This window comes from Aegilops tauschii, chromosome 5, assembly GCF_002575655.3.
Source record: "Aegilops tauschii subsp. strangulata cultivar AL8/78 chromosome 5, Aet v6.0, whole genome shotgun sequence".
NCBI classification, from domain to species: Eukaryota; Viridiplantae; Streptophyta; class Magnoliopsida; order Poales; family Poaceae; genus Aegilops; species Aegilops tauschii.
In genome coordinates this window covers 538,387,791-538,459,879 of record NC_053039.3, presented here as the reverse complement: position 1 = coordinate 538,459,879, position 72,089 = coordinate 538,387,791, and the positions used below count along the sequence as shown (strand labels likewise).

General features: G+C 46.1%; 4 protein-coding genes and 1 pseudogene across 4 annotated transcripts; 2 read left to right on the top strand and 3 right to left on the bottom strand.

Annotated features, from left to right (window-relative positions):
- Positions 1–21,702: 21,702 nt before the first annotated feature.
- Positions 21,703–34,380, top strand: LOC109774934 (uncharacterized; annotated as a pseudogene).
- A 986-nt stretch (positions 34,381–35,366) lies between these two features.
- LOC109774926 (glucose-1-phosphate adenylyltransferase large subunit) lies at positions 35,367–40,047 on the bottom strand. Its single transcript, XM_020333687.4, has 15 exons — positions 39,705–40,047; positions 39,507–39,620; positions 39,244–39,417; positions 38,998–39,090; positions 38,622–38,705; positions 38,485–38,540; positions 38,144–38,237; positions 37,875–37,987; positions 37,527–37,599; positions 37,156–37,236; positions 36,706–36,792; positions 36,249–36,353; positions 36,052–36,158; positions 35,892–35,952; positions 35,367–35,676 (listed from the first exon to the last, which is right to left on the bottom strand). The coding sequence occupies exons 1-15, from the start codon at positions 39,876–39,878 to the stop codon at positions 35,575–35,577; spliced, it is 1,518 nt and encodes a 505-aa protein (XP_020189276.1). The 5' UTR covers positions 39,879–40,047; the 3' UTR covers positions 35,367–35,574.
- Positions 40,048–43,980: 3,933 nt separating this feature from the next.
- LOC109774935 (putative F-box/LRR-repeat protein 23) lies at positions 43,981–44,795 on the top strand. Its single transcript, XM_020333697.2, has 2 exons — positions 43,981–44,303; positions 44,411–44,795. Exons 1-2 carry the CDS (start codon positions 43,981–43,983, stop codon positions 44,793–44,795), a joined length of 708 nt encoding a protein of 235 aa, XP_020189286.2.
- Positions 44,796–54,726: 9,931 nt separating this feature from the next.
- On the bottom strand, positions 54,727–58,342 carry LOC109774927 (multiple C2 domain and transmembrane region protein 16). Its single transcript, XM_020333688.3, has one exon. It carries the CDS (start codon positions 58,092–58,094, stop codon positions 54,978–54,980), a length of 3,117 nt encoding a protein of 1,038 aa, XP_020189277.1. The 5' UTR covers positions 58,095–58,342; the 3' UTR covers positions 54,727–54,977.
- A 4,056-nt stretch (positions 58,343–62,398) lies between these two features.
- LOC109774936 (uncharacterized) lies at positions 62,399–62,989 on the bottom strand. The gene has a single exon (XM_020333698.1). The coding sequence runs from the start codon at positions 62,987–62,989 to the stop codon at positions 62,399–62,401; it is 591 nt and encodes a 196-aa protein (XP_020189287.1).
- Positions 62,990–72,089: the final 9,100 nt, after the last annotated feature.

Genomic DNA, 72,089 nt, shown 5'->3' with positions numbered 1-72,089 from the left:
AACTAACTCCAACTCAAAACTAGGACACTTATTTTGAATAGGAGGGAATACTTTCTCTAGAAACTTACTAAACTTTATTGATCAAAATAAATGTTCATTGGGATACAAACTAGGTCATGAGAAACTTCTAACCACAAGTTACAACCCTGATTGTTGAGTATATTAATTCATTAGAAAACTTAGGATAGACTAGGTATTATTCCAGCTTGTCTTGGACTTCAAGTTAATTATATACTGTTGGGAATCGTAGCATAATTTTAAAATTTTCCTACGCTCACCAAGATGCATCTATGGAGTATACTAGCAACAAGGGGAAAGGAGTGCATCTACATACCCTTGTAGATCGCGAGCGGAAGCGTTCCAATGAACGTGGATGACGGAGTCATACTCGCTGTGATCCAAATCACCGATGACCGAGTGCCGAACGGACGGCACCTCCGCGTTCAACACACGTACGGTGCAGCGACGTCTCCTCCTTCTTGATCCAGCAAGGGGGAAGGAGAGGTTGATGGAGATCCAGCAGCACGACGGCGTGGTGGTGGATGTAGCGGGTCTCGGCAGGGCTTCGCCGAGCTTCTGCGAGAGGGAGAGGTGTTGCAGGGGAGGAGGGAGGCGCCCAAGGCTGAGATGTTGCTGCCCTCCCTCCCCCTTTATATAGGCCCCCTGGGAGGGGGGGCGCCGGCCAAAACCCATCTAGGGTGGGGGGCGGCGGCCAAGGGGGTGCCTTGCCCCCCAAGGCAAGTGGGAAGCCCCCCCACCCTAGGGTTTGCAACCCTAGGCGCATGGGGGGAGGCCCATGGGGGGGGGCCCAGCCCACTAGGGGCTGGTTCCCTTCCCACTTCAGCCCATGGGGCCCTCCGGGATAGGTGGCCCCACCCGGTGGACCCCCGGGACCCTTCCGGTGGTCCCGGTACTGTAACGCCCGGATAATTAAGCTACAGTAATCCCACGCTAATGATGCCACGTCACCTCTGTCACTGTAATTAACCTCGCGATGATTCGAAACCGTTTCAAAATTTAAATTCAAATTAATGTCAATAATAAAAGTTTTCAAAAATTTAAACAAAAATGTTCGGTGGGTGCCAAATATTACAAGGGTAATTATACTAAAGAAAACATATTTTTATAAAATGCCTAAATAAATTAAATTGAAATAAAACAGAAAAGAAAATAAATAAATAAAAAGAAAATACAAAAGAAAACAGAACAAACAAAGAAAAAAAGAAGAAGAAGAGAAACCCCCCCCACTGGACCCTGGCCCAACTGGGCCGCCCCCAGGCCCAGCCGGCCTGGCCCACCTCGCTCGACCGTGCCCTCCCCTTCCCTGTTCCCCCGACCGGGGTCGGAACAGGGGCAGGTCCCCGCCGCACCCCCTCGCCGGCGACGGGGGAGGATAAGGCCGCCCCGACGCCTCGGGCCCCTCTCCCACTCGCCCCCCGCTCACCCTCTCGGCCTCTGCGCCTCTCCCTCTCCCCCCAGATCCACGCCGCTCCCTCGTTCCCCACCGCAAACGAGCGTCGCCGTCGCCATGGCTGCGCCATAGCCGCGGCCACCGAGCCCCGTTCTCCTCCCCGACGTGTCCACGAGCTCCGCCGCGTCGAGCCCGTCCTCCCCGACCACCTGCTCGAGCCGGGACCCCCCTACATCACCCCCAACGCCGTCGCCTTCTTCCTCGGGTCGCCGCCGTCTTCTTCGACTCCGGCGACTGCTGCTGCTACTAAGCCTCCCACGGGCCTTTCTTGCGCCGCGCGGTGAGCCCCTCATCCTCTCCCCTCGCTCTCCTGGCCTCTTGAGCTCTCGTAGCCGCCGCTCTGCTTGCGCCCGAACGCGTCGCCGCGGAGCTCGCCGCCGGCAAGGCTCCGGTGACCTTTTGGTCACGGGCTCAAGCCCGTTGCACTCCCCACAGCGCGTAGATACTCCCCAGCCCCTCCGTTTGCTCGATAGCACGCCGTAGCTCCGTTTTCGTCGAGCACCCGTGCACGCCGCCACCTCCGCCGCTCGCCGGCGCCGATTCCGGCCAAGTCCGGCGAAGCTACGGCCACCACTGGATGCGGCGCTGCGAGCTCGTTCGAATGAGACTAGCCCCGCTCCTCCCCGAGCCCCGTAGGCGAAATCCGAGCCGCGCCGCCGCGTTTGGCGTCGCCGGCGTTGAGCCGCCGGCCGCGCTGAGCTGGCACACCTGGGGCCACCCCCTGGGTCGCTGCCAGTGGGTCCTGGTGGCCCAGTTGACTGGGTTGACCCCAGTCAACTGCCGATTGGGCAGGCCCCAGCCACTGACATGCGGGCCCCGCCGCATAATTAACAAAAAAAAATGTTTTTATAAATAAAACTAATTAATTAATCTAAATAGGCACTGACAGGTGGGGCCTACCTGCTAATAACCTTGTTTAAGTTAATTATAAAACTCTGTTAGTGCCCTGTCAATGACATGTGGGTCCCACTGGACCCACCTGTCTGGTTTGACTGGTCAGCCGACCTGTTGACCTGCTGACGTCAGCATTACCTCATGCTGACGTCATAATTCATTTTGCTAAATTCAAATAATTCCAGAAATTCAAATAATCTTTGAAAATTCATATCTTTTAAACCGTAACTCGGATGAAAATGTTTTCTACATGAAAGTTGCTCAGAACGACGAGACGAATCCGAATACGCAATCCGTTCGTCCACCACACCTCCCTAACCTATCGAACTAGCAACCTTCCCCCTCCGGTCCGTCTGTCCGAAAACGCAAAACATCGGGAATACCTTCCCGGATGTTCCCCCCCTTCGCCGGTACCACCTACTGTCGCGTTAGGACACACCTCGCACTGCTCATTGTCATGTCACGCATCGTCATGTTTATGTTTGCATTGTATTTACTGTTTCTTCCCCCTCTTCTCTCCGGTAGACTACGAGACCGACACTGCTGCTGCCCAGTTCGACTACGGAGTTGACGACCCCTCCTACTTGCCAGAGCAACCAGGCAAGCCCCCCCCCTTGATCACCAGATATCGCCTATTCTTCTCTATACTGCTTGCATTAGAGTAGTGTAGCATGTTACTGCTTTCCGATATCCTATCCTGATGCATAGCCTATCCTTGCTACTACTGTTATATTTATATACTATATACATGACACATGTGATGACTAAAGTCGGGTCGGCTCGTAGGAGTACCCGCGAGTGGATCTTTGTGGCGGAGCGACAGGGCAGGTTGAGACCGCCTAGGTAAGAGGTGGGCCTGGCCCTGGTCGGCGTTCGCGGTTACTTAACACGCTTAACGAGATCTTGGTATTTGATCTGAGTCTGGCCATTTGGTCTATACGCACTAACCATCTACGTGGGAGTAGTTATGGGTATCCCGACGTCGTGGTATCAGCCGAAGCTCTTTTGACGTCAGCAACTGAGTGGCGCGCGCCGCATTGGACCGTAAGCTCGCGCTTGTATTAAGGGGGCTAGGTCTGCTTCCGGCCGCGTACGCAACGTGCAGGTGTGCATAGGGCGATGGGCCCAGACCCCTGCGCGCATAGGTTTAGACCGGCATGCTGACCTCTCTGTTGAGCCTAGGTGGGGCTGCGACGTGTTGATCTTACGAGGCCGGGCATGACCCAGAAAAGTGTGTCCGGCCAAATGGGATCGAGCGTGTTGGGTTATGTGGTGCACCCCTGCAGGGAAGTTTATCTATTCGAATAGCCGTGTCCCTCGGTAAAAGGACGACCCGGAGTTGTACCTTTACCTTATGACAACTAGAACTGGATACTGAATAAAATACACCCTTCCAAGTGCCAGATACAACCCGGTGATCGCTCTCTAACAGGGCGACGAGGAGGGGATCGCCGGGTAGGATTATGCTATGCGATGCTACTTGGAGGACTTCAATCTACTCTCTTCTACATGCTGCAAGATGGAGATGACCAGAAGCGTAGTCTTCGACAGGACTAGCTATCCCCCTTTTATTCTGGCATTCTGCAGTTCAGTCCACTGATATGCCCCTTTACACATATACCCATGCATATGTAGTGTAGCTCCTTGCTTGCGAGTACTTTGGATGAGTACTCACGGTTGCCTCTCTCCCTCTTTTCCCCCTTTCCTTTCTATCTGGTTGTCGCAACCAGATGTTGGAGTCCAGGAGCCAGACGCCATCGTTGACGACGACACCTACGACACTGGAGGTGCCTACTACTACGTGCAGGCCGCTGACGACGACCAGGAGTAGTTAGGAGGATCCCAGGCAGGAGGCCTGCGCCTCGTTCGATCTGTATCCCAGTTTGTGCTAGCCTTCTTAAGGCAAACTTGTTTAACTTATGTCTGTACTCAGATATTGTTGCTTCCGCTGACTCGTCTGTGATCGAGCACTTGTATTCGAGCCCTTGAGGCCCCTGGCTTGTATTATGATCCTTGTATGACTTATTTATGTTTTAGAGTTGTGTTGTGATATCTTCCCGTGAGTCCCTGATCTTGATCGTACACATTTGCGTGCATGATTAGTGTACGGTCAAAACGGGGGCGTCACAAGTTGGTATCAGAGCCGACTGCCTGTAGGAATCCCCCTTTCCACACTCCTTGGCCGAAGTCGAGTCTAGACATTACAAAAACTTTTACTAACATGGCTGTGTGTCTTATGGGCCCACGTCGCCATTGGGTGGTACTAGGATCTTTTACTCCTCGACCTTTACTCTGGGACTCTGAACTCTATTCTACTCGGGTTAAACGAATTTACTAACTCTAACACTGGGATCCCGTGACCGCATTCACCCCAAAGTTGGATAAGCCATAGTTGTTTCTTAGAATAGTATTTTGAACAATTCACACACTGTCATTTGACTCCTTTGAAACGTCTTTGCTTTCAGATGGAACCCACGAGGCAGGTCGTGCGCCACACGACGGCCATTGGTGCCTCGGGATCACCTGCGGTGCTAGCTGAGATGATGACCTATCTGGGTTATCGCTGGCACCCTGAGTACACCGTCTACGAGGAGTACCAGGACTTTAACCAGGAGCAGTACCGTGCCATCGTCCACCTCTACTCTCGGGAGTACGACTCCACTACTGTGCTGCACACCGCACATGGTGTTGGTGTGACCATCGATATGGCTGTCCACGATGCTGCCTATGCTGCTCTGACACGTCTTCGTGGAGAGTATCGGGAGTTGGACACCTCCCCTTTCAGGCACATTGCTATCGCATCTGATGTTGGTGCGGAGGGATACTATACTGCTGCCTACTCCACTGTCACCCGAGAGCCCTTCTACCATCAGAACCTGATTCTGCATGCTGATGGGCTGGATCGAGCTAACCGAGCTCTTCGCCATGAGATGTACACCACCCGTCAGCACCTTTACCGTGCTCTGACGTTGCTGCACCCCTTTGTCCAATCTGAACAGGTACCGCGTACTGCGATCTACCCAGCCAGGACCGTGATGCCCCACGGTGTCGGTTGGCCAGAGGTGGGAGGCTACTCTCCCGCACTTGGTCCTCTTCTGCCACCTGAGCGTCGGGCTCTACACCTGAGTATCCACGGCCCCCAGTCTGCTGACGTGGAGGGCTATCCGTTGCCTCACTACCAGCTGTCGGGCTACGATTACCTCCACAGTACCTCTTGGGACTGATGTAGTCTTGCTTAGTTAGTATTAGTTGCAGTCGCCGCGAGCCTGTGTGCCGCCTATGATGTTTTAGTCTATGTACTGAACTCTGTGTACTGAACTCTATGCATGACCCCTTTTGTAAGTTATGCCGACTACTATGTAGTAGCTATCGTGCTCCTCTCGTTATGCATGTTTCATCATGAATGATTCTTGTCTTTGCAAATATTTCTCAATGCTGAACTACCCCTATTATATATTAGCAGGATGGTTAGACCGGGTGGTCGTGGTCGTGGTGGCGATGCCCCACCACCACCTGAGTACATGGCTGGTATGATCCAACAGTTTGAACTGAACCGCCAGTTCATGGAAAATATGATGGCTCAGTTTCCTCGCCCCAATATGAACCAGCAGCCAGCCCAAGTGACTCTTCAAGATTTCATACGCCTCAACCCAACCATCTACCGCAGCTCAACTCAGCCTCTGGATGCTGATGACTGGCTCCGTGACATCACCTATGAGATGGAGTCTGCTGATGTAGCCCCTGCCAGCTATGTCACCTTTGCTTCCTTCTTCTTGAAGGGACCCGCAGCTCAATGGTGGGACAGCCACAGGCGTACTCTGCCAGCTGGAATAATCATCACATGGCCAGACTTCCAAGCAGCTTTCCGTGCCCGCTTCATTCCTCAGGGAGTCATGGACCGGAAGAAGCGTGAGTTCCGCAACCTCACCCAAGGCAACAAAACTGTTGAAGCTTATCAGCGGGAGTTTCTAGACTTGTCTCGCTATGCTGAAGAGGACATTGCAACTGATGCACGCAGACAGGAGAAGTTCCGTGATGGCCTTCAAGCTGACATCAAGCTCGCACTTCTAGTGCATGACTTTGCTGATTTCGCCACCTTGGTGAACAAGGCCATCAATGTCGAAACTGGTCTGCAGTAATACCAGAGCTCTCACAGACGCAACCGTGACACGGGCTCATCTTCGGGCTCGCCCTCACAGAAGCGTAAGATATGGATCCCGAACAGCATGTACCGTCCAAATGCATCTGCCCCAAGGCAGACCTATGCTGCACCTCGTCTGCCTCCACCACCATCTAGGCAGTCCAGACTTCCAGCTCCACCATCCCAAGCTCCTGTTCCCACTCCCAATAATGGTCTGTGCTACAAGTGTGGACAACCAGGTCACCGTGCCAGGGACTGCAATCAGAATCAGAATCAACTTGCCCTTCCAGCAATGGGCCGTGGTAACAACCAGCCCCGCAACAACAATGCTAAGTCTTATGATCCCGTGACTAACGCCTTAGTCACATAGAGCTCGTTATGATGATGCATTATCGAGTGGGCCCAGAGATACCTCTCCGTCACACGGAGTGACAAATCCTAGTCTCGATCCGTGCCAACCCAACAGACACTTTCGGAGATACCCGTAGTGCACCTTTATAGTCACCCAGTTACGTTGTGACGTTTGGCACACCCAAAGCACTCCTACGGTATCCGGGAGTTGCACGATCTCATGGTCTAAGGAAAAGATACTTGACATTGGAAAAGCTCTAGCAAACGAAACTACACGATCTATTATGCTATGCTTAGGATTGGGTCATGTCCATCACATCATTCTCCCAATGATGTGATCCCGTTATCAATGACATCCAATGTCCATAGTCAGGAAACCATGACTATCTGTTGATCAACGAGCTAGTCAACTAGAGGCTTACTAGGGACACGTTGTGGTCTATGTATTCACACGTGTATTACGATTTCCGGACAATACAATTATAGCATGAACAATATACGATTATCATGAACAAAGAAATATAATAATAACCATTTATTATTGCCTCTAGGGCATATTTCCAACAGTCTCCCACTTGCACTAGAGTCAATAATCTAGTTACATTGTGATGAATCGAACACCCATTGCATCCTGGTGTTGATCATGTTTTTCCCTAGGGAGAGGTTTAGTCAATGGATCGGCTACATTCAGGTCCGTATGTACTTTACAAATATCTATGTATCCATTTTGAACACTTTCACGAATGGAGTTGAAGCGACGCTTGATATGCCTGGTCTTCCTGTGAAACCTGGGCTCCTTCGCAAGGGCAATAGCTCCAGTGTTGTCACAGAAGAGAGTCATCGGGCCCGACGCATTGGGAATCACCCCTAGGTCGGTAATGAACTCCTTCATCCAGACTGCTTCCTGTGCTGCCTCCGAGGCTGCCATGTACTCCGCTTCACATGTAGATCCCGCCACGACGCTTTGCTTGCAACTGCACCAGCTTACTGCTCCTCCATTCAAAATATACACGTATCCGGTTTGTGACTTCGAGTCATCCAGATCTGTGTCGAAGCTAGCGTCGACGTAACCCTTTACGACGAGCTCTTCGTCACCTCCATAAACGAGAAACATATGCTTAGTCCTTTTCAGGTACTTTAGGATATTCTTGACCGCTGTCCAGTGTTCCATGCCGGGATTACTTTGGTACCTTCCTACCAAACTTACGACAAGGTTTACATCAGGTCTGGTACACAGCATGGCATACATAATAGACCCTATGGCCGAGGTATAGGGGATGACACTCATCTTTTCTATATCTTCTGCCGTGGTCGGGCATTGAGCCGTGCTCAACTGCACACCTTGCAATACAGGCAAGAACCCCTTCTTGGACTGATCCATATTGAACTTCTTCAATATCTTGTCAAGGTATGTACTCTGTGAAAGACCAATGGGGCGTCTCGATCTATCTCTATAGATCTTGATGCCTAATATATAAGCAGCTTCTCCAAGGTCCTTCATTGAAAAACACTTATTCAAATAGGCCTTTATACTTTCCAAGAATTCTATATCATTTCCCATCAATAATATGTCATCCACATACAATATGAGAAATGCTACAGAGCTCCCACTCACTTTCTTGTAAACACAGGCTTCTCCATAAGTCTGTGTAAACCCAAACGCTTTGATCATCTCATCAAAGCGAATGTTCCAACTCCGAGATGCTTGCACCAGCCCATAGATTGAGCGCTGGAGCTTGCATACTTTGTTAGCATTCTTAGGATCGACAAAACCTTCCGGCTGCATCATATACAACTCCTCCTTCAGGAAGCCGTTAAGGAATGCCGTTTTGACGTCCATCTGCCATATCTCATAATCATAGTATGTGGCAATTGCTAACATGATTCGGACGGACTTCAGCTTCGCTACGGGTGAGAAAGTCTCATCGTAGTCAACCCCTTGAACTTGTCGATAACCCTTAGCGACAAGTCGAGCCTTATAGATTGTCACATTACCATCCGCGTCCGTCTTCTTCTTAAAGATCCATTTGTTTTCTATGGCTCGCCGATCATCGGGCAAGTCAGTCAAAGTCCATACTTCGTTTTCATACATGGATCCTATCTCGGATTTCATGGCTTCTAGCCATTTGTCGGAATCCGGGCCCGCCATCGCTTCTTCATAGTTCGAAGGTTCACCGTTGTCTAACAACATGATTTCCAGGACAGGGTTGCCGTACCACTCTGGTGCGGAACGTGTCCTTGTGGACCTACAAAGTTCAGTGGCAACTTGATCCGAAGCTTCATGATCATCATCATTAACTTCCTCCCCAGTCGGTGTAGGCACCACAGGAACATTTTCCCGCGCTGCGCTACTTTCCGGTACGGAAGGGGTGACTATCACCTCATCAAGTTCCACTTTCCTCCCACTCAATTCTTTCGAGAGAAACTCCTTCTCCAGAAAGGACCCGTTCTTGGCAACGAAGATCTTGCCTTCGGATCTGAAGTAGAAGGTATACCCAATAGTTTCCTTAGGGTATCCTATGAAGACGCATTTTTCCGACTTGGGTTCGAGCTTTTCAGGTTGAAGTTTCTTGACATAAGCATCGCATCCCCAAAATTTTAGAAACGACAGCTTAGGTTTCTTCCCAAACCATAATTCATACGGTGTCGTCTCAACGGATTCAGACGGAGCCCTATTTAAAGTGAATGCGGCAGTCTCTAAAGCATAGCCCCAAAACGAGAGTGGTAAATCGGTAAGAGACATCATAGATCGCACCATATCCAATAGAGTGCGATTACGACGTTCGGACACATCATTTCTCTAAGGTGTTCCAGGCGGCGTGAGTTGTGAAACTATTCCACATTTCCTTAAGTGTGTACCAAATTCGTGACTTAAATATTCTCCACCACGATCTGATCGTAAGAATTTTATTTTCCTGTCACGTTGATTCTCAACTTCACTCTGAAATTCCTTGAACTTTTCAAAGGTTTCAGACTTGTATTTCATTAGGTAGACATACCCATATCTACTTAAATCATCAGTGAGAGTGAGAACATAACGATATCCTCCGCGAGCCTCAACACTCATTGGACCGCACACATCGGTATGTATGATTTCCAATAAGTTGGTTGCTCGCTCCATTGTTCCGGAGAACGGAGTCTTGGTCATCTTACCCATGAGGCATGGTTCGCACGTGTCAAATGATTCGTAATCAAGAGACTCCAAAAGTCCATCTGCATGGAGCTTCTTCATGCGCTTGACACCAATGTGACCAAGGCGGCAGTGCCACAGATATGTGGGACTATCGTTATCAACTTTACATCTTTTGGTATTCACACTATGAACATGTGTAACATCACGTTCGAGATTCATCAAGAATAAACCATTGACCAGCGGGGCATGACCATAAAACATATCTCTCAAATAAATAGAACAACCATTATTCTCGGATTTAAATGAGTAGCCATCTCGAATTAAACGAGATCCAGATACAATGTTCATGCTCAAAGCTGGCACTAAATAACAATTATTGAGGTTTAAAACTAATCCCGTAGGTAGATGCAGAGGTAGCGTGTCGACGGCGATCACATCGACCTTGGAACCATTCCCGACGCGCATCGTCACCTCGTCCTTCGCCAGTCTCCGTTTATTCCGTAGTTCCTGTTTTGAGTTACAAATATGAGCAACCGCACCGGTATCAAATACCCAGGAGCTACTACGAGTACTGGTAAGGTACACATCAATTACATGTATATCACATATACCTTTGGTGTTGCCGGCCTTCTTTTCCGCTAAGTATTTGGGGCAGTTCCGCTTCCAGTGACCACTTCCCTTGCAATAAAAGCACTCAGTTTCAGGTTTGGGTCCATTCTTTGACTTCTTCCCAGTAACTGGTTTACCGGGCGCGGCAACTCCCTTGCCGTCCTTCTTGAAGTTCTTCTTACCCTTGCCCTTCTTGAACTTAGTGGTTTTATTCACCATCAACACTTGATGTTCTTTTCTGATTTCCACCTCCGCTGATTTCAGCATCGAATATACCTCAGGAATGGTCTTTTCCATCCCCTGCATATTGTAGTTCATCACAAAGCTCTTGAAGCTTGGTGGAAGCGACTGAAGGATTCTGTCAATGACCGCGTCATCCGGGAGATTAACTCCCAGCTGAGTCAAGCGGTTGTGCAACCCAGACATTCTGAGTATGTGCTCACTTACAGAAGTGTTTTCCTCCATTTTACAGCTGAAGAACTTGTCGGAGACTTCATATCTCTCGACCCGGGCATGAGCTTGGAAAACCAATTTCAGCTCCTCGAACATCTCATATGCTCCATGTTTCTCAAAACGCTTTTGGAGACCCGGTTCTAAGCTGTAAAGCATGCCGCACTGAACGAGGGAGTAATCATCAGCACGCTGCTGCCAAGCGTTCATAACGTCTTGGTTTTGTGGGATTGGTGCTTCACCTAGCGGTGCTTCTAGGACATAATCTTTCTTGGCTACTATGAGGATGATCCTCAGGTTCCGGACCCAGTCCGTATAGTTGCTGCCATCATCTTTCAGCTTGGTTTTCTCTAGGAACGCGTTGAAATTGAGGACAACGTTGGCCATTTGATCTACAAGACATAGTGTAAAGATTTTAGACTAAGTTCATGATAATTAAGTTCATCTAATCAAATTATTTAATGAACTCCCACTCAGATAGACATCCCTCTAGTCATCTAAGTGAAACATGATCCGAGTTAACTAGGCCGTGTCCGATCATCACGTGAGACGGACTAGTCAAGATCGGTGAACATCTCCATGTTGATCGTATCTTCTATACGACTCATGCTCGACCTTTCGGTCCTCCGTGTTCCGAGGCCATGTCTGTACATGCTAGGCTCGTCAAGTCAACCTAAGTGTATTGCGTGTGTTCCGAGGCCATGTCTGTACATGCTAGGCTCGTCAACACCCGTTGTATTCGAACGTTAGAATCTATCACACCCGATCATCACGTGGTGCTTCGAAACAACGAACCTTCGCAATGGTGCACAGTTAGGGGGAACACTTTTCTTGAAATTATCATAAGGGATCATCTTACTTACTACCGTCGTTCTAAGCAAATAAGATGCAAAAAAACATGATAAACATCACATGCAATCAAATAGTGACATGATATGGCCAATATCATTATGCTCCTTTGATCTCCATCTTCGGGGCACCATGATCATCTTCGTCACCGGCATGACACCATGATCTCCATCATTGTGTCTTCATGAAGTCGTCACGCCAACGATTACTTCTACTTCTATGGCTAACGCGTTTAGCAACAAAGTAAAGTAATTTACATGGCGTTATTCAATGACACGCAGGTCATACAAAATAATAAAGACAACTCCTATGGCTCCTGCCGGTTGTCATACTCATCGACGTGCAAGTCGTGATTCCTATTAAAAGAATATGATCAATCTCATACATCACATATATCATTCATCACATCTTCTGGCCATATCACATCACATTACACATGCTGCAAAAAAAGTTAGACGTCCTCTAATTGTTGTTGCAAGTTTTTACGTGGTTTGTAGGTTTCTAGCAAGAACGTTTCTTACCTACGTATGACCACAACGTGATTTGCCAATTTCTATTTACCCTTCATAAGGACCCTTTTCATCGAATCCGTTCCGACTAAAGTAGGAGAGACAGACACCCGCTAGCCACCTTATGCAACTAGTGCATGTCAATCGGTGGAACCTGTCTCACGTAAGTGTACGTGTAAGGTCGGTCCGGGCCGCTTCATCCTACAATACCGCCGAAACAAGAAAAGACTAGTAGCGGCAAGAAGAATTGGCAACATCAACACCCACAACTGCTTTGTGTTCTACTCGTGCATAGTAACTACGCATAGGCCTGGCTCATGATGCCACTGTTGGGAATCGTAGCATAATTTTAAAAATTTCCTACGCTCACCAAGATGCATCTATGGAGTATACTAGCAACGAGGGGAAAGGAGTGCATCTACATACCCTTGTAGATCGCGAGCGGAAACTTTCAATGAACGTGGATGACGGAGTCGTACTCGCTGTGATCCAAATCACCGATGACCGAGTGCCGAACGGACGGCACCTCCGCGTTCAACACACGTACGGTGCAGCGACGTCTCCTCCTTCTTGATCCAGCAAGGGGGAAGGAGAGGTTGATGGAGATCCAGCAGCACGACGGCGTGGTGGTGGATGTAGCGGGTCTCGGCAGGGCTTCGCCGAGCTTCTGCGAGAGGGAGAGGTGTTGCAGGGGAGGAGGGAGGCGCCCAAGGCTGAGATGTTTCTGCCCTCCCTCCCCCCCCTTTATATAGGCCCCCTGGGAGGGGGGGGGCGCTAGCCAAAACCCATCTAGGGTGGGGGGCGGCGGCCAAGGGGGTGCCTTGCCCCCCAAGGCAAGTGGGAAGCCCCCCCACCCTAGGGTTTGCAACCCTAGGCGCATGGGGGGAGGCCCATGGGGGGGCGCCCAGCCCACTAGGGGCTGGTTCCCTTCCCACTTCAGCCCATGGGGCCCTCCGGGATAGGTGGCCCCACCCGGTGGACCCCCTTCCGGTGGTCCCGGTACAATACCGGTAACCCCCGAAACTTTCCCGGTGGCCGAAACTTGACTTCCTATATATAATTCTTCACCTCCGGACCATTACGGAACTCCTCGTGACGTCCGGGATCTCATCCGGGACTCCTAACAACTTTCGGGTTTCCGCATACACATATCTCTACAACCCTAGCGTCACCGAACCTTAAGTGTGTAGACCCTACGGGTTCGGGAGACATGTAGACATGACCGAGACGCCTCTCCGGTCAATAACCAACAGCGGGATCTGGATACCCATGTTGTCTCCCACATGTTCCACGATGATCTCATCGGATGAACCACGATGTCGAGGATTCAGTCAATCCCGTATACAATTCCCTTTGTTAATCGGTATGTTACTTGCCCGAGATTCGATCGTCGGTATCCCAATACCTTGTTCAATCTCGTTACCGGCAAGTCTCTTTACTCGTACCGCAATGCATGATCCCGTGACTAACGCCTTAGTCACATAGAGCTCATTATGATGATGCATTATCGAGTGGGCCCAGAGATACCTCTCCGTCACACGGAGTGACAAATCCCAGTCTCGATCCGTGCCAACCCAACAGACACTTTTGAAGATACCCGTAGTGCACCTTTATAGTCACCCAGTTACGTTGTGACGTTTGGCACACCCAAAGCACTCCTACGGTATCCGGAAGTTGCACGATCTCATGGTCTAAGGAAAAGATACTTGACATTGGAAAAGCTCTAGCAAACGAAACTACACGATCTATTATGCTATGCTTAGGATTGGGTCCTGTCCATCACATCATTCTCCCAATGATGTGATCCCGTTATCATTGACATCCAATGTCCATAGTCAGGAAACCATGACTATCTGTTGATCAACGAGCTAGTGAACTAGAGGCTTACTAGGGACACGTTGTGGTCTATGTATTCACACATGTATTACGATTTCCGGACAATACAATTATAGCATGAACAATAGACGATTATCATGAACAAAGAAATATATAATAATAACCATTTATTATTGCCTCTAGGGCATATTTCCAACATATACTTCTATATATATGCCCACGAGGCTCAAGCAATACAATAAACAATTCCATCAAATCCAGGGCCGTCTCCAGGAATTCGGGGCCCCGGTGCGAAAAGAAAAATGGGGCCCTAAATTAAAAAAAAATACAATTACGCAAGCATAATCACCTAATTATGTAATTAAAATTTATGTTATTTCATAGAATGCTTTGAATATTGTGAAGTATCAATGCGAAATACTAAAACCAATAAACTGACCTCATGCTCTATTGAAAAGTGTCATCCGTCTTGTGTTCCTTGAAATGAAATCTTCAATAACATCTTCACAATTAGTCTTCTATGAAATTCCCATTGCTATCTTGGTACAACTTGCTATTGCTGCCACAAAATGCTATATTATGTTCTGCAAGAAATTTTACAATCAACAAAATCCTGAGAAAAACTTTTCTCCAATGCTCCTTTTCCTTTTCAAGTTCTCGCTGAGCAACTTTATCAATTGTTTGATTCTTCTGCATCCTGAGACGGAAGTCATACCATGCAGTCATATTTGTGATATGCTCTCTACTTGATTCATGCTCTTTTAATCTAGCCCCAAGATGAATCCAGTCACTTAAACCCTCATTTGCTAGCTGTCCTCTCACATGCCCCCTTTTTAATAATTTGCAACAAAAACGAAATGCTTTATCGAGACCGCTGTTGTACACAAGCCGCTCTCTGTCAAACTTTTCTCCATTTGAGAGAATTCTACTAAATGATAATGCAGAAAACCTTCTAGAAAACTTGTCATAAGGACCATACTCAATATCTTCTCTTTTATGACCCTTTTGCAGCAAGATATCAATCTTTTTAGGATCAAGTCCATCCCAATTTCTAGGATCAAATATATCAGGCTGAACGGAATTATTCATGTCATCTGAAATATTAGGATCATGATCTTCATCTAAAATATTGACATCATTACCTTCATCAATTTCTGTAGCGGCAACCTCATCCTCTTGTGCATTATCACCATGACCATGATCAACTTCATGAATTTCTGCAGTGACAACCCCAACCTCTACTGCATTATCATCATGACCATCATCAATATTACCATCTGGAGTATGATTTTCGGAATTAGTTTGGGGTACTTTCACAACATATTATCAAGAGCACCCCTTTGAATTTGAGCATCTTCTTCTAATTTTTGTTTCTTCTTACGCTTGAAGGCACCAGAATCATACTTTCTTCCAGAACTAGAATGCATGATTGTTTCTGTTTCAATGAAATATATACTCTTTCAATTTATTTGAACTGATGAGCTCACATGAAATATAGGCTTGTGACATATATAGGTAGTTCGAAAAACTTACAATCAGATAGAACCTTGATTTTGGACTTGGACGATAGTACGAGCAACTACTGAAATTCTTGAATCTGTGACTACTTCTGAACTTGAACGACTACACAAAAAATCGTTCGCAAACATATTAACACAACTTTGTAATTTGTATCAAAATTAGAGAAAAGGGGAGAGCGTAGGGAGCAGGGTGGGCAGGGCACCACACCGGTTGGTCTTTCCTGTTGGGCGGCACCGCGGCAGTGTCGGTCGGCCGCCGGCGCGGCGGCGTCCAGCGCTCGAAAGTCGCGTGCAGTTCCGCTTCTTGCCCGTCGCCTCGGTGAACTTGCAAGGCTGCAATGCGATCGCCACCGAGCCGCCGATTCAGTCGGAAAGCAATGGGGAGCTGGAAAGCCAAGCGATCAGGGAAAGAATAGGAAGCGGAAGTTACGGAAATTACTACGCTGGGGCTGTCGTTTCGTCTACGATCGATCAATCCACCTCATCCACGCGACGGGAAAGCGGATCGCTCGAGACTTGGCCGGACCAGGCCCAAGAAGACCTAAAACTGATTTTTTTTCAGACTATACATATATGTATATGGACCCTAGTTGGGGGCCCAGGATTTTGGGGCCTGTGCGAGCGCACAGCTCGCACAGGCCCTTGGACGGCCCTGATTAAATCCCTCTCTCACTTTTAACATGGTATCAGCCTTATCTTGATTCTAAACCCTAGCCGTCCGCCGCTTCCGCACCCGCGCGCTGCCCCCGGGGCGGTCGGCCTCCATGACCGCCATCAGGGGCTGCGCCGCCCGTACCTAGGGTTCGTTCGCCGGCCATGTTGACCGGCTATCCTAGAGAGTCTTTTTCTGGGCTCTTGCTCCGGATTTTTCTCTCTCGTCGGTCTTGATCGGTGTTTATTTTTTGATTTTTCGATCTATGGATCGGTTTGAGTCGCCCATCGTCTGTCGATCCTTTGCACGCATCTGCTTCAACCTTGACGATGACTACACGCGGCTACTCTGGAACACCCACGTACATGCGCGCGTCGTTCGGACCCGGCCTGCATCCACCGAAATCGGCTAGTGCGGCGGCCGCTCGCAGCCTCTTGCGCTAGCCCGTCGTCCGGCACCGAGTGGCCTATGGCCGCTCCCGCGTCCCCCGCGGACGTTCGCTCGCATGCGCGCATGGTCTGCTGCTCAGTTGCCCACGCAGATCCAATCATGGAGGCTTGTGTCCCATGCATGCAGGTGTTTGCACGTGGTGCATCCCCTATGAGATCAAGTGAAAATCGTCCAGTATATATATAGTATACGTGCTTCTTCTTCAATCGAGCAATGGGCTGCTGCTGCGTCGTCCCTTCGGACCGCAGCGTCGTCGCTCTATGGTTCTCTCCACGGCTGCATTGACCCGCGTGCTACCGCAGCGTCGCTCTTTGGGCTATAGTGCCGCGGCCCGCGGTTCATTGCCGTTTTGAGGCCGTCCGTTTCAGGCCGCCCCGTGGCTGCATCGACCCTCGCGCTGCCTCTACGTCGCCCCATCGGGTCGTAGCGAGCGTGGCACGCGGTCCCTACCACCACCCCGTGGTTCTCCCAGCGGCAGCATCGATCCACGCGCTGCCGCTGCATCGCCCCTTCGGGCCGTAGTGTCGCGGCCCGCGGTTCACCGCCGCCCCGAGGCCGTCGCTCCAGGCCGTCCCCGTGGTTGTATCGACCCTCGCGCTGCCGCTGCATCACCCATCGGGCCGTAGCGAGCGTGGCACGTGGTTCGTGCCGCCACCCTGAGGTCTTCCCCGCCGCCACCCCGACCCGCGCGCTGCTGCTGCATCGCCCCTTTGGGCTGTAGCGCCGCAACATGCGGTCCACTTCGCCGTCCAAGCGCGTCAACTTCTATGTGGTATGCGCCGCATCGCCTTCCTAGGCACGGGAACGCCACCATCCACGCCGGTATTTGTCACCCTGTCAGGTTCTTCCTCGCCTACTTCGAGCACCGTCGTCGCGCTTCAGACCTAGCCGCCGCCGCCTCCTCAGGCCGACGCCGCCGTTCTTCTTCCCAGTCCACGGACTACCTTGACACCGGCCACCCCCGACTCGACATCGACCACGGCGTCCCTCGGCTACCTCGACCGCGGCTACACCATTCTCCGCTCTCGGCTACATCAACATTGGCTCACAAAGGGCTACCACCTTGCTTGAGCAACCTCGTCAGTTTCCACTCCAGCCATGCCTTCCGCGATGCGTTGACCGTTACGACTGTGGGGGAGTGTCCGTCGGCTTGCCTTCGGATTCTTCTCCAGTCTCACCGTGACTGCAGGGGGATGTTGAGTATATTGATTCATTAGGAAACTTAGGATAGACTAGGAATTATTTCAGCTTGTCTTGGACTTCAAGTTGATCATGTACTCCTATATATATGCCCACGAGGCTCAAGCAATACAATAAACAATTCCACCAAATCCCTCTCTCCCTTATAACACTGATCAATAGAAAGAACATACTTAGCAAAGGTTGTGTGCTTTATGATTTGATGCATGCCCCTTGAAATTAAAAACATAGCAATCAAAGTTATGTTTCCTAGCTATAATCTCCTTAAGGCCTTGTTCGGTTACACCTCTTCTCAAGAGGATTGGAGGGGATTTGGGTGGATTTTGACTTGTAGGAGATTATATCCACCTCAATCCCTGCCAAACCCCTCCTAAATCCCTGTCAACCAAACGAGGCCTAATAATTGTATTGTGCTATGTCGACCTTCTGTCCCATTCTCAATGTCATCAATGACCGCCTTGCAGTCACATGCGATTGAAATCTTCTTCAAATAGAGGTCATGGAACACGACTTGAGCTTCATGGCATGCCAACGATTGTAAATTAGTACTTAATCGTACGAATCATGCATGAAAGCTACACGACGGGCCGGCCCAACTTGACCAAGTGGCACCGGTGCTTGGGCGTTTTTCTTCTGCAAATGCTAGATATCGCCTACTTGCCTCTGACGCTCCCACATACTGTAGCTTTCTAGAAACTGTTATGTGAAGGTTCTATAGACTGGTTCAGACCGTTTTTTAAACTTCTGACCAGTTTTGTTCCTTTTGTCTTTCTGTGTGTTTTTGTATCGTTTTTCTTTGCATTTTGGTTTTGTTGTTCATTTTTTGTTTTTCTTCCTTTTTACAGTTACATGTCGGCTTTTTTTATACAAGTTGGACATTTTAATACACGTTCAATATTTTGAGATACAAGTTGAACATTTTTCAAATACATGTTGACCTTTTCATCGAAATACATGTTGAACATCTATCAAATGCACATTGAACATTTTTCTATACATGTTGAACATTTTTCAGATATGAGTTGAATATTCTCAAAATACACATTAAATATTTCAATACAAGTTGAGCATTTGTTAAATGCTCACTGAACATTTTTAAAATACACGATGAACTTTTTTTGAATACATGCTGAACATTTTTAAATACACGATGAATATTTTTTCAACATATATTGAACATTTTGCATAAATGCCATGATTTGTTTTAAGTTGTGAAACATTTTCTAAGTGTTACCAGCATTTTTGAAATGTCACAAACTTTTTTCTAATGGTACGAAACATTTACTAAATTACGCAAACAAAATTATTTATTGTATCTTTTTGAAATGCCACAAACATAGTTTGAGATGTGTGAACATTTTTTTATTTTGATAAAGCAAATATTTTGAATGATATGAACTTTCTTATAAATTATGTGAACAAATTGATTAAATCACATGAACATTATTAATTTGCAATGAACTTTGTATAAAACTAGGTAAAGTATTTTTATAAAAATATACATTTAGAATACTTAATATTTAAAGAAAAAAACGAAGGAAAAGAGTGAAGCAAACCATCTTCGAGGCGAGCTGTTTATCCATCTCGCTAGTGGCAAGATAAAGATGCGTCCGTTTTCTTCTATTTCATGTCTGGTTTTCTTCCTTTGTTCCTTCTACCGATTTTCTCGTTTTGTTTTTATGCTTTATAAATTTTTACTTTCTTCTTTTTCAGTTATATTTTGAAAAATTAATGGCATTTGTGTTTTGATTTGTGAACAGTTATAGAATTTAACAATATTTATTTTTCCAACTTTTTAAAATTTACTAATATTTATATTAAGAAATATTTTTGTAATTCTTAAATATTTTTAAAATATGCAAATATTTTCCAATTTTCATGAAGCTTGTTTAAATCTATGAGTAATTTAAAAATTCGTGAATATTTCACAAACTCGTTGCTTTTTTCATTTAGTTATTTTCTTTAGGAGCACATAATTTCTTTCCCAGTGAGCCCCATGCGTTATTGGATTAGCACATGCTACCGATTCCCATACATAATTTTTTTCCAGGTGGGTCAATGGACATAGCCATCTAAGGAACGTAAAAAGCATCTCGTTTTGGATATAGCCCACCATTTATGCCGAATGCTAAACCCAAAACCCATCTGATATGTTACACAAAAATCAAAATTAAACTGTAGAACCGATCGGTAATGAGATTACATGGTCGCCATCCAAACTTGTTTAACTTAACCCATGAGATTGTCTCCCACTCGTTGGCGCCCAAAACCTATTTATGATGGGGTGGCGTATTTTGAGTGTCGATGGGCCGAGCCGACACCAACACCAGATACAACAACTAGAACCTCTTAGGACTCCACAAGCTTTGCTCTACAGCTCCCACACAACTGCCTCATCACCATGGTGTCGATTCAGCCAACCCCGGCCTCGCTGCCATCAGATTCGGTTGTCTACGACACAACATTGGTTATCTCCAACCACCCAGCCATCTGATCCGGTCTCACTCCACTTTGATCCAGCATTGCTTCATTTGGTGGTGGCGCCATGAGCGGCTGCCTATTCCCCGTGCGTGAGGCGGCAGTCATCCGGGGAAAGAGCCAGCGGCTGTCGCGTCTGTGCCTGTTTATGCTATGCAAGGACCATTGGGAGGCATTGTCCGCGAGGACTAGCGGGAAGCGGCAATATTGGCAATGGTCAGGGCAAGACAGAGGAGGCATCAATGGACGATGATGGCGGCCTGAGAGTGAACTGCCATGATGAGACCATGGTGTGACGTCGTGAGCTTTAACGGTGTTTGTGTTCTTTTTTGTGTGTTTTTTGGCGTATGGGCATTAACGGGCACGATGTTGGTCACTTTTTTTTTACTTCCACTGATCATAGCCTAACCCGTTAGTGGTGCTGCCTTTTGGCCTATCGGTGGAGCGGTCATGTGGCGTAGTAATTCTTCGAGGTTGGGCTTGGAGTAGATGTTTTTTGTATCAAACCTAGTGCAAATGAGTTTTAAAGAGAATTTTCCATGAATCTTACTGGGTTAAACAAGCCACACAGAAAAAAATGATAACAATGCAAAAATATTATTTATTGGATTAAAAATATTCTAGAAATCCTTTGAACTGAAGAGGCCCCAAAGGGAAGCAATGTACATGCATTAATCCGTACATACAAGAGAAAACTTGTTTAAAAATCATGGACCTACATTGCAAGTGGGAGTTGGCTATCTAATTTAGACTGTCTCAATTCCAATAACAATGTGAAGTCTTCTCGATTACGCTTAATTTGCAGCTTTAAAGTACACTCTTACTGGCGAAAACATGCAGACCATCATCTTCGACATGAAATTAGTGTTTCCGATGGAAGACTCTGGCCAGTGGCCACGACTCGAGACCCCTTTGCCAGGCATGTCGTAGTTAGTGCGCCAATCCGGCCCTGGAACCCTAGAGGGGGGAACGCGACGTGAACACCACCATCATCTTTCGAACGATCGTGGACGCCATCATTTATTTGTCCATGTATACCTGCGGGCAGTCGAATGGACGGAAGTCGTTGTTATTTAGGCCTGGCAACATCCAGTGTCGATCTCATTATACACTACTGCGAAGTCGCAGGTCGAAACAGACGAAACTACGTAGGATATCCATGGCGCCAGTCAGCTCGGTGGTCGCGCTGGCAGCAGTGCTGGTGGCGCTGCAGCTGTCTGCGGCGGCGGCGGTGGCCGCGGCTGATGCGCACGGCTGCACTCGGAGCTGCGGCGACGTGGACGTGCCGTACCCATTCGGCGTCGTCGGCGATCCTGGCGGGGCAGGCTGCTACTTGCCGGGCTTGAATCTCACCTGCGACTGCGAGGCACCCCTCGGCTGCTGCTCGGCGACGGCACCCTCCAGGTCGTCGACATCTCCCTCAAGAACGGCACCGTGCGCGCCGTACACGCCGGCGACATAAAGATAGACGCCGACGGCAACGGAACGTTCGGCGGCGGACTCAGGGTCCACGGGCCATACAAGCTGTCCTACCGCAACGAGCTCGTTGTAACGGGTTGCAATGTGATGGCGACGCTGCACGAGCAGAGCAGCCACAGCATCATGAGCGCATGTGCCTCCTTCTGTCCCGACCCCTATGGCGTCTTCGGGTTCATGGGAGAGCACGGCCCGCCCGGCAAGTACTGCAACGGCATGAAGTGCTGCCAGGCGCCCATCGCCGTCGTCCGTGACGAGGCAGCGAGCTACGTAACGTTCAAATGGTTCGCGCAGAACAGAAGCGCGGATCAGGAGGCGTACTCGGTGCCGGCCCGCGTGTTCGTCGCCGAAGAGGGGTGGTTCGATAACTACCACGATGGTGCAATGGAAGTTCCTTTGTCAAAAGATGCAACGGCAGTTCCTATTCTTTTGGACTGGAGTATCGTTGATGTAGAGCCGCCCCCATCAACAGACTACATCAACTGGCCGGAATTCCCTCGTGATTGCCCGAGTAAAGTGCCCACCAGCATATGCAAGAGCGACAAAAGCATGTGCAGGCAGGGTGCAGACTACATGAACTGCTACTGCAAAGAAGGATACGAAGGCAATCCCTACATCCCCGACGGCTGCCAAGGTTAGTACGCGTCAAAAGGATCAAAACCGTCAGCACCCCGCGCTGTCCAATTTAACTTACATTGATTTGGTATTGTGTATGTTGATTTTTTTACCAATAAATTTGACTAAACTTAAGAAATTTTAACTTAATATAAGACAAAGCTAATATGAAAAGAAGGCTAACAAATTTTGATTGAAATCTTCACTCACAAAATAATAATAATAAAATGATCGAAATCAAATAGTGTTCAAAGTTGACCAAGTTTATAAAAATCCATCAAAAACTGCAGGGTTAATTTGATAAATGCCACTCAAAATCTCGCGATTCGGAGAAACGCCACTGCAATTTTCAAACTTTGAAAAATGCCATCCGGTGGCATTTTTCAAAGTCTGATGTGGCGTTTTTCAAAGTTTGAAAATTGTGCAGTGACGTTTTTCAAAGTTTGGAAATTGCAGTGGCGTTTCTCAAAATCGCTAGAATTCGAGTAGCATTTATCCAATTAACCAAAACTGTAATAACAAAGTTGACCAAGTCTATAAAAATACATAAAAGAAACTGTAATACCACATCCTTCCTAGTTTAAAAGGTCCACGGATATACGTAGGTCGATGATTTAATCAACGTAACACGAGTTAATTTTGTATTACAATAGTTATATAATTAGAAACTTCAAATGTTCTATTTCTAATGGTATAAGTTTTGTGATATATAATGTGTGTTTTATTGGTCGAACTAGCGATCTAGAGATATGTGTATGCTTTTAAATTAGGAAGGAGGGAGTATTAAATTAGTATTACGTCCATTCAAAAATAAGTGATGTGGTTTTAGGAAGAAACATATCGAAGGAGTAATAGTAGTATGCACCAATTGCCACTAGCTGCTTTCTTAATAATTCAATCAACAACATTTTTTTTAAACAGAAACAACAACATAATTCGATCGTCGACACTATCAACAGTTATCAAATTACTAGGGATTACACTTCCTGATAACATATTTTGTTGGTTGGCTATATTGATGCTAGATATAAATGAGTGTGAGCAGCCAGGAGGAAGCCGGTGCCTTGGTAAATGCAAAAATACGGAAGGCTCTTTTGAGTGCGAGTGTCCATCAGGAACCCATGGCAACCATAATCTGCCCAACGGCTGCGTCTCTTCATTCACAGTCACAGGTTAGCGACACTGCAATCTTTTCTCCGTTTTCCCTATAAATCAATGACAAGTTCCTTATTTCTAGCAAAATTTCTCTACTAATATGGATCACCTTGCCAGATAATTGCAACACCTCATGTGGTGACGTCAAAGTACCCTACCCGTTTGGCATGGGCCCCCGACACTGCTATAGACCGGGGTTCAATCTCACCTGCGACACAACAAGCGGGAACACTACACGGCTGCTTCTCGGCGACTACGGAGACTTCCGTGTCCTTGATATCTCCCTCACGAACACCACGGTGCGTGTCGTTCACACCGGTGCCTTCTTAGGTCTTACACCCGATGACATTTTCTATTTCGACAATGTCTTTCACACGGCCCATGGAGAAACCATACTCCATGTCAACCCGTAACGAGCTCATCCTCATGGGGTGCAACATCAAGGCGACAATGCTCGCGTCCGATGAGAAAACCATCCTCAGTGGACGCGCCTCCTTCTGCTCCTCCAACGTGAATGTGAATGGCACCTACGCTACGACGGTGGTCGCAAGACGCAACCACGACAAGTACTGCTACGGCATAGGCTGCTGCCAGGCACGTATCACTATGTCCAACTACGGCATGCCTGGGTATATGAGCTTCCAAGTGTTAGGTTGATCTCTCTCCCGTTCGAACCCAACGGGTCAAACGGGCCCCTGACTCGCGCCCTGATCGGGGGCGCCCAACCAAACCATGGTTGGTGGGCCCCTGTGACCCGCGCTATATATAAACAGAGGTGGGGACCGGGGCACGACTCACGAGGTTTATCGCTGCCACAATCCCCACCTATAATCCCTACCGATCTAGGGTTAGCGCGGTGCTCACGGGAAGCTCCACCTCCACCTCGCCCACTCTCCGCCATCGCCGTGTGCCCACCACCACGATGGCCTCCGGCTCGAGTTCATCCGCTGCTGGACAAGGTAGGTTCACCGGATCTACTAGCCTACTCCGATCCAAAGATCTATCAATGGTATCAGAGCCAGATCGGGCTAGTTGATTTCGGTACAAAGAAACAAAACAGAAAAAGAAAAAGAGATCCCCTTCCTCAAGAACCCTAACAGCAAAAAAGAGGGCAAAGACATCTCAAAGAAAAGTTGCGCCGCCACTCCGGCCGCGCCGTTCCTCTCGATCCCGAATCGCATCGGCAAGCCGAGGATCCGGGAAGAAGAACCACCCCACACGGGGCAAAGGGCATCGCGGACAAACCGCTCGACGGCGGCGCGCTCACCGCAAGGTGGACGTGCAGCCGGCGAGGGGGATGACCACGACGCCGCCGTAGAGTGCTCTGCCGTCGTCGAAAACGAAGGGGAGCAGAAAGGGCAAAGTAGCCTCACGTGAGGGGAAGAGAAGGCCGTCGGGCTTCTCTTTTTTCTCTCTGCTAGGTGGCGGTGGAAGAGGAAGAAGGGAAGGCGGCTCTCGCGCGGCTCGCGCGGTGCGGTGGCTGCACGCCGTCGTTGGCGGAGCCCCAACCCGGCTGCATGGGAGCAGAGGGCTTGGCCGCACCTCTCTGTCGCTCTCTATCACAGGATGGAAGAAAGGAGAGAGGGAAAGGAAAGGAGCACCACGGCGCGGCGCGGCGCGATGGCCGTCGCCGGCGACCGGGCGCGGCGCGGTGGCCTGGCGACCTGGACAGGGGCCGCCGCCGTAGAGGGAGACAGAGAGCGGGGCGTGCGAGGAGAGAACGAGAATGGGGCTAGGGTTCAGGCGGTGAGGCCGGCTGGGCGTTTTTGTGCTGCCGAGATGCACGCGCGTCCGTCCGATTGCATCCAACGGCTGCGATGAAACCCTAGCTGGCCACGGGCTTTTTCGGGCCGAAAGTGGAGGCCGGGCGCAGTCGCCGCTGGGCCGTGGCCAGCCGCCGCGGGCGCGCTGGGTCCAGGCCGGCTGGGCCGCGCGCTGGGCCGAGGCCTTAGCCGCACGCCGTTGCTGCTGTAGATTTTGTCCAGTTTCTGGGCAGATTTTAAATAGCTTTCCTATGCAATTTTTTCCAACGAAAATTTTGTCTAGAAAATAGAAAAGTGACAGAAAAAGTTTCTGAAAATGCAAAAAGAAAATTTTCAGAAAATAAATGTTCATGAATTTTATAAAGAAAATTAAAAAAGTTCATGATTTCTTATTCGGTCAAAGAAAAGTTTCTGTAAAGCTTAAAAAGTTCATGATTTTTTATTCATGTTTTCCGCTGCGTAAATAATTAATAATGCTCTTTTACAAAGAAAATAAAAGTTTATATAGAATGAAGGTTTTAAGAGCATGTTGAAGAGATTATTAAAATTAATATGATTATGTTATTTTTTATGACCAACGTTGTTAATAACATGATCATGTTTTATTATTGAAATTTAAAGGTGCATTTATTTCTAATTTTTTCCCAACGGTAATATAGATTTAATTGCATAGACAATTATATGTTTAATTTGACCAACGTTAGATTAATGCATATTATTGTTATATTGATGTCACTTAAATTGTGATTTCAGGAGGCTTTCACTTTATGAGTTGCCTAAAAGAAGTTCCGACACTCAAAGGTGACAACCACACTGAGTGAAGGAAGAAAGTTGAACTGGCATTTGTTTGTGCTGATCTTGACTGGGTTGTGGAGAAACCACAGCCGATCAGACCCACAGAGCCAGTAAGAGAGGCCACTGATGATGATGCTGCATGGGCTAAAAAGAAAGGGGACTATGCTCCTTTGGAGCAGTCCTACCTCATAGATAACCAAAAGTGGGTCAATGCAAACAAAAAATGCATGGCCTTTATAAAGAACACAATTGAGAGCGCCATTGTGGGCTCCATTGCAGAGTGCACTTCCGCAGGGGAGTTGCTCTCAAAGATAAAGAGCCAGTTCACTGGCTCTTCAAAGATATATGCCACCCAGGTGTTAGAGCAACTGGTGACAGAACGCTACACAGGTGGTAGTCATGGCATAAGAGAGCACATCCTCAGGATGAGCAATACGGCAGCAAAGCTCAAACCCATGGATGCGGATCTGGAGATCAAACCAGCGCTCCTGGTCCACCTTGTCATGGCTTCACTGCCGAAGGAGTTTGAAGCTTTTGTTGTGAACTACAATATGTCACCTGGAACATGGGACATTGAAAAGACAATAGCAATGTGTGTTCAAGAAGAGGAGAGACTCAAAGCCTCACATGGTGGTACACTCAACTATGTGCAGGGTCACAAAAGAAAGAATTACAATCAAAACAACAAAAGTTCTCCTTCAAAGCCACAAGGAAAAGCTTCCTATCAGCATCAGCGTCAGCAACAGCCTTTCTCAGTGGACAAAGACACTTGTCTCCACTGTAAGAAGACCGGGCATTACAAGAAAGACTGTCCTGATTGGCTAAAGTCGATCATGGCAAAAAGAGGTAACAATATAGTTTCATTTGTAAATGAATCCCTGTATGCACAGTTTTCAAAATCCACTTGGTGGATTGACTCAGGAGCAACTGTTCATGTTGCAAATTTTTTACAGGGATTCCATTCGACGCGGACTACGCTAAGAAGCGAAAGACGCATTGAAGTGGCGAACGGAGTTGAAGCAGAAGTTGAAGCTGTCGGTGATATCTCCTTGGAGTTAGCTGATGGATTCAATCTTCTACTTAGAGATGTTTTATTTGTTCCATCATGTCATAGAAACTTAATAAGTGTTTCTTGCTTGGACAAAGATAATTATGAATGTTATTTTGGACATGGCAAGTGTGCCATTTGGTTAAATAATGCTTATGTGGGTGATGCTTTACTACATGATGAGCTTTATTTGTTATCACTTCATGAAAAAGTTTATTCCGTTTGCAATGTGAAAGAACATGTTTCCGCGTCGAATAAAGAACACAAGAAAAGAAAAAGAATATTTGACTCATCGAAATTATGGCACTGTCGCTTGGGCCATATTTCGAAGGGGAGAATAGAAAGATTAGTCAAAAGTGAAATTCTTCCTCCGTTAGAATTTTCAGACTTAGAACAATGCATAGATTGCGTTAAAGGAAAGTACGTAAAACAAATCAAGAAAGGTGCAATCCATAGCACAGGCACACTAGAAATCATTCACACTGATATTTGTGGACCATTTCTGGTGAAAAGTGTGGATGGATATGACTCGTTCGTAATATTCACAGATGATTACTCTCGCTATGGTTATATTTATCCAATCAAAGAAAGATCGGAAGCGTTGGATAAATTTAAAATATTCAAAGCTGAAGTTGAAAATCAGCACGATAAAAGAATAAAGATAGTAAGGTCCGACCGTGGGGGAGAGTACTACGGTCGACACACTCCATATGGCCAAGTCCCTGGACCTTTTGCGAAGTTCTTGCAGGAGACTGGCATAGTAGCCCAGTATTCAATGCCGGGCGAGCCTCAGCAAAATGGAGTAGCTGAAAGGCGCAATCGTACCCTTATGGATATGGTGCGCAGCATGATGAGTTATTCCAACTTGCCATTGGGATTATGGATGGAGGCGCTTAAAACCGCCATTCACATTCTCAATAGAGTACCAAGCAAGTCGGTGCCCAAAACACCGTACGAGCTATGGACAGGAAGGATGCCCTCCCTACAACACTTCAGGGTGTGGGGGTGCCCTGCTGAGGCCAAAATGTTTAATCCAAACATTGCAAAGTTAGATCCCAAAACAGTAAGTTGCCACTTCATTGGCTATCTAGACAGATCAAAAGGTTTTCGTTTCTACTGCCCTGACAGATATACAAAGTTTGTAGAAACGAGACATGCAGTCTTCTTAGAGGACGAAATGATGAGGGGGAGCTTGGTAGCTCGGAAAATTGATCTTGAGGAGAAGAGGGTGCATGCACCTAATCCGATGATTCAGGAGCCGTTTTCTCACTACCAGTTGCAACTCCACCCATGACAGCTATGGGGGAAGACCCGGAACCTGTCCGTCAGGAGCCGACTGAACCCATTGTTGAGCATGAAAGGGAGGTGCAACAGCAAATTTTAGAAAAAGTGCCAGAAGTTGAGGCACAAAATGTGCCAGAAAATGAGGCCCTTAGAAGGTCTACAAGACCAAGAAAGTCAGCTATTTCTACTGACTTTAAAGTTTATAACACAGAAATGGTTCATATGGAAAAAGATCCCACCTCATATGAAGAAGCCATGAGAAGCCCTCATTCATCAAAGTGGATGAAGGCAATGGAAGACGAGATGAAATCGATGAGTTCCAAAGATGTTTGGGACTTAGAGGAAATTCCCAAAGGAGCCAAAACAGTAGGCTGTAAATGGGTCTACAAAATTAAGTATGACTCTAAAGGGAATACAGAAAAGTATAAAGCACGACTCGTGGCAAAAGGATTTACACAAAGAGAAGGGATAGATTACAATGAGACATTTTCTCCAGTCTCATGTAAGGATTCTTTCATAATCATAATGGCATTAGTTGCTCATTTTGATTTGGAGTTACATCAAATGGATGTTAAGACGGCATTTCTGAATGGTGATTTAAAAGAAAAGGTCTACATGAAACAACCCAAGGGTTTTATCATGGAAGGCAAGGAAAATATGGGATGCCGCCTGAAGAAATCCATTTATGGATTAAGACAAGCCTCTCGGCAGTGGTATCTAAAGTTTAATCAAACGATTAAAAGTTTTGGATTTAAAGAAAATATTGAGGATAATTGCATTTATGCAATGTTTAAAAATGGGAAATATATTTTTCTAATCTTGTATGTGGATGATATCCTGCTTGCTAGTAGTGATGTTAGTCTACTACAAGAAACAAAGAAATACTTATCCTCAAATTTTGACATAACAGATCTTGGTGAAGCATCATATGTTTTGGGCATAGAAATTCACCGAGATAGGAACAATGGAGTCTTAGGACTATCTCAGAAAGCATATTTAGAAAAGATTCTTAAAAAGTATAATATGCATGCGAGTAAAGCCACACCTGCTCCAATAGTCAAGGGCGATAGTTTTGGGAAATTCCAATGTCCCAAGAACCAGTATGAGATCGATCAAATGAAAGCAGTACCATATGCTTCGGCAGTTGGCAGCTTACAGTATTCACAAGTGTGCACTCGCCCTGACTTAGCTTTTATCACCGGGGTACTCGGTAGATATCAAGAGAATCCAGGCCTAGAGCACTGGAAGATAGTAAAGAAAGCATTGCGTTATGCGCAAGGCACGAAGGACTACATGCTAATATACAGGAGAAGTGATTCCCTAGAGATAAAAGGGTATTCAGATGCAGATTTTGCGGGGGACATAGATGATAGAAAATCCACGTCAGGATACATATTCACCCTCGCTGGGGGAGCTATTTCGTGGAAAAGCTCCAAACAGTCGATAGTTGCATCATCCACGATGTATGCAGAATTCATAGCATGCTTCGAAGCCACGGGGCAGGCGATATGGCTAAAGAAATTTGTACCCGACTTGAAAGTGGTAGATTGCATTCACAAACCACTAAAGATGTACTGTGATAACCAGCCCGCAGTATTCTATGCTCACAACAACAAGTCGAGTAATGCTGCCAAAACAATAGAGATAAGGTATTATGTTGTGAAAGATAAAATCCAGGATCAAACTATAAGTCTCGAGCATATAAGGACAAAGGATATGCTTGCGGATCCGCTAACGAAAGGCTTACCACCCAATGTGTTCAAGGAACACTTAGCCGGCATGGGTTTAAGGGAAAGCCTTATGATTCCTGGATAGGCCCAAAAGGAACAGAATTTGTTTCTGAACATAACGTATGTTGTAGCTGTATGATTCTAACGGCAATTAAGCCGTGACGATGAAACATGCTCTATGTACCAATATGTGATGAAACAAATAAACTAGAAAGTATAAAGTTAAAAGTAAAGTTGAGATCAAGGGGGAGAATGTTAGGTTGATCTCTCTCCCGTTCGAACCCAATGGGTCAAACGGGCCCCTGACTCGCGCCCTGATCGGGGGGGCCCAACCAAACCATGGTTGGTGGGCCCCTGTGACCCGCGCTATATATAAACAGAGGTGGGGGCCGGGGCACGACTCATGAGGTTTATCGCGGCCACAATCCCCACCTACAATCCCTACCGATTTAGGGTTAGCGCGGTGCTCACGGGAAGCTCCACCTCCACCTCGCCCACTCTCCGCCATCGCCGTGTGCCCCACCACCACGATGGCCTCCGGCTCGAGTTCATCCGCTGCTGGACAAGGTAGGTTCACCGGATCTACTAACCTACTCCGATCCAAAGATCTATCACCAAGGGCTCGACCGAAGCACCGTGCTAAATCCAAAATCGATTCTCCCATACGTATTAATCGCAGAGCAAGGGTGGTTTGATTTGGGTAGGTTTTCCGGCGAGCTGTCGACGATGATTCAGCACGAGGAGATTCCCATGATTTTACAGTGGGAGGTCTTGCTTCCTGGCTTTCCTCCGGCTAAAGTGAGCTCGCAGCAACCGAATTGTCCCATGAAGGCAGCACATAGCATATGCAAGAGCAAGCACAGCCACTGCATACAAGAGAGCCGTGGCTATTCATGCCAATGCAGTGAAGGCTACCAAGGCAACCCCTACCTCGTCGATGGATGCCAAGGTTAGTTACACACGTGTCTGGTTAATTTGGCTAAACTGTTTCTCCATCATGTACTCTATAATGTAACTAATTAAGTTTTTTTAACACAGTACAGAAGCAGACACTCATACATAAGTTAATTGAACGTTTTGTATCAGATGGCCGTCGGTTATTTAAAGGTGAGAAGTAGTGGAACACTACAATAACTCTGGGAGGATTGTTGATCTTTTTGTTCCTTTTGAGCTGATGAAGACAACCATTCAAACTCTTGCAAAAAAAAAACTATTCAAAGCTACCAATAATACCAATACTATTCAAAACTATTCAACCCTTCAATATATTCTTATTATAGTCGACTTAATTAGCTTGTTGTCGTTAAAGAAACATCCTTGCAGTTTGTTAATATGCTTCGGTTACTCCCTGTAGTATTACACAAAATTCGTAACTTACTTTGGCCAACTCTAGCCGATCCCCTAAAAATAGACAAGCAAAACGGCAGAGTAAACTTAGCGAAGTATTTTTACTCCACTAAGTTTTGGTCGGACCTCGTAAATTTAGCGAAGTAAAAAGAAAATTATTTCAACATAGATTCGATTTAAACTAACTTTTAAACCGAAATTCGACACCTAATGTATATAAGCATCCGCCGAAACATAGTCTAGTTTAAACCTAAACAAAAAAAACTTAAAAGTAAACATAATTTACATTAAAAACCACCGAAGCATAGTCAAATTAAGACCTTAATCGCCGGATTTATAGAGGGCAGGCCAATCCGCCCGCAAAATCCATTGCCTTGTGCCACCGTCGCCACGGTCGGGGAAGATCCTCCGCAACTCTTCAACGTCGAAGTCGTTGTCGGCTCGCCATCCTCCTTGCCGCTCGAGACGTCGATGACATCCCCCCGCTGGTCACGCGCTCTGCCTCCACCAGCTCGGGGTACTTGCGGCAGAGGTCCATCATGTACTCTTCGTCGGCGGCCTCCTACGATGTGCTCCCTCGCCTCCCGCCCCCTGGCCACTGCCGCAGTTACCACCCCTGCGGCGGCAGAGGAGGCAGTGGACCCTCGCCCCATGCAAAGTTGAGGAGGGCATCGGCGCCATGCAGCCGAACCTGCCACCGGCCTTACTCCTTTGCGGCGAGGTCGCCGGTGTGAAAAGAGCCAAACTAATGCTTCTTGTGGGTCTCCTAGTCACCCACGTCCCCCACGCCCGCTGTCGGATGCCAAGGTGCTTCCTCTATAGCGGTGGCGGCATGGGAAGGTCGGGGAAACCAGCGAGCCCGACGGACAGGCCCGCAGCGTCTCGGCAGCGGTGCGAGGACGCATCCATGCTGCGCTCGTGGCTGCGCGGATCGGCGCTGCGGATGGGCGGCGGGGACCAGCGGCCATGGGATCCGGCCATTGGGGAGGAGGGGCGGCGAGGAACGGCGGGGGAGTCACCAGCGGTGGGGAGTGAGGAGGAGGAGAGGCAGAGGAGGATGGGGATTTTTTACTCTGCGCCGAGCGGTCGAGTAAATATAGGCGCCGTATAAGTGGTGGAGGAAAAGTTTTACTCCTCTATGGGTTTTAGGGGTTCGGCTAGGTCCCGGTTAGAGGAGCCAGAGGAGGATGGGGATTTTTTACTCCGCCGCCGAGCGGTCGAGTAAATATAGGTGCCGGATAAGTGGTGGGGGAAAAGTTTTACTCCTCTATGGGTTTTAGGGGATGGGCTAGAGTTGGCCTTAAGTGTACTTTGTTGATTCTTAGCAAGTATAGACAAATGTGCTAGAGAAATACTATTTTTTGTGCCTACATATCCGTTGGAGAAAATGGATAATGATATGTATTTTTGCAGATAAGGGTATCATCATAGGAGTTGCTAGCGGGGCATGCCTTGTACTTCTGGTTTTTATTGGGATCTTCATTTCCAAGAAACTAAGGCACAAAAGGACACAAATGTTGAAGCGCAAGTTCTTTGAGCAGAATCGTGGTCAATTGTTGCAACAATTGGTATCTCAAAGAGCTGATATTGCAGAAAGGATGATTATACCTTTAGAAGAGCTAGAGAAGGCGACAAACAACGTTGATAAAGCTCGTGAGCTTGGTGGCAGAGGGCATGGCACAGTCTACAAAGGTATTTTATCAGACCTCCATGTCGTGGCTATCAAGAAACCAAAGAAGGTGGTTCAAAAAGAGATTGATGAGTTTATCAATGAGGTTGCTATACTTTCACAAATCAACCATCGAAATGTAGTAAAACTCTATGGTTGTTGTCTTAAAACAGAAGTCCCAATGTTGGTTTATGAGTTCATATCAAATGGAACCCTTTATGATCATCTTCATGTTGAGGGACCAAAATCATTGTCATGGAGTGATAGGCTACGAATAGCAATTGAAACAGCTAAATCCCTAGCATATCTTCACTCGACAGCTTCAATACCTATCATCCACAGAGACATCAAGTCAGTTAACATACTTTTGGATGATACTCTAACAACAAAGATAACAGATTTTGGAGCTTCAAGGTATATTTCAGTGGAGAAATCAGGGTTAACAACCATGGTGCAAGGTACCATCGGATATTTAGACCCTATGTACTTCTACACAGGGCGACTCACGGAGAAAAGTGATGTCTACAGTTTTGGTGTCATGGTTGTAGAACTGTTGACCAGAAAGAAGCCATTTTCATATTTATCCCCCAGTGGTGATGGCATTGTTGCGCATTTTGCTATGTTATTTGCAGAAGATAACTTGTCGCATATACTAGATCCACAAGTTATAGATGACTGGAGCAAAGAAGCCCATGAAGTCGCTACACTTGCAATAGCATGTACACAGTTAAAAGGAGAGGATCGCCCAACCATGCGACAAGTGGAGTTGACACTAGAAAGCCTACAATCATCAATGCATATTGTTTCAGATAATGTGGTGGATGAGGAATTTGAGAATGACGTTATCCCAATAAATTGCCCAATGAATGAGCATGAAAGAGGCGGTGATGAGGATTCAACGAGACAATATAGTATGGAAGAAGAGTTCATGATATCATCAAGGTATCCTCGGTAGTTTGCACATGTTTTGGACATAGTTAATCTACCATGTCCGGCTTTCTGAAGATTTCTATTGAAAATGACATTGTTGGTCCCTTTTCTCGATCGTGTGTCAGTTTTGATTCTTGTTGTTTCTCACCATTCACTCTAATTTTATAAATTTAGATGTAAACATGGTTTACATTCAATAATATAAGTTGAGCATAATGGAAAACCCTTACTATACTTTTATGTCATTATTTTACTTGTGTGTGTGTGTAGGAGTACATCATTTGCCCCACGTGCTCATTCCAACTTGCTGCGAGAGTAGTTCTTTGTATCCGGCTTTGCGGCCATTCGTCTTAAACCTTCTCTCTTAATCAACGAAAATTTTAAATTTCAGTGGATGCTGTGATGCGAGGCTGTGAGCACATGAGGGGGGGGGGGGGGGGGGGGGGGGTTGGTCGCTCGCTAGCAGCACGTTCGTACGTGGCCGATTCCACCGGAGTTCCTCCGGCCATGATTTTCCCTCGTTCCTCGCTTGATGCTGCTTAGCCAGAACTGAAATCCAGGAGCGTCAGTGTTTGTTGCCCATGCCCAGCATCACAGGTCCCGGAATGGCGTGGCAGTGCCCAAGTATGAAAACCCATGATGCTACTTTGGATAAATGCAATGCCTGCCTAGTGATAGCACAATTCTTTTCAAGTGAACTGGTTGGCTTTCATCTTCGAACTTCCTCCCTCCAGGATGTGCACACTCCCCAACAAGCAAAGAAAAACTAAAAGCTGAAATGAATTTTCCAAAATTTCAGCCCTTTCAGTGGGTGCTGATTTTTTTTAGGGTAGGGTACCGAAATATTTGTAACCTCAAAATTTCAAGCTAGGTTCAAAATAATTTCAAAAGGAATTTAAATTTAATAAAAAATCAATAGAATTAGGTGAATTTTGATATATCGAAAACCAAAATAATTTGTGAAATTCTTCAAATTTGTTAAATTTCACATATTTCGATGAGGTACTGAAGTTTTCTGTTTTCAAAATTTAAAACCTCGGTTATATTGACAACGCTATTTGAATATTTAAAGCAATTTGGTGATACGACATTGCATGTTTGAGAACCAAAGTCATCTCCTATACACAAGGAGCATTTTCAGGGTTGCCACGCATCTTATTGGAAGAGTACAAACGAATTCTTTATTTCTCTTGCTGGACTGGAGAACCGCCTTTTCAGCTCATATGACTAATCCATCCGCAATCACCGAGTTCTTCAGCACAACCGTGATGCCGGACCGGATGTGGAAGCCTTCTGACGCCCTATCTGATTCCTGTACACCCTGCAAAGAACCCAACAGCAAACCACATGTTCAGTAATATTCGGACGACACCAACTCCGAAGGGCGGTTCACTGGAAATGAATAATAGCATTTCCAACGAACGCTACACAAATCTTATCAAATTAGAGCAAGATTGGGGGATCATAGCTTGTTGATTCATATTCATTATGCGACTGTTCTTGAAGAAACAAGGTGGCAGAGAACATCATGCATACCTCGGCGTTAGCAATGGTCACATTCTTCCCTATCCTCGCATTCTTGTCAATGATGCAGTTTCTGGGCAGAACAAGAGGAAGACATTTGTCAGACAAGAGTAATACAACGCGATGTCTAAATTGATGAGCGGTGAGCTAGGAAGTAAATATGCATGCGTACTGAATCGAAGTATTCTCCCCGATCCCAATCGGAACCTTTCCTTCGGCCAGCTGGTCGCATCTTTCCATGTCAGTTTCATAGAAATCAGCACCGAGCATTACCGTATCCTGAAGAAATGGAGAACCACATTTGCTGTTGTGGAAGGCTATAATGGATCCCTATTTTTGTTTATGATTTTTGCAAGCAAGAGGCCTAACCTTGAGGTGTACGTTGGAGCCTATCCGAGAACGGATTCCAACGACACTGTGCTCTACCCTGCATTTATCTAAGAAACATCCATGGGAAATGATCGAATCAGTGATCTGCAAATGGTATACACACATGTTAGGCGGCACGGCAACCAAATCGATTTATGAAGAGTAACTGAACACTTATAGTAAGATATTACTCCCTCCGTCCCAAAATTCTTGTCTTAGATTTGTCTAGATACGGATGTATCAAGTCATGTTTTAGATACATCCGGATTTAGACAAATCTAAGACAAGAATTTTGGGACGGAGGGAGTAGTAACTAAGGGTGCAAAGGCAAAGCACGGTGATAATGATGGCACAATCTAATAGAAAGAATTTTGGGCTGTAAAAATGGTACACACAGAATTTTCAAGAAAAGAATAGTGCAAAATGGGAGTCATACTAGCCCAGAGGCAACACATACCTTACTAGTGCTGATCATAGATGGTGGTAGGTTTCTGCGTGATGTGTACATCGGTTTGCTAGCATCATAGAAACTGAACTTTGAAGGCTGCATACAAAAAGATGATGACATGTTACCAAAGGTTCAGGTTCCCACTTTATTTCTTGCAAAATAAAAGTTTATTGCTTGTTCATACGTATTATGACCATTAGTACATTGTATTTATCTCTTTTGTAGAGTGCTCTCTATGATTCTTGCACCTTGTAAAGTGTCAGTGTATATATCTACTGCCTCACTGGGCCATACCAATAAACAGTGATACTGCATAAGAGTAACTATTAACACCTTACATTGAATAAGACTAACACCAGAACCAATAACATAGTGGTGTAGGAAAAGAAGGGCAAAGACTGTAAGAGGATAACGAAATAAAGAGGCAGCTCGCCATTAGTTTTCACAGACTACCCATACCTGTTCAGCAAGGGCAAGATTTGCTTCGAAGAAGGATTTGATAGTTCCAATATCTTCCCAGTAATCATTGAAAAGATATGCCTAAAGTTTTAAATATTAGATACCAGCGACATCATGTGGAAGTCAGCGTAAAAAAACATCATATGAAAGTTCAGGTTTACGGAAAATAATAAAACATAAAAGATACAATTTTAACATTTTGAAACAAAAAATTACAAGTGCAGTAATAGGGAACTGAAATGGCAATATTCTGGCAATGCCATCATCCTACTTTTCTGTCTTTCAATTGTGCAGTTTTAGATGCCCGACTGCAATTGAAGAATGCACCAGTAGGTGATGCTGACAGCATCACATGCTAGGTATCCACGTACCTTTACATTAATCTCTCTTGCTGCAGCTGGAATTATTTCAGACCCAAAATCATTTGCAGTGGGAAAACGCCATCTGACCTAACAAAAATGCACTGCATATTAAGATCTACTTGTGATCAAGTTGTTCTATGAGAAATGTACCTTACTACAACATAAGGTATTATCCCAAAAAGACTAAAACATAAAATATTCGAAAATGAAACAGCTTGTATTTAGTACTTTCCATGTTTATTGGAACTTGGACAGTTTGCCTTGTATTTGGAGAACTGGATACTTTTCTTCAGGGAAGAATCAAAGAGAATATTCAACTGACATTAAATTTAGGTCCAGTAAGTTGAATTGGCGTACCTCAAAAGATTTAGAAGTATCTCTTTCTTGAATATGTATACCCCCATTGAAGCTATGTATGGTTTCTTTTCTGCTTCCTCCTTCGGTAAGCCGAGGAGAGTGGTGTCAACTTGCTGCCAAAAACAAATGTCCATGAACTTCTGTTTTATTTTATTTGAATGGCATTCAGTGTTGTACTAACTGATACACAGTGCACTTGGCCATCTAGAATGTTACTCTAGTGTGTGGACAGGATAGGTGAGTGGCATGAAGAGATCAACACAACTTACCATTGCTTTTAAATCAGCTCCTCTCGGTTTTTCACTAAATGAAATAACTCTTCCTGTGTCGTCTATCTTCATTAGACCAAAATCAGACGCTCGGCTAACATTGAAAATAGAGTTATTCATCTCTAATCCACAAGACACAAACTAAGAGAGTGTTAAATCGAAGAGTTTATTATATGCTAAAAATCAAACATTTGCCTTAACACAGCAATGGCAATTCGTTTTTTTCAAAAACATAATTTTTTTTGAAGAATTTTATTATTTCCTCTGCATGTAGATGATGCACAGTGGGAGGCCACTTGTGACTTTATGTACATTAGCCACTGAAATAGAAAGGAAATCACCTGCCATCAATAGGCAAGCAACAGATGCTGATGCCTGCGTCTCTCTGCCGATGACTCTGCATATGTGGAATCGCCACAACAATTTAACCACATTTGAACAGACAAGTGTGAAAAACAATCTTTATGTGGTAAATTACCTGAACAAAGTCCATGTAGTCCATACGGTAGAGGTGATCGCCAGAAAGAATCAGCACATCCTCTATGTCTTTAGATTTGGCATCCTGAAAAGCATAAAAAAAAGTGCAGTGTTACAAGCATGAGGTTTCCAGTAGCGGAACCGAACACACATCTGAACCCAGGTTCTTGATTCTGGAACTATATCGGTATAACAGGGGCAAGAGGCTCTGTGTTTTCTTAGGGTGGAAAATGGCTTTGTGCAAAACACCAATGGGGAAACCACACCACATGAACATTTTTCTACCTAGCACGTGCACACTCCCTGCATCGCGATTCATCGTCTGTAGTGATGAAAGAAAGATGCATCTCACTCACACACGCTGAGAGAAAACGTACATCGAAAAGCCAAGCGAATTGCCGAACCGCGTCGGCGGTACCCTGAAACCACGTCTTTCCCTCCGATCCAGGCCTCTGAGTTGCTGCTAGAACCTGAAAAAACAAACAGTCAGTTTCCACTCTGTTATCCCTGTTTCAGATAATCAAAGCAAGACCCGAAGATTCCTTGAAGCAGTGCATCTTCCATCCGTAATACATTATCCCCTATAGTATGAGCGGTCTGAATTGAATTGCAGGACGTGGTACCTCGACGAAACCGTCTCCGAAGCCGACGCCATTGCTGAAGTTGTAGGCCCTGGAGAGGTGGCGGTTGAGGGAGGCGGAGTTGAACTGGGTGAGGACGTACACCTTGTTGATCCCGCTGTTGATGCAGTTGCTCATGGGCACGTCGATGAGCCTGTACGCGCCGCCTATCGGCACCTGCGGCGGGTAGCACCAGTACAATCGATGTCTGTCAAATAATCTACTCGCATTTGGCGGGTCGTGGAAAAAGAGGAGTGACAACTCACGGCGGGCTTGGCCCTGCGCTTGGTGAGAGGGAAGAGCCTCGTCCCGGCGCCGCCGCCGAGGACGACCGCCACCACCGTCCTCGGGTTCGTCGTCTCCTCATCCTCGGCCGCCGACTGAACGGCAAAGAGTCGTGAACTGCATGACCAGAGCTAGCTAGTGGCTGGGACTGAGAGGGACGGGGGACGTGTGTTACTTACGGCTGCTACGGCGGCGGCTGCGGCGGCGGACTCCGTGGTCGCGACGGACACGCGCACGGAGGGGCGGCACTGGCGGCGGCCTTGGAGCGGCCGGACACGCGCGCATCCGACTCCGAGCACGCCCCGGCGCGCGGCGGCGGCCACGGAGGCGGGGGCAGCGACGCGCAGGTCCATCGCGCAACCAATGAATCCGCCCGGCCGGGAGCTTGGCTTGGGCTGTGCTTCTTGCGCCGGCGGCGTGCTCGCTAGTGTCACGAGAGTGTGCGGTGGCCGCGTCCAATCCTCAGCTCGGCCTCACGATAGACTTGCTGCTTCCTTGCGTTCCACGTGTCCACTTTGGCGTATGTGGAGAATCACGTGGGAACATTTTTATTTTTTACTCCATAGAGTTGCCTCCGAAAATGCTAGACTTACGGAGAGCGACCCTTCTCTCCTCACTAACTCTCAGCAGGCACGGGAGACGGCGGCAGCGCTCGCGGCGGTGGACAACGGCGAGGCGAAGACGCATTCTCCAGCGCCCCGTATGGTGCACCACAACCGAGTCATGGTGGATGTCGCCGGCTCGTTTTAGGACAAATCCATCATCGATCTGACGTCCAATGGTACCCAACGGGTTCCGGGCTCCGAAGAGGAAAAGTAGGGCATGGGAGACGGCGGCGCCTTGAGCCCTGTGAGCCGGCTCGTGTCCCATGCCTTACTCTACCTTGCGGACGACCAGACAACCACTCTAGGAAGCGCAGCCGGCCGCCGGACATGGCCACGGCGACCGGACAACCTTCGCATGTAATAATATGGATTTGAGGTTTCTAATTTGTGGTATCCGGATGTGGGTTGCATTATTTGAGGCTTGACCGGTCTGTGTCCGCGGATGCGCCCGGACGCATCCGCGGGCGTTTGAGGGGCCGATTTGCCCATCGCGGCTGTAGATGCTCTAAGTTTCTTGGCGGCGGATTAGATGGTGACGTTGCAGATTCAGGATGGGCACCGCCGGCGCAGTGCGTCTGATCAGCATAGCATCGCTTGGTTTGGTGGAGGGTTCGTGGGGTCTGCCGGGGCGGCGGGGTTGTGTTGCGCTGGATCAGAGGTAACTTAGTCCTCCTTTGATTTGTAGGAATCCCATAGGATAGAATTTGTATAGGAAAATTTTCTTTAGAGCCTTTTGATTTGTAAGATAAGAGTAGAATCCTATTTCTATGAAGGAATTCTTCCTATCCTTTACATTTTATAGGAAAATAAATATTAACATGGACTCAGTGAAAAAAAATCCTATATGAACCAAATGACACCTTTTTTTTATTTCTATTCATAGAATTTCAGATACATGTCATCTCATTTTCTATAATTTTTTTATCCTATAAATCAGGGCTAAATGGTTATGCAACGGTGACAATTAGGTACATCACAAAAATACTACATGGCGACTGTACAGCTAGTACTTCTAGTTTGTTCCTGGCAAAAAAAAAAGTCTCAATTCTTTTGAGTTTCCTTCCTGATTAATGGCAACCATCATCATATCGTATTATCACATTGTTACCATGTTTGGGTTCTTTATATGCATGTACAATTACAACTCGTTTTACTTCTGTCTGATCTTTTTAGAGGCATTTTGGACACTTCTTTTTTGATTATAGCAACAATAACATCAACAATATGAGTCGGTGATTACCACCTCCCAAGATTCGAATACATATTAATTCGATAGCCCCATTCCGTTGTTATCCACTACATTCAAAAGGGCCTTCTCCTTTTTGAGATGTAGATCGCCCGTTATTTGTATTATGGTTACTTTTTTACAGGGTAAAATGTACGGGATGGGTTGCACACTCTCATTTGCCATGATCTAATTGGCAGTTTTTTTTTTGTGAATTTGCCATGTGAAATCTCACACCATTTCTTATTGAGTCAATTAAATTAGCGGTCCTAGAACTTGGCGCAAGCGGTTAATTTAGGAGAGAATTCCTTATTCGGCCCTTTCTTAAATTTTGCTTCCCTTTTTGGCCCAAAAAACTTTTTCCTTCCATTCTTGACACTTAAACTTCATTCTATTCCTTATCTGACATTTTCATCCGTTTTTCCATCCGGCATTGTTAAATGGCATGTAGAAAGACAATGCTGCCCCTGGTGGTAATATGTCAGAAAAAAAGATTGGATCGAGTATTGGGCTCGACTGCGCGAGCGTGCCCCCGGTTATTGCTGCCACCGCCGCCGCCGCTTGCTTGCCGCCTTGCTGGTACCGTGATGCGTGCGTGATGGCTGCGTGCTTGCTGCCGCTTGCATGCGTCAATACGTGCGTGCTTACTGAGTGTGTGTGCATGCTTGTCGTGTAGTACGTACTTGTGTGCGTATCGGTGCTTCAAAGGAGCTAACACGCTACGTGCAAAGCAAGCACAATAAGCAAGGATGCTAGCAGCTTAATCGATTTTTGCCAGGAACAGTGCATGCTCGTCTATTACCTCACGCCACCGGTAGAAGCTAGCTGTTGATCAATTGGATCTGTCGTCATTGTTCTTTTTATCCCGCAAAAAAATAATTTATCGTCATTGTTTCACTCATATTATTATTATCATTATTCCCCTGCAATACTTTTTTATGATTATACACATAGTACTATTTTTTGTTTGTTTATTCAACAATGAGACCTCTGTGTTTGTATGTAAATAATCGGGTCACATATTACACTAGGGGTAAAACGGTTTTTTTAGGTCAGACTTAACACCGTTACTAGCCAAGACCGACGAAAGTGTCACATAGGGAACAAAATAAAGTTTAAGTGTCGAAAAGGGAAGAAACAAGTTTTTTGGGCCAAAAAGGGAAGCAGAATTTAAGAAGGGGCCAAATAAGTAATTCTCTCTTAATTTAGTGCTACATGACCCGGGCACCCAGGCCTGGTGGATCCTATTTGACGCGTGTGTGCGTCTAGGAACTGCGGGTTCGCTGAAGCGAGTCGGCACATGGGCCGGCTCACGTACGGATTTCCTGTGCCGTTTTCCTTCGCTGCTGTTTCCTGTGTTTTTATTTGTTTTTCTTCTATGGTTTTTTTGCTTTCAGTTTTTCACTGTTTTGTCCGGTTTTCAGTTGTTTTGTTCTGGTTTTGCTTTTAAATTTCTTTTCCTTTTTGCTTTTACTTTTTTTATTTTCTGTTTTCTTCTCTTTATTATGTATTATATAAAAAGTTAACCGTGTGTTACAAAATGTTCATCGTATTAAGAAAAATGTTCATCATATTTTATGAAATAGCTCACCTTTTAATTACAAAAATGTTCATCATCTATTATGAAAATTCAACGTATTAATTAGTAAATATTCAATGCATATTCAGAAAAATTCAACCCATGTATTCATATTTTTTTTTCAAAAATGTTCATTGTATATTAAGAAAAGATCATTGTGTATTATTTAAAATGTTCAACATATATTAAAAAAATCAATGGATACTATAAATGTTCAATGTATATTTTTCAAAATTTTCAAACGACTCGATACTTAAAATAGAAGCAACGACCCAATCAAATAAGACAATCTACAAAAATAACTGGCCAATTCGATCAATACAATTAATTGTTCAAATTAGTTTCATTCTCAAGGACAAGATAAAAAGTGGTTATGCCGTATTATAGGGCAGCTATTGTAGATGCTCTGATATACTAGTAGCAAATCCAGGATTTGAAATTATTCTGACGGACTTTTAATGGAAACAAAATTTCGAATTCCCGATACAATCAAATAACACAATCTACAAAATTAATTGGCGAAGTCGTATGCATTAAGGCAAGACGATCAACCCAATTAATTGTTCAAAGTAGTTTCATTCTCATGGATTAGACTAAAAATATTTTACACAAAAATTTATATAAAGTTGGACTCCGGCTTCTGAAATAGTTGCATTTCCTTCAGATTCAAAACTCAGGGTCCAGGCTGATTTACCTGGATAGCTCTGAGAAAAGAATCAATCTGCTTCATCTTCTTCGGTCCCTATAACATCAAATTTGTACTTAATTTTCAGTATTCAAGTTTCAAGAATTAGGCCAATGTGAGAATCCGACTTGCACTCAGCTACCACCACGCCATGGCATGCAAGCCAGAGACACACTAGGACACGGACACACGTCTAGTTCAACTCGGACATGAACTGCAAACACTATTGAGTTGGCAGGCGAGAAGCAAGCCCTTCGTCTTCAACAGTCAAAGACGGACAGTTCACGTCCCTGGCCCGCCTCTGTAAAATTAAGTTCTGAACTTACCAGACCCATCGATCGATCGATCATCAATGGACGACATGGCACCGCCCCTGTTGGAGCCGACGGTCAGGGACTGGTCGCTGATGCCCCTCGACGCCCTCGCCTCGATCTTCGTCAGTCTCGGCGCCGTGGAGGTCCTCATGGGCGCCGGCCTCGTGTGCCGCTCGTGGCTAGAGGCGGCCAAGTTGCCAGATGTGTGGCGAGCCGTGGACATGCAGAACCATGAGGTCGTGTTCGAGAAGGACGATTTTGTCCTGTGCGCAATGGCGAAAGCGGCTGTGGACCGTTCCGACGGACAGCTCCGGGTGTTCGCCGGGATGTCCTTCGTCACCGATGAGCTCCTACAGTATATCTTCGAAAGGTGTTTTTCTATTCTAATCTCACTTAGCTTTCTGTTCGAAATTTTATCAATTTCATTCTTTCCTAGAACATCTTTATGAGAAAGATGGCTGGCACTACTGTCTGCAGGTCGCCCTCACTGACTACCCTTCGGCTTACATGGTGCGACGTCTTCAGGACACGACCCATCAATGTGATAAGAGAGTCACCTGTGCTGGAGCTGCGTACCCTCGAACTCGACGGCGCTTACATGAACGCCGGAGAACTGGCCGACGTCCTTGCGAGATGCCCGCTCCTCGAGGTTCTTGGGTTGCACGACTGTTTCCAGATCAATGATGATGGCGAGCGTGCGCTGCGAGAGAAATTCGCCAGGATCAAGAACCTAATGATCGAGTGGCGTGCTGAGCCCATCCACATCTACAGTTCCGATTACGGGAACGACGACTGTGTCAGCGTTCCTGATTTTGAAGATGAGTGCAACGATTACGGAAACTACGACTGCGAGTGCTGTTAGACAGGTGACTCGGTCCACCTTGGTCTCCCCACGATCTACGTACGATCCCGTGCACGTACTGGCTTCGGTTGGGCGTCGCCCCTCTATGTAATCCCCTTGTACTCTGGACGTGACACGTGATTAAGGAAAGAACTCGATCAGTTTTCATGGTATCGGATTTTCTCTAGATCCTTCCCTAACTTCCGGCGTCCCGGCGCACCACGACCAACCTCGGTGCCGGCAACCCCTCACAGCCCGTCACCCAAACTCTCCTGGCCACCTCCTCCATCACCACCCTCACCGTTCCCTCTCTCTGTTTCAGCGACACAATTACTAATGTTACCCCCCTTCATCCCCACAGTTTTTTATCTCCATAGCCGAAACTATTACCACTGGCGCCACTTGTTTGAGATCCACCTCGGCCGCTGCTACACCACATCTCCGATGCCTCTCCTCCCGAGCCGCACAACCCTCGCTGGCTCAAGGACTTTCTTGTCATCATCTAGTGGCTCTACACACGCATCTCCACCGAGCTCTTCAATCTCAGCGGCACGAGCGCCCCTGCCTTGTCACCTCCTCGTGGACCCCCTTGACTTTTCCCCGACGCCAAAAGCTCCTATAAATAGAGAAAACTCCAGAAAGAAATCTAGATCGGGAGTTCCGCGACGCAAGCCTCTGTAGCTACGAAAAATAGGCCCTCTCCGGCACCCTGCCGGAGGGGGACATCATCACCGGAGGCCATGGAGGAGGATCCCGGAGGGGGCCATCATCACCGAAGGCCATGGAGGAGGATCCCGGAGGGGGCCATCATCGCTATGGAGGCCAAGGACCAGAGGAAGAACCTCTCCCCATCTAGGGGGGAGGCCATGGAGGAGGAAGCACAAGGGGGAGACTCTCCCCCCTCTCTCTCGGTGGCTGGAGTGCCGCCGGCGGAATCATCGCCGCGGTGATCGTCTTCATCAACATCCCCATCTTCATCACCTTCCTCATCTCTTTTACGCGGTCCACTCTCCCGCACCCCGCTGTAATCCCCTACTTGAACATGGTGCTTTATGCCACATATTATGATCCAATGATGTGTTGCCATCCTATGATGTTTTGAGTAGATTTCTTTTGTCCTTTGGGTTGATTGATGATCTAGATTGGTTTGAGTTGTATGTTTTATTTTGGTGTTGTCCTATGGTGCCATCCGTGCCGCGCATACGTGAGGGATCCCTGCTGTAGGGTGTTGTAATACGTTCATGATTCTCTTATAGTGGGTTACTTGAGTGACAGAAGCATAAACCCGAGTAAGGGGGTTGTTGCGTATGGGATAAAGGAAACTTGATACTTTAATGCAATGGTTGGGTTTTACCTTAATGATTTTTAGTAGTTGCGAATGCTTGCTAGAGTTCCAATCATAAGTGCATATGATCCAATGAGAGAAAGTATGTTAGCTTATGCCTCTCCCTCATATGAAATTGCAATGCCGACTACCGATCTTGTTAATAATTGCCTAGGATAATTCCGCACACCGACCCATCATTATTCCACACTCGCTATTTATAATATATAGTAATATATTCTAACTTTATGAGAACAACACCTATTTTTATATTTTAGTTCTCCAATATCATGCAAAGCTATCCTCTTCATACCCACAACGTAGTTTTATTTCTCGTTTCTAGATGGAAGCAAATGTTCAGTGTACGTAGAGTCGTATCAGTGGCAGATAGGACTTGAGAGAATATTGATCTTACCTTTAGCTCCTTGTGGGTTCGACACTCCATACTTATCACTTCCACCTTTGAAAATTGCTACGATGATTCCTTACACTTGGGGATTATCACCGAGGGCCGCTGTCCTCGGCATGCCCGACGCCGGCACGCCGCCCTGGCCAAGGAGGCTGCCCCGCCGCAGCACCCCCGTGCGAGGAGGAGATGGGCCCCGCTGCCGCCGACGCGAGCCAGGTGCTGCCCGGTCACGCCCTCTGGCGGCGGCGAGGAATGGGTGCATGGGAGAGGCAACCGCTGGGTGTGACGAGGGGTCCTCCTCCTCGTCTACGGGTGCGACGAGGGAGGGGACGAGGGGGTCATGGTCGAAGAAATATGTATTTGACATTTAAGAAAACAGTAGCAATAAACTGAACGATCATATGCTAAGCTAACGAATGGGTCTTGTCCATCACATCATTCTTCTAATGATGTGATCTGGTTATCAAATGACAACTCATGTCTATGGTCAGGAAATCTTAATCATCTTTTGATCAACGAGCTAGTCTATTAGAGGCATAGTAGGGACTTGGTATTTGCTTATGTATTCACACATGTATTTAAGTTTCCAATCAATACAATTCTGGCATGAATGATAAACTTTTATCATGATTAATATAATAATAACCACTTTATTATTGCCTCTAGGGCATATTTCCAACAGGGAGAGGGATGGGTGGGTTGTACATGCAAGATTAGGTCGCTCGGGACATCTGTTGGTTGGGTCAGGACATACGAGATATATATGGGATCGGGATGGATTAAGGAAAAATAATGCGATTAGTTAAAAGGGGCTGGATAATCATTTTGCTATATCTATCGAGAGATTGACATGCATCGATGGTGCAGGACTGCTTCGAGGAAAGCTTCGAATTAGACGATAAGCCCATGGCCATCGTTATTTCCTGATGGCCATCGTTATTTCCATGTCCTGATCATGGCCATCGTTAGAAAGACAACATGCTTTTTGCGCGACGATGTGCGCTCGTGTCTCCCACAACTTCATGCATGCGTCGATATCGCTGAACAGCTGGGAAGGGCACCACCTAGGGGACGAAGCTAAAGGGGAACATGATACGCAGCAAAAACAATTAAGCTATACAATCAGTCCTAGGAACACTATGAAGATGAAGGTAATGATCAAACTCACCGATGGTGCAGAGTGGTGGAAGCAGTGACGAGTCGATGCTGCATGAAGGTCCCGCCGATTCCTGCAGCTAGGTTATACCTCCCAGCCATGAGAATGTTCTCTGTGACGAGAGTCAAAGTAGATGACCCCTCCGAGGTATCCACGCATTCCGAAGTAGTAGTCCGGCAGAGCTTCAACATCCAGGATGAAGAGCTGCGAGAAAACTAGAGAGAAAAATCCTAGCGGCCTTCTCGTCTAATTCTATTAGACCAATTAGACCGAGATTAGAGCCCGTCTAGTTAGGAACCTAAACAACTAGGCCAATTAGACCGGGGAGCGTGGAGCTATATGGGAGAGAGACCCTTGAATTTGATGGAGTCCTCCACACCCACCCACCCCCACACACACAGAGATATAGGGCAGCTATTGTAGATGCTCTGATGTAGTGGCAAATCCAGGATTGAAGTTATTCGCAGACTTTTAAAGGAAACAAAATTTTGAATTCCCAACACAATCAAATAACACAATCTACAAAATTAAGGACCTGATAAGTGCCACACGTGTGGCACGGAGCAATTCCGTCCTAACTTTTTTATGGCAACTTTAGTTACCCGGAGATGACAACTTTAGTTGTGAAGCATGACAATTTTTTGTTTGCATGACAAGCTTCAGTTTTTTCTTGGGGTTTCGTTTTTTATGGCAATTTAGTTATTAAAACGTCAGGGCGGTGTTATTTTGTGCCACACATATGTGCACTTACCATTTGGGAAAATTAATTGGCCAAGTTGTATGCATTAAAGCAAGACGATCAACCCAATTAATTGCTCAAAGTAGTCTCATTTTCAAGGACTAGAAGAAAAATACATGACAAAAAAATTCATATAAAGTTGGACTCCAACTTCTGAAATAGTTGCATTTCCTTCAGATTCAAAACTCAGGGTCGAGGCTGATTTACCTGGATAGCTCCGAGAAAAGAATCAATCTGATTCATCTTCCTCGGTCCCTATAACATCAAAGTTGTACTTAATTTTCAGTATTCAACTTTCAAGAATTAGGCCAATGTGACAATCCGACTTGCACTCAGCAGGTACCACCACGCCATGGCATGCGAGAGAGACACACTAGGACACGGACACACGTCTAGTTCAACTCGGACATGAACTGCAAACACTACTGACACGTACAGTACCTGATTAGGTTTGGATTATTTCCAACAAGGTTGGCACGCGAGAAGCAAGCCCTCCGTCTTCATCAACACTCAAAGACCAACGGTTCACATCCCTGCCTTGCCTCTGTAAAATTGATCTCTGAACTTACCTGACGCTACGACTGTTATGAGTTTCTAACGTCCCCAGTTCCAGTCCCAGAGGACGGATCGATCGTCGATGGACAACGTGGCGCCTCCCCTGTCGGAGCCCCCGGCCAGGGACTGGTCGTTGCTGCCCCTCGATGCTCTCGCCTCGATCTTCGTCAGGCTTGGCGCCGTCGAGGTCCTCATGGGCGCCGGCCTCGTGTGCCGCTCGTGGCTGGAGGCGGCCAAGTTGCCAGATGTGTGGCGAGCCGTGGACATGCAGAACCACGAGGTACTGTACGAGGAGAACGAGTTTGTCCTGTGCGCAATGGCGAAAGCTGTTGGGCATAAGCCACGGCGATCGTGTTGGGCGTGCGTGTGTGCACGCGGGACGGATCGGAAGCGTGGCGTGCGTGACCGGTGTGTGTGCATGCTTGGTAGTTGGCGAGCGGACACGGGCGATGCATGCGGAGTCCGGCCGCGTCGAGCGCGTAGGAGCGCGTCGTGTGCGCGGCCTGGGCATGCGGATCGTGGAACGCATCTGAGTCGTTGCCGAGAGTAGCGGGAGCTCGTTGTGGTGGCCGTTGGACGCCGGCCGTGTCGTGCGCGTGAGCGCGTCGTGCGTGCGGACCGGGCGGAGCGGATCGCGAGCTGGGCAGGCGTGCGTACGTGCGCATGTGGTTTAGCCCAGGTATAAGTCCCGTGTACTACTGCTCGTTGATGAATCGGGTGTAGCAATGTGAGGCAGCTCAGGGAAAAGAAATACACGCCGTTCGTGCGGCGGGCGAAGTACGTGCTCCGGGAAACACCTGTGTCCTAAGTCTTTCTTCTTCCTTCATCTTCCTCTTCGTTGTGTCAGAGAGAACGAGCGGGAGGTGCAGCGAGAGAGAGGTAGAGCCGAGCTAGGGCAGGCCACGGTTCCAACAAAAGCGGCCGTCGACCGTTCCGACGGACAACTCCGGGTGTTCGCCGGGATGTCCTTCCACTAGTAAAAAAACGGAGTAATATGAAGCACGTTAGGACTGGTTTGTAACAAAGCCGGCACTAATGTGTCCATTAGTGCCGGTTCGAACGGCTAGGTGGGCGGAGCTAATTCGTCGCGAACCTGGCACGAACCGGTACTAAAGAGGCTGTGGCACGCCGTGGTCCGGCTGGGGCCCACCAGCGCCTTTAGTATCGGTTCATACCACAAATCGGTACTAGAGGTTTGTAGTTGCGGCGGTTTTTTAGTCCCACCTCGCTCGGCTAACAGGGTTTTTACCACCTTAAATATGTTACTTCTCAAACTATAACAACACTTGGTCTTCATTGAACTCTATGTGTAGAATTTGTGGCCGCAATATGAGTCTTCACCGGTTTCTAAACTGTTGAGGACTCATATTGACAATTCAGATTGTACACAAAAAGATCATTGATGATCAATGTATTTTTTATGTATATTTTTACATGTTTACACCCTCACTCTCTCCTCTCAAACTCCGGACTTTTTTTGCGTTCAGCAGGCACCATTCAAAGCCACGTCATCAACTTTCAACCCTTTCTGACATAATTTGTTATTTTTAATGCATTTACTGATTTGTTTTGAGCTAAATAACCCTGAAATTGAAAAGCACTACAACTGAACTCTGAAAAGGTTGAAACTTGGCATGGTATCATCATTTCACCCGCATAGCATGTGCAAAAAAGTAGAGAGGGTCACGGCAAAAACTGGATGCACTTCGTGTACAAACTGGACAATCTCTTTCGAAGTATCAGGGTTTCGGACGAAAACTCATCTGTTACACCGGCAATTCAAAATTTTAATAACTTATTACAACTCCGGACTTTTTTGCGTTCAGGAGGCGCCATTCGAAGTCACGTCATCAACTTTCAACCCTTTCTGACATCATTTGCTATTTTTAATACATTTACTGATTTGTTTTGAGCTAAATAGCCCTGAAATTGAAAAGCTCTACAAATGAACTCTGAAAAGGTTGAAACTTGGCATGGTATCATCATTTCACCCGCATATCATGTGCAAAAAAGTAGAGAGGGTCACGGCAAAAACTGGATGCACTTCGTGTACAAACTGGACAATCTCTTTCGAAGTATCAGGGTTTCGGACGAAAACTCATCTGTTACACCGGCAATTCAAAATTTTAATAACTTATTACAACTCCGGACTTTTTTTGCGTTCAGCAGGCGCCATTCAAAGCCACGTCATCAACTTTCAACCCTTTCTGACATCATTTGCCATTTTTAATGCACTTACTTATTTATTTTGAGCTAAATGACCCTGAAATTGAAAAGCTCTACAAATGAACTCTGAAAAGATTGAAACTTGGCATGGTATCATCATTTCACCCGCATAGCATGTGCAAAAAAGTAGAGAGGGTCATGGCAAAAACTGGACGCACTTCGTGTACAAACGGTCATGTATAAATAATGTAGAAAAGAAAAAACTATATAAAAAATTGTCGGGGCGCTGCCCAGTTGGCCTGCTAGGCCTCGGGCGTGGAAATTCAGGCCCACAAGGGCCAGCAGGCTCACAGGGCAGCGCGTCATAGTTACGCCCAGAAGCCTGCTTTACAGAGGAGTTCGAAGGAGCAGCCGCGGCTGGGTTTATAAACCAATGCTGCTGCCCTTCACCCCGCGAGGTGGGACTAAACTTTCTGCACAGTGGGATGGGAGCGCACACACTTTAGTACCGGTTCGTGGCTCCAACCGGTACTAAAGGTCGGTCTTTAGTACCGGTTGCTGCCACCACCCGGTACTAAAGGTCTGCTCTTCCCGCCGCTTGGCCTGGCCAAAATAGGCCTTTAGTACCGGTTGGTGGCTCCAACCGGTACTAATGGCCTCTCCTATATATACTGCACTTACAAAAATTTCGGTTGGTTTCAGTTCATCTGTTCTTCTCGCCCCCGGCGCGCCCCTCGCCGAGCCCGTCGCCGCCCACGTCGCGCCCCAGCCCGTCCCCGTCGCCGTCGTCGCCGCCCCCGTCGTCGCGCCCCGCCGCGCGCCGTCGTCGCTGCGCGCCCTCCGCCGTCGTCGCCGGCCAAAATAGGCCTTTAGTACCGGTTGGTGGCTCCAACCGGTACTAATGGCCTCTCCTATATATACTGCACTTACGAAAATTTCGGTTGGTTTCAGTTCATCTGTTCTTCTCGCCCCCGTCGCGCGCGCCCCTCGCCAAGCCCGTCGCCTAAATTGCAAGGTATTCAGGGGTTTAGTAATATGATTTAAATGGACCCGGGGTCCATAGGTTTCACTAGAGGCATCTCCCTCAAGAACATAGCAAATGGTGGGTGGACAAATTACTGTTGGGCAATTGATAGAATAGCGCATAGTTATGATGTTATTCATGGCATGATCGGTACATAAATATTACGTCTGTGACAAGTAGACCTCTCTACGCCTTATGTCATGAGGTGAGGACACCGCAAGATTGAACCTACTACTATGCTCCACTTCCACTGAAGATCTAATCATCAACTTGGCCAAAGATAACTCATAGATCGGAAAGCATTACATAGATATAAAAATCACACATAATAAAGTTCAGAATATAACTTAGTTACTTTCAATGAATAATCTGTTCATAGAACCAAAATTCATCGGATCCCAACAAACACACCGCATAAAAGGATTACATCATATCGATCTCCGAAGAGAACATTGTATTGAAGATCAGAGAGAGAGAGAGAGAGAGAGAGAGAGCTACTGCTATGGACCCATAGGTCTAGTGAGGAACTACTCACACATCATCGGAGATGCAGCAAGGTTAATGTAGAGGCCGTCCATGATCAATTCCCCCTCTGGCAGAGTATTGGGGGAGGCCTCCAGATGGGATTGCGGAAGAACAGAGGCTTGCGACAATGGAATAATTGTTTCAGGTCTCGCTCTGGTAGTTTCTGAATTTTATAAGAAAAAATTGGAGTTATTGCCATTGGTATTACCCTTCCAGAAGAAAGAATAAAATAATACAATTTGCACATAATTACAAAGGAATTGCACCTTTGCATAATATGCATGAATAAGCATATAATAGTGTAATTTTCGCAAATCAGAAGTTTCATAAGAAGTAATTAATTAGTGATAGTTGTATTACCCTTAAAAAACAAAATAATAATAATAACGTTTTCCAAGAAAAAATGAATTAGTTGCTTTGGTATTACCTTTTAAGAAGAAATAAAATGAAACAAAAACTAAATCAAAATAATATTAATAAAGTTTTCTAAGAAAAAATAAATTAATGGCATAGGTATTACCCTTTAAGGAAAATAAAATAATGAATTAGTAGAAAATAATGGCAAAGTTTGCACACAAATCTACATAAAAATCGTGCTTTTTATAATATGCAAGAATAATCATACAATGGTGAATTTTCGTAAAATGGAAGTTCCCTAAAAAGAAATGAAAGTGGCATCGGTATTACCATTAAGAAAGAAAGGAAATGAAATAAAAACTAAAACAAATTAAAAAAATCTAAGAAATAATGAATTAGTGGCTTGGTATTATCCTTTAAGTAGAAAGAAAATGAAATGCAAATTAAAACAAGATCCAAACAATTAAGTTTTTTAAGTAAACATGAATTAGTGGCATTGGTATTAGACTTTAAGTAAAATGAAAAAAGATCTAAAACAAACAATGCCAAATTTTTCACACAATATACAAAAAAATTTGTGCCTTTTCAAATATGCAACAAGAACGGTTCAAAAAAATGCAACAAGAAGCATATAATAGTGAAATTTTCGCAAAAAAGTCCTAAAAAGGAGTGAATTAGTGGCATTGATATTACCCTTAAAGAGACACAAAATAAAATAATAACTATTTTTTATAAGAAACATTGAATTAGTGGCATTGGTATTAGCCTTTAAGAAAAAATGAAAATGAAGAGAAAAACTATAAATACTTCAACACAACTTTGCACCGTAATTGCACATTTTTGTAGTATGTAAAGAATAATCATACAATAATGCAACTTCTGCATATATTTTATAGTATTTGTGTGTATACATTTACAGTCACCCAACATCCCAAAATACCCAAAAGTAAATAAAAAATGACTAATAAAGAAAAACAAAAAATCAGTAAACAGAAAATAACAAAGGGAGAGAGTGGAGGGTTAGATCGCCAGGAAATGGGCTTCAGGATGTTAAGGAATTCCCAAATATGTGATTGATGAAAAAACTAGCCCAAAAGAACTCGCAGAACAGAAGAAAGAGAGCACAAATATCAAAGCAGAAATCAATGACAGAAAAAACCAAAATGAATTTTCGCGCGACAAACATACAGTAGAAGTGCAGCAAAAAATACCCATGTGAAAAAGAAAAACCGACTAAAAATATAAAGAAAGCAAAAGCAAAAACCCATAAAAAATGCGATGTGTAATTAGCCTAATGCCCAATAAATTTTTTTGTCTTAACCAAACAACGGCAAGTCCAAAACTTAGCTAGAAAAATTCGACTTACCCCAAACAGGGGCAAGTCAAAAATCCAGCCTAAGAAAAGAAAATTGACTTACCCCAAAGAGAGGCAAGTCAAGAAATCAGCTTAAGAAGTCATGAAACAACACAAGAAAGTAAAACAGCACAAATCTTGACACAAGAATCATGGTCTGAAAATTGACTTATCCAAATTTAAAACTCCGACGACTTACATATAGCTGAAGTGTTCTTTACTAGCTAAGTACTCCCTCCGATCTATTTTAGTCCACATATAAGTTTTGTCCGAAGTCAAAGTATCTCAACTTTGACCAAACTTATAGAAAAAAGTATTAACCTTTACAATGCCAAACCAACATTGTTAGATTCACTATGAAATGTAGTTTCATAGTTTATATATTTGGTATTATAAATATTGGTATTTTTTAATATAAATTTGGTCAAACTTTGCAAAGTTTAACTTGACAGAAATCTAATATGCAGAATAAAAAGGACCAGAGGGAGAGTACTACAAAAGGAAAACGACCCAGTACTACAAGGTGCAACTCGAACTGCAGTCCATGGCGACCCAGACTCCCACACCGCTCGGCAGATCCTACACGAGCTAGCCTTACATGATACGTTCCGACATAGAAGGCAACCGCCGGAAGAAGTTGATCACTGGCGCCGGCATCCGGTCCCGGAACATGGGGTGCCGGAGGTAGTAGAACCCGGCGACCACTGCCACCACCTTCATGGGCACCATGTACAGCACCATGGCCACCACGACGCAGAGCACCACGAACATCCCTGTGGCGCGCGGGTCGCGCCACGACACGAGCGCCTGCAGCCTCTCCGCCTGCGTCGCCACGTCGCCGACCATGGCCTGCAGCCGCGCTCCGACCATCCTAGCGCGGTCGTACCGCGCGCGCACCACCTCCGCCGACCTCCCGCTCGGTATCGTGTCAAACTCCTCGTCCAGCTCCTCCCTGTCAGGCGCCTCCGCCATGGACGCGCGCACGCACGGGTGCGGCGCCGGGGCGCGCGGCCTGCGCCGGTACTTCCACACGCCGACGGCGGCGACGTGGAGCGTGAGCGTCGGCACGATGAGATCCGGGTGCCACGCCAGGAGCACGAGCACGGCGTGCGCCATGGTCGTGGCCGTCGGGTTCCGCCACGACCGGGTATCCTCTGCCCACCGCGCCGCGTCGGCCACCCACGACAGCGCCGCCACGGCGCGGTTCCAGTTGGCGCGCAGCTTCCGCATGCTGAATCCCCGGGGCTCCGCCGCGTCCAGCATCCACATCGCCACCTCCCGCCGGAGCGGCGGCTCGGCGCGAGCCAGGTGACCGGCCGAGATGCGCGCCGCGGCCAGCCGAAGCGCCTCGCGGTTCACGGACGGGATCGGCCGCAGGTGGTGCATCGCCGGCAACACCGGCTGCCCGTACATGTGCAGCACGTCGAGCGCCGTCCCGGACGTGGCGAAGCGGACGGCCAGCTCGACGTCGCCCATCCTCTTTGCGCCGGAGGGCAGCATCAAGATTAGCGGGTACGTGCCGCGGTACACGCGGCCGTTCTCCAGCGTGGACAGCCGTATCCGCACCTTCCCCATCGGTCGCGAACACGCGGCGTCTTTCCCCTCGTCCGGCGGAAGCGACTGCAGCGGGTCGTCGAAGACGCCGACGGTGAGCACGGTGCACGGGTCGTACACGGGCCACGTGTACTGCTCGTTCCAGGCCGGGTCGTAGCTGTCGGAGATGGTGCGCGTGCGCGCCCACTTGGGGCCGTACTTGGCCACGGCGTACGCGTCCGTGCACCCCTTGCCGTCGGCGGTGCGCATCGGTAGGAGGCCTTTGCACCCGACGATGCCAAGCTCCAGCGCGCCGATTGGCGGGCGCCACAGCTGCCGCGCCGACGGCCGGAAGTCGCTGCTCGCGTACTGCGGCTCGTCGGCAACGTGGTAGCCCCCGTCGAGACACACGCGCACGTGCAGCCGGCCGCCGTGCATGTGCATGGCCGCCCTCTTGCCCACTTTTCTCATGGCCTCGTCGGACGGGAGAAGGTCGAGCCACTTGGACGCCACCTTCCGATCGTCAACCCGCCTCTCGATGGCAGCGAGCGAGATGCTGGCCGACCCCACGGGGAAAGCTTCCTTGCCGTAGCGAACCTCGAGGGAGATGACGAAGCAGTCCTCGTCGATGAACGGCTCGGCGGCGACGAACACCAGGTCCTCGTTCCACGCCGGCCCACCGTTGCGGTTCACCGGCGTCGTGCGGGTCTTTAGGGACTGGAAGCCCAGGGTCCCGCGCACCGCGATGCCGGCGTCGCGGGGCGGCGCCGCCGTGAGCGTGTCCTGCGCCTCGATGACTGTCAGGCGCAGGAGCCAGAGCTTTGGCGAGACGTACACCTTGGCGCGCGACGCGACGGCAGCCGAGAACGACGACGCTGACGGGGAGTCCGCCTTCCACGCCTCGCCGAAGGCCTCGTCGGCCTGCGTGCCAGCCCACGTGGCGACCATCAGGTCGGCACCGGCGAGGCGGCGCCCGCCTTCCAGCCTGTACCATTGCGTGGCGAGCGGCCCGTCGGGCGGGTCGCGCGCGTGGACATCGGCGGTGTCGAAGCAGAGCCCGCCGAGGAAGCTGCGGTCGTCGGCGATGGACACATCGGCGTCGGGAGGGAGGTCCCACACAGAGACCTCGAGCGTGGGGCCCGGGGAGTCGATGGCCGGATCGCGCTTGAAAGCGAATGTCTGATCCCACTCGAAGAAGGCGCCGCGGCGCGCCTCCCGGGTGGACGCGTGCCGGCCGCCGGCGGCCACGCGCACGTGTGGGTGCGCTCCCGCCGGCAGGCCTCGCGCACGCACAACCCTGACGAACAGGTACGGCATCTTGTCCACCAGGTCGTGCTTCGATCGCTCCATCGGCACATCCGGTGGCGGCGGCGCCGGACGCGGCGGCACCGGCACCTGCCTTGGCATTGGCGTCGGGATCGGCGGCGGTGGCGGGGTCTCCTCCTCCGGCGGCCTCTCTGACGCCGCTGAATCGGAAACTGGCACCGCTTCCGAACTCAGTACCGGCTCATCTTCCGTGGCCGGGGTAGGCGCTGCCGGGTCACCGTCACCCTCTGGCGGCTTCTCCGTGTTGGCTTCGTCGCCGGCTGGTGGCGCTCCGTGTGCTTTCTCCGGCCCCTCTGCCTCTGGCGGTGGGTCCGCACACACGGGTGAAGGTGAGGCATCAGGAGCCGGCGGCGGCGCATCAACCTTGGGCGGCTCCACATCGGCCGCAGGAGGATCAGCGGCAGGCGGGTCAGGCTCCGGCGCGAGGGGCTCGTCGAGGTAGTAGACCTTGAGGCCGATGTCGCCGCGCACCCAGCTGAGGAAGCTCTTCTTCTCTAGCGGGAAGTAGATGAGCGCCTCCTCGCCCTTGCGCACGAACTGGCGCGCGTCGAGGCGGACGCGGCCGAGGAAGTTGTTGCGACGGGTGGGTGCCACCCGCACGTCGTGGAAGATGGCCACCTCGAGCGGCTCGCCGGCGACGGGGTCGATGCCGCCGGATCCGGGCCCTGGGAAGTTGAACTCGAGCGGTTCGTTCCAGGCCGGGTTGAGGTCCCGCGGCACGGTGCGCGTCTTGCGGCGCTGGCCGTCGAAGTCGGCGCGCGCGTACGGGCTCGACGTGCCCGTCCCGTCCTTCGGTAGCAGGTTCCGCGCCTCCACCACCTCCACCACCAGCTTCCTCACCGTCGCCGCCATACAGCATACGGTCGATGGAAGTCGCCTAGGGTTATTCTATCTTTTCCGGTCGGCGCAACTCAGCGGTGATCGGCGATGAGCCGAGGAGACATGGAGCTGAGTGTGTGTGTGTGTGTGTGTGTCAGTGAGTCGGAGTGGAAGACTCTAAATAGAGTCTGAGATGAGAACGCATGAAGAATAGCATGGCGGCACGCGGTGAAATGATGGTTGGTTAGTTTGTTTAATTAACTAGGCGTGAAGAGGAAAAGGAATATATAGCCTTGTAGGGCGTGGAATGAAGGTGCTTATCTTCGTTTGCAAGCATCTGTAGGTACATTTGAAAAGTGGAGCATTGTGAATAAATGACCAAGTATTTTATGCCTTGGAATCAAATATACAGCTCTTGTTGGTTTGAATTCTTAGGGTCTATTCAAAGGAATTTCACCGAAAAATTGGAGGTTTTCGATCCTTAAATTTTGTTCGAGCGCTCGCTTGATTCGAAGGATTTCCCCCTTAGAGCAACTCCAACGCGCCGACCCAAACCAACGGTGATTTTGTCCGCTTTTTGTCCGTTTAGGTTGGCCGCCAGCTCGGTGTCCGCGCTCTTTCTGATTTGGGTCGGCACTGCGTCCAACACGCATACCCATATATATCGGCGTGGCCGGCTGGCCGCCCTTTTTCAACAAATATGCACACATTTTGCATATTTCAAGAAATAAAACATAGTTTTACAAGTCGAATAAAAATTAAATTGTCTCACATAGTTTTACAAGCCGAATAAAAAGAATACATCTATTGGTTATCAATATGACACCACATATACTCAACCAAATCATTTTGCAACTGCATGTGAGTTTTCTAATCACGCATTTTATAATGAAATTGGATGAATTGTTCAAACATTGCCGCTCGTCCATACTCAGGCACAACATTCTCACCTTGAAACTGAAACCCTTGATCGTCGATACGTTTCGGACACTCATTTTCTACGATGTGCATGATCACCTCCCACAGTCATGCTCCAAGTCCTAGCAGGATACCGAACGACGCTCCATCGAGATTGCAAACACACCAAAGGCACGCGCGACGTCCTTCCTAGCACTCTCCTGCTCTTGGAAAAATCTTTTTCTCTTCTCTCCGACAGGGTTGGGGATTGTCTTCATAATAGTGATCCTCTGAGGATAGATACCGTCACCTAGGTAGTATCCTTTGGCATAGTTGTGGCCGTTGATGGTAACATTCACCGGGGGGCTGTTACCTTCGGCAAGCCTTGCAAACACCGGCGTGCGTTGAAGCACGTTGATATCATTGTGTGATCCGGCCATGCCGAAGAAAGAGTGCCAAATTCAGAAATCTTGCGAGGCCACGGCCTCAAGTATGACAGTGCAAGACCTGACATGTCCCTTATACTGCCTTGCCAAGCAGAAGGGCAGTTCTTCCACTCACAGTACATGCAGTCTATGCTGCCAAGCATCCCTGGGAAGCCCCTGCTGGCATTCATCGCCAACAAGCAGGTTATATCTTGAGGAGTCGGCTCTCTCAAGTACTCAGGGTCAAACACAGCAATCACCCCCTCTCTAATACTCGAAATAGTCATCGTATCCGACCACCCCCTCTTTAATAGTCATCGTATCTAGGCGGGCGAGGGTTTGCTGTTGGAATGGGAGAGGATGACCAATGTGCCGCCGACTAGCGGGCCAGGGGAGGAGTAGGCGGGCGCCGCGCGCGTCCGTTTTGTGTCTGCGCCGACGCAAACGAGGCTCAAAATTGGGTCAGAAATGGGTTGGCGGGCGTACGAAAAGCGGACGCGCGTCCGTTTGGGTCGGCGCGTTGAGCCGACTTTTTTGTCCGCGTCGATCCAAACGGACGCGCGCGGACGAAATGAGTCGGTACGTTGGAGTTGCTCTTATGATTCATTTGGTCTTAATTTTGAGGAAAAAAAATTGCATCCACTCAAATCTCTTGGTAGAATTTCTTTATTTTCCTTATGCAACACCGTAGTTTTCTAATCATGCTTCATCACCGGCACTAGGGCTCCTCTCCTCTCCTAGGTGCACACTTTAATTAAAGTTCATAAAGTCCAGGAGGAGACGGAGAGATGAGATTCCAAATCCCATTCTTTATCTTTTTCTTTTTCTTAGACGCAGAATATTATTTAGGAAAAAGAAGATCCTTTCTCCGCGTCTGTGTGAAACGAGTAGGCGATGCATGGAATCGAATGCGTTGCTTTTGCATGTGTGCAGTGCAGATCTGGTTGGGGGGTGCGTTGAGTCAGAAAAGGCAAAAAGGCAGAGGCCATCCAAGCCGACCATTCCCTTTCTTTGTCCCCATCCTGCCGCCCACTATGCACATGACCGTCACTTAAACACGTATGCAAAAGCAACACACACTCGTCTGCACGAAAACCCACTAGACCTGAAGCACAACACTCAGGAAGGATACTGTTGTGATCCAGCGTCAGGTATCTCTCAAAGAAAGGGTTCAATTTCCAGAAATCCAATTTGCCTCTAGGAAGGAAGCGTATGTTCGTGCGCGTCAAAAATGTATTTTGCAATGTACAAAATATTTAATAAAAAAGATGTGTTCATTGTCATACTCAAATGCTACTTGCAAATTTTTAGGGGCAAACCTTAAGCATTTTGATCTGTGTGAAAAAACAAGTCCAATGTCGAATGATATGTCCAATGTCACACTTAATTTTATTTTTTCACCTACCAAGCACTGCTAGCCATTTCACATTAAAATTGTCAAGCACACTTGTTTTGAATTTATTGTTCATCTGCTAGCATATGCTTCCTAGAGCTAAAACGATCATCTCTAATTTCAGTTAAAAACAACACGATCTGGTACAAATTGAAGTAGAACATCAAGGATGTGGTATACTGGTATGTGTAGAGTGGTTCATATGATCGTGATAATTTTTACGAAAATGATCCAAATCTATTATTAAAGTTGTCTGAAAGTACAAAGCACCTCAAACGTAATAAAAATTACATCGAGATTCCGAGACCACCGAACAACCACTACCATCGTCAGAACAAACCGTTGACACGCCGCTGTTACACCTCCTTTACCGGAGCCGGCTTGACCTTGTCAATGACAACCACGAAGTCTTTGTGCACGTGCCCCTAAGGACCAGCGCTATGGAACCACAGTCATTACCTCTGAACCCTTTACTAGATGTGAAGCACCTGACATCAAATCTCGCCACACGACGAAAACCCTAACCTCACCGTCCCAAGGAGACGGCATGAATCTATGCCAGAGCTCCGTCGACTACATCTAGATGGACTAACTCGAGGAGGATTAGAGCCTGCAAGACAAACTTGAAGAAGAAGCACCGCCATCCGCCCGAGCGCTGCACCTACAAGGACTAAAAAAAACTCAACCTAAACTACTAAACGGACAGGAGGCACCTGGATTCCCCTCCCTGCCACTGACCACCAAAGTGGAAGAAAGAGAGGAGACGAATCCACGGGCTTGCCGGCGAAGCCTGGAGGAGAGAGTTTGCCCTATCCTTCAATGGATAGGAGACGGATAAAAACTGATATACCAAACGGATATCTTGCATGAATGGATCTTGCCGGCCTATGCAAATGGTTGATTCAACTGAAATCACCATCAATACCCAAGTCATGGCCAAATTTGGCGAGTGACCAAATTTGGCGAGTGACCAAATTTGGCGAGTGACCGAAATTTCCTCCAGGATGTATAGGGAGGATACGCGGGATCACTCGTGAATGCTCTTATGAACACTATTTTGATATGGCATAGCAGTAAACCACGACGAGGACTATTAGATAGATAGCTTTGTCCAAACGCCTTACCATCTGATTTGCTCGTCTGTTGCTTTGTACATATCTGCCTAGACAACTTCATAGGATCCACTGCCCCAATAAGTGGTGACACATTACTAAAATGTGTTTTCAGTTCTGATGGAGGAACTACCAAATATATACATACAAAACTTAGACTGGCCAAGCCAGCGATTTTTTTTCTTTTTTACAGTTTTTTTTTCTTTGATGAGACCTCGCGAGTACATGATAAGAGCATCTACAACAGACGCGCGCAGGCGCGGCGCGCTAAATTTTTTTTACAGCGCGCGCAACGGCTGTTTTTGCGCTCGAGTCCTCAGTTGCTTCACCAGGCTGTAAATTTTAGCGCGCCGCTGTAGCGCTTTAGCAGGCGCGCTATACAACGTGCTCATACACATATGTACGCAAAAACAAGATAGTTCATAGCATAGATAGATAAAAAAAGATACAAAATGATAGCATAGATAGTTCATAGCATAGATAGATAAAAAAACGATAGTCATATTTCAACTACACGTCGTCCTCCTCCGACAACGACTCCGACTCGGTGGTGTCCTCCTCCGACTCCGACGTCGTAATGAAGGCATCAATCCACCGTTCATCGTTGGAGTGCCAGGTCGATGCTTCTTTGAGCTCGATGTTGAAGGGCGCGGCCGCCGTCCACGTACGCATGTCCTCGCGATAGGCGGCTCGCTCCGCCCTCCTCTCCGCCTTCCTTTGCGTGTAGAATTCAAGCTCGTTGATGACGTCCTTCGGGAAGCGTTGGCGCCACACCGCCATGGCCTCCTCGTCCATCTCAGCGATGCCGAGGCGGTGCTCCCGCCTCCGGTTGTCGTGACGGTACTCATCCATGACAAGCCGTGGGGGAGGCGCGAGCTCCTGCGCCTGCTCCCTCGTCGCCACGTTGGGGAAGTTCATCTCCCTACGAGGCCGCCGGAGGCGCCACGCCGCCGCGCCGTACATGCGGGCGGCCTCATGGGCGGTGTCGAATGTGCCGAGGACGAGACCCATCTCCCCGGAGCGGATCTCGGTGTAGAAGGAGCCGGAGGGGCGCGCGCGAACGCCGCGGTAGCCTGAACTTCCCCAACGGCGCAGCGGCATGGTGACGCGGCGGAGGCGAGGCGAGAAAGAGCGGCGGAGAGAGCAGCGGAGGGTGCATGGCGAGGCAGAGCGGTGGATCTAGGAAAGCGAGAGAGATCCCTCGTGAGAGACGGTGCTGTGCACAGACATGCATGTCTCTGAGAGAGAGAGAGCGCGTTACTGAGAGAGATTTGTGATGTGTGCATGCATGTGAAAAAAATGAGAGAGAGAGAATGCATGCATGACAGAGAAATTTAATAAGAGGGAGTCAGAGTGTAAGGTAAATTTCCTTTTTGACCGTGTTCAAATGTGGCCAACACAAAGTATCTCTGTCCCACAACATGCTACAGTATACTTGCAGTCTAGACGCAGTGTTATTTAGAGAAAATTACCTGAGAAAATTTTGCCATGTGTCTCTCGCAAAGCTAAAACACTAATAATGATAAAATATGCACACAATTTACACATAATTATGATTTTCATAATATGCAATAATAAGCATATAATGGTGATGTTCCGCCAAAAGGAAGATTGCTAAGAAAAAAATGAATTAGTGGCGTTGGCATTACTCTTAAAGTAGAAAGGAAAAAAAATAAACTCTGAAATAAAATTAAAATAAAGAAGTTTTCTAAGAAAAAAATAAATTAGTGGCATTTGTATTACTGTTTATGAAGAATAAAAATGAAACAAAACTACATAAACAATGGCAAAATTTGCACACAGTTTACACTTAAATTGCGTTTTTTCACAATATGCAAGAATAAGCATATAATAGTGGAATATTCTAAAAAAATGCTAAGAAGGAATGAATTAGCGGCATTTGTATTACCCTTGAGGAAGAAAGAACATAAAATAATAACTATTTTTTTTAAAATAATGATTTTTCCAAAGTAAGAATGAATTACTGGTATTGATATTACACTTTAAGAAAAAACTAATAATGAGCAAAATTTGCACACAATTTAGACAGAAATTGCGCTTTTTATAATATGCAACTATAAGCATATAACAACGAAATTTTCGCAAAACATGTTTCTTAATAAGAAATGGATTAGTGGGATTGGTAAGCTTAACGAAGAAAGGAAATAAACTAAAAACTAAAAAAAATAAAAACAATGAAGTTTTATAAGAAATAATGAATAAGTGGCTTTGGTATTACCCTTTAAGAAGAAATAAAATAAAATAAAAACAAAATCAAAATCAAAACAATAAAGATTCCTAGGAAAGAATTAATTAGTGGCTTTAGTATTACCCTTGAAGAAGAAATAAAATAAAATAAAAAACTAAAAAAAATCTACATAATGAAGTTTTGTAATGAAGAATGAACTAGTGGCACCAATATTATCATTTAAGAAGGAAAAATTAAAAACAAAATTTAAAACAAAGAATGATAACATCTGCATACAATATACACAAAATTACACTATTTTTAAATATGCAATAATAAGTACATAATAGAGGAATTTTCACAAAAAAGACAATGAGAGGGGTAAAATTTTCTAAGTATTCCTAAAACACATTATTTTAATTACCATGGATTTAATTATTGTGAGCTGTTACATGATAACCCAAAAGAAGAAAAATGGTCGGTTTCATGAGCTTCTAATACGTGTGGTGCTGTCACCATATAGAATAATTGAACAAAAAGATTGTAAAAATTAAAATGCTGCCATTGGTATTACCCTTCAGAAAAACAAAATATATAAATCTAGCCCGGTAAAGACAAAATCTGCATACCATTTACACATAAATTGCACTTTTTTATAATTTGCAATAATAATCATATAATAGTGAAAGTTTTGCAAAAAAAGAAGTTTTCTAAACAGGAATGAATTAGTGGCGCTATTACCATTGAAGAAGAAAGAAAAGAAAACTAAAACTAAATCAAAATAAGGAAGTTTAATATGAAAGAATGAATAAGTGATAACGCTACTACCCCTTAAGAAGAAAGAAAGTGAAAAAAAGAAACAAAGTATGATGTTTTCCAACGAAGAATGAATTAGTGACATTTATGTTACCCTTTACAAATAAAATATAATCTAAAACAACAAATGTAAAAAATTTACACACAATTTACACAAAAATTGCGCCTTTTAAAATATGCAAGAATAAGCATATAATTGTGGAATTTACACAAAATAGAAGTTTCCAAAGAAGGGATGAATTAGTGGAATTGGTATTATGCTTAATAAAGAAAGAAAATGAAATGTAAATGTGACGAATGAAATATTATAAGAACAAAAAAATGAAACCGTTTAAGAAGAAAGAAAAAAAGAAGAAAAAAACAAAGTAATGAAGTTTTCTATGGAATAATGAAACCCTTTAAGAAAAAAAATACAAAAATTAAAACTAAAACATAATAATGAAGTTTTCTATGTAAGAATGAAACCCTTGAAGAAGAAAAAACATAAAAACTAAAAAATAATAATGAAGTTTTCTAGGGGAAAATGAAACCCTTTAAGAAGAAAGAAAATTAAAAAATAACTTGCACACAAGTATGCCCTAAAATTGCACTTTTGTAATATGCAAAAAATAAGCATATACAGTGCAATTTTTGCTCTCTACTATAATTAAGTCACATGGTTTATCATACTTGCTTGTATACTTAGTTGCAAACACAAAAATAAAAATAACTAAGAAGAAGTCAAGTATAGTGGCATTGGTACCACCCTTTAAGAAGAAGCAAAATAAATATAATAATGATAAAATTTGCACATAATTTACACATAAATTGCAATTTTTTAGTTATGTAAGAATAAACATATAATAGTGTATTTTACATAAAAACAAAGTTTTTAAACAAGGCATGAAGTAGTGGCATTGGTATCATCCTTAAAAACAGTAAATGAATTAAAAATTAAACATAATAAAACAAATAAAATTTTCTAAGGGAGAGTAAATTAGTGAAATTGATATTACTCTTAAGAAGAAAGAAAATAAAATAAAACTTGCACACAACTTTGCAGTGAAATTGCACTTTTTATAATATACAGTGAATACACATTTAATAATGCAACTTTAGCAGTCTACTATAATTTACCCAAAATATTGTATAGTAATTTCATGCATACATACACATAACAATATAAAATTGTATTTAATTAGCGAAACAGTTATCATTGTTATTTCCCTTAAAGAATAAATAAAATTAAAAAAAACCACACAATTAGCACAAAAATGCACTTCTTACAATTTATAGAATAAATATATAAGAGTGAAGTTTCCGTACTCTAATGTAATTTGTACATGTATACATTTACACACACACACTCAACATTCGGAAATACATGTAAAGAAAAAAAACTCAACTGAAAAATAGAAAAATAGAAGTGTACACGTTGAGAAAACAAAAGCAAACTCATGGAAAAAAGCATGCACACATGAAAATCCAGTCTAAGAAGGAAATTAACTGACCCAAAATAGGGGTCAGTCTAATCCAAACAGCCCATTACACCAGCAAAACAGGACATTAAAAAGAAAAACTACACAAATGTTAAAGTACAATCCAATGACCAGAAAATCGACTGACCACAAAACTAAAAGTCAGCGATACGTGCCTATCTCTCCCTCGGGCCACCGCTTGAGATGGTTCTAGCCCTCTCAGATGGTCGCCTCTTCCGCCCATCTTTTCTTTTTCTCATCGCGACCGATCGACCAGGACTGTGAGGGAGAGCGGGAGAAGCGAGGGGAATAGCCAACACCAAACAGATGAAGAAGAGGAAGCCGTCGGGCCGCCAGACCACGCACCGCTCTTCCTGGGTCTCTTCTCCTCTTTTTTTTTCTCAATTCTTGTAGATAAGGTAAAGGAGAGGCCGTCAAAATCGGCCACCCTCTTCTCTCCCCCGATTCTCACCGCGCAGCGCCCCTGGTTCAGCATGGGAGGTAGCCTGGATGTGTCGACTGCGGCAACTCGTCAACGGCCGAAGGTGAAGAAGAGACAATCCATCGAGGTCGTCGGCGAGGCCGACAAGCGACCAACACAGTAGCCGCATCAACATCACACCAAGTCCCTGAAGTAAGAGGAGGAAGAACAGACGCAGCCACAACCATGCCCAACATGTGTACCACTCAGGTAACACACATTCTAGTCCGGTTCAATCTACCAATTACATATATAGATATATGCTAGAAGGACCGTGCTGTTATGGATGCTTATACTGGTAAATCTATCTCCTATTATCTCACATAAGTTGACAATTAAGATATAAGCTGGGTTGGAGGGAGGGGGTCAAAACCTTCTGTATGAATTGTACTCCCTCCGTTTTTATTTACTCCGCATATTAGATTTGACTAAAGTCAAATTTCATAAAGTTTGACAAAGTTTATAGATAAAAATACGAACATTTACAATAGCAAATCTATATGATGTGAAAGTGTATTCAATAATGAATCTAATGGTATCGATTTGTTATTTTATATTTAATATTTTTGTCTATAAACTGTGTCAAAATTTACAAAATTTGACTTTGACTAAAGCTAATATGCAGAGTAAATAAAAACAAAGAGAGTATATGATCTAAAGAACCTAATTGTTGGCCGAATAAAACAAAATGTTTAACAGCATCTCCATGGAGCAAGTCAAACAAATTTAGTGGTCAAGAACATATTCAATTTGTATATCAAAATAAAAAAGACATGTTTAATAATATATAGGAAATCTAAAATGAAATCCGACTCCTCACGGCAGTAAGTCGCAATTATTCATCCATGCATATTAATAACCTCCAGGTTAAGTATATGTTGGACCCTAATTACAATAATTTGGATTTAATAATATGATGAAAGAAGGATATATTCCACTGTCCAATGTGAAGCACAACAAACCAATCAGAAAGCCCATATGGTAGAAAACGACTGAAAAGTAGAACAGTCACACAATGTTGATTATACCGCAGACTTCACCACCGATGAGCACGTAAACATAAGTCACACATACATGCTAAAGAAAATACACTGATGATAGGAGCAGGTGAAATCGAATTTACAGAAATTCCGATTGATATAGTTACATAATTATATTAAAATATATGAGAGGCTATGAAATTCAGGTGCCTTAGCCAATGCAAGCGAGTGAAATTAGCATCCACTTGCCAACTTACAGATGTACACAATATGCAGTGCATTTGAAATGCATGTGACGATTATGTGATTATGTCATGCTGACAACACAATGTAAATATATCCGTCAAGCATCCGCTAGGTGCCTAGGTAAATGGATGGTGCCAACGAAGAATCAGATCATGGTATCTCTTAAAACATATATTTGAGAATAAGACCTAAATTGAGGTAGATCATCGTATTTCTTAAAACAATATTAGGTGCAGTCTACAATCTGAACTTAGTCTTGGTTTATTTTGTGGCAATTTAGGATATGGGTACGAGGTCAAGGCAAACAGTCAATACAAATTCGTCACGATGGGAGCATGTAGATTGCTAAAGTACAATATATTGTCAAAGTTATGAATTGGAACCTATGTCAAAACCCAAAATGACATTTATAATAATATAATAATGAACCTAGACGTGCCAATGCGCAGGTAACTCCGACTAGTTTTGTAAGTCTGAACCAACTTAATGTCACATTCGCATATATTCGGGGATGGGGTAGAAGATAGAAGGAGGGGATTGCAATGCTGGAAATCATAAAGTTTTTCCCCAAATTAAGTTTTATACACGGGTGAAGCATCAGGTGCCGGCGGCGGTGCATTAACTTTGCGCGGTTCCCGCATGGGCCGCAGGCGGTTCAGGCTCCGGCGCGAAGGGCTCGTCGAGGTAGTGGACCGTGAGCCCGATGTCGCCGCGCACCCAGCTGAAGTAGCTCTGCTTCTCGAGCGGGAAGTAGTTGAGCGTCTCCTCGCCCTTGCGCACGAACTGGCGCGCGTCTCGGCGGACGCGGCCGAGGAAGTTGTTGCGACGGGTGGGTGCCACCCGCACGTCGTGGAAAATGGTCACCTCGAGCTCCTCGCCGGCGACGGGGTGGATGCCGCCGTATTCGGGCCACGGGAAGTTGAACACGAGCGGCTCATTCCAGACCGGGTTGAGATCCCGCGGCACGGTGCGCGTCTTGCGGTGCTGGCCGTCGAAGTCGAGCGCGCGCGTACGGGCTCGACATGCCCGTCCCGTCCTTTGGCAGCAGTTTCCGCGCCTCCACCACCTCCACCACCAGCTTCCTCACCGTCGCCGCCATGGCGCCATGCATACAGCATACGGTCGATACAAGTCGTCTAGCTAGCTAGGATTATTCTATCTTGTCCGGTCGGGGCAAGTCAACGGTGATTCGCCAGTGAGCTGAGGAGACATGGAGCTGAGTGTGTGTGTCAGTGAGTCGGAGTGGAATGATTTTGTTAGTCCGTTTGTAAAAGGATTACATAGACTTGTAGGGCGTGGAACGAAGGTGCTTATCTTCGTGTGCAAGCATCTGCAGGTATATTTGAAAAGTGGAGCATAATATTTATTGTAAATAAATTAGCAAGTATTTTATGCCCTTAGAATAAAATATGCACCTCTTGATGGTTTGAAATTCTTAGGGCTGATTCAAAGAAATTTAACGGAAATTTTGGAAGATTTGGATTTTTAGGATTTTTTTTTCTTGCATTGGTTGTTTGATTCGTTGGATTGAAATATTTTTTCCTTACAATTCATTTGAACTCATTTTTGAAGAAAAAATCATCCACTCAAACTTCTTTGTAGAATTTCTTTGTTTTTCCTATGCAACACTGCATCTAAATTCATGTAGGATTCAAGATACCATGACACTATAATTCTACATTTTCCCCTATTCTGCGTTAAGAATCATGTGAATCAGATGTGGGCCTTATGCACATTAGAAAGTCCATTGTAAATAAAATCTTGTAGGAAATTTATAGGACATAGATCCTTAGGAATTTTGGAGGAAATAGATCCTTAGGAATTTTTCCGCATTGGTCGTTTGATTCGTGGGATTGAATTTTTTCCTTAGGATTCATTTGGATTTTATTTTCAAGGAAAAAAAGTTCCATCCACCCAAACCTCTTGTAGAATTTCTTTGTTTTTCCTATGCAACACTCTATCTAAATTCATGTAGGGTTCAAGATGAGAGGACACTCTAATCCTTTATTTTTCCTCTTTGTGTGTTTTGAGAATCCAATGACACAAATGAGACCCTTATGCACTTTAGAAAGTTCCCTCCACATTAATCATCTATTACCTTTTTTATTTAGTGGGAAAACACTTTCGATGTATCCATCAACCGTCAAGACAATACAAAGAACACTAGAAGTATATAAATTACATCCATGTTCGTGGACCACATAGCGACTATTACAAGCACTGTACTGAGATGAAGATGCACCATCGTCATCGCCCTCCCTCATCGGAGCCGGGCAAACCTGTTAGTAGATGGTCGGGATGTCATCGTGCTAAGGCCCCACAACACAAACGCAACAAATGCTGCCGATGAAGAGAAGCAAAGATCGAAATGATCCAACCTGTAGAAACACGAACACTGACAAACGAAGATCCGATCCAAGAGGATCCACCGAGGAAAATACCTACCAAATCCCGTGAGATCCACCGAAGATACACCTCCACACACCCTCTAACGATGCTAGATGCGCCATCGGGACGAGGACTAGGCTGGCAAAACCTTATTGTATCTTCACGGAGTCGTCGTCACCTCACCTTCCTAAGCAGGAAACGAATCCTAACCAAACTAAAGAAAAAAAAAACTAAAAATAAAGCCCTCCTGCAGACAAGTGTCGAGATCCACCATGCCACCATTGGCCCTAAGAGCACCTACAACTAGACTCCGCAAATTGATCTGGCGGGCGCAGGACCACTGATCGGATAGGAGAAAGAAGGAAAAAGTTGACCCAACCGGACCCCTTAAAGCCTCCTTAAATGCTTGTGTTGTCTGACAATCCTCATATTGACCTCATGTATGGGATGAGGATTAGGAGTGCCTGTGCGCGTCCTGCCAATGATACTGCGTCTGCCACATAGGATTTGGCCCACCACAGAGCATATTTTTCCTTTCTTTATTTTTTTTCTTTCTCCCTCCTTCTCAACCAATCACATGCATGTGACCGGATGCATAGGGGAAAAAGTGAGGGACATGGCTGCGTGGACAGACAAATAGGGAGTCAAAACAAACGCGCCCGGACACTGACCGTGCGCATCCGCAGACGTTTGAGGGACCAAATTTGCCTAGTCAGGCTGTAGATGCCCTAAAGCCATACGAGGCGAGGCAGATCGGTAGCGACGCCAACGGAAGGTAGGGAAACCTTATCGCTTATGTTTCCAAGAGTCAAATCACGTATCACTCCTATACCGTGTTATTTGAATTTAAAACATTTTTGCTAAAGCACATCTAGACGTGCCCTAACTATTGCACATCTAAGCCCTGTATCATAGACTTTACGTGAAGATTCGTACTGGCATTTTCCGTTTGTCCTTTTTTTTCTTTTTAGTTTAGTCGAGTCATTTAGATGTGTAATCACTAGGACATATCTAGATGTGCCCTATAAAGACTCAATTTTAAATTTCCAACATACAATTAGTTCATGTGATTTGGTGCCGCCAAGTTCGCACGGATTGGCTTGTTGCTTACGTGTTCTTTTTCTTTGCTTTTCTAAACGATGGTTCATGTAATTTGATTTTCATGTCTTTTGAAAACTTACTTAGATTCCTATCAAACCCAGGTGTCTTATTTCTGCATTTGTGTTCGGTTTTTGTTGATGCAATAAAAAAGGTCACGAACTTCATATGCACGCAACGGAACCAATTGACCCAAGACCAGTCATTGAACCACAGAGCCCCCACCGAGGATCTGGAATCTACTAGGGAAAGTTGCTTCATCACTGGCACTAGACCACCTCTCCTCCTCTCCTAGGTGCACACTTTAATTAAAGTTCATAAAGTCCAGGAGGAGACGGAGAGATAAGATTCCAAACGGACGCGGCTTTTTTCTCCTAGGTGCATATGCACCCATTGTCGAAAACACACATTTTGAAAAGTTGAAAAATTCGAAACAAAAATCCCGCGTGTATATCCGGACATTTTATGTCCGTTCACAAGGTTTGGGTGAAAAACGACTTTTTTGTGGCTTGTGTAAAAAAGATAAAGAAATGCCTCGTGAATAGTT

What these genes read in the sequence shown, in the direction of transcription:
- LOC109774926 (XM_020333687.4), bottom strand. Translation starts at nt 39,878, where the DNA reads ATGGACCTGCGCGTCGCTGCCCCCGCCTCCGTGGCCGCCGCCGCGCGC. An exon ending in TCGGAGACGGTTTCGTCGAG is followed by an intron (nt 39,091 to 39,243) that starts GTACCACGTCCT and finishes TTGTTTTTTCAG; the next exon opens with GTTCTAGCAGCAACTCAGAG. An exon ending in CAAGAGAGATTAATGTAAAG is followed by an intron (nt 37,237 to 37,526) that starts GTACGTGGATAC and finishes TTAAAACTTTAG; the next exon opens with GCATATCTTTTCAATGATTA.
- LOC109774935 (XM_020333697.2), top strand. Translation starts at nt 43,981, where the DNA reads ATGGCACCGCCCCTGTTGGAGCCGACGGTCAGGGACTGGTCGCTGATG. An exon ending in CTACAGTATATCTTCGAAAG is followed by an intron (nt 44,304 to 44,410) that starts GTGTTTTTCTAT and finishes TACTGTCTGCAG; the next exon opens with GTCGCCCTCACTGACTACCC.
- LOC109774927 (XM_020333688.3), bottom strand. Translation starts at nt 58,094, where the DNA reads ATGGCGGCGACGGTGAGGAAGCTGGTGGTGGAGGTGGTGGAGGCGCGG.
- LOC109774936 (XM_020333698.1), bottom strand. Translation starts at nt 62,989, where the DNA reads ATGCCGCTGCGCCGTTGGGGAAGTTCAGGCTACCGCGGCGTTCGCGCG.